General features: G+C 38.8%; 2 protein-coding genes across 2 annotated transcripts; one reads left to right on the top strand and one right to left on the bottom strand.

Moving 5' to 3' along the window:
• The first annotated feature begins 22,419 nt into the window (after window positions 1–22,419).
• LOC131671723 (uncharacterized) lies at window positions 22,420–29,614 on the top strand. Its single transcript, XM_058948383.1, has 5 exons — window positions 22,420–22,645; window positions 23,360–23,618; window positions 28,806–29,076; window positions 29,159–29,402; window positions 29,475–29,614. The coding sequence occupies exons 3-5, from the start codon at window positions 28,918–28,920 to the stop codon at window positions 29,612–29,614; spliced, it is 543 nt and encodes a 180-aa protein (XP_058804366.1). The 5' UTR covers window positions 22,420–22,645; window positions 23,360–23,618; window positions 28,806–28,917.
• Window positions 29,615–68,785: 39,171 nt separating this feature from the next.
• Window positions 68,786–71,211, bottom strand: LOC131671742 (uncharacterized). Its single transcript, XM_058948419.1, has 3 exons — window positions 71,021–71,211; window positions 69,167–69,687; window positions 68,786–69,120 (listed from the first exon to the last, which is right to left on the bottom strand). Exons 1-3 carry the CDS (start codon window positions 71,209–71,211, stop codon window positions 68,786–68,788), a joined length of 1,047 nt encoding a protein of 348 aa, XP_058804402.1.
• Window positions 71,212–72,089: the final 878 nt, after the last annotated feature.

Below are 72,089 nucleotides of genomic sequence, written 5' to 3' on the forward strand. Positions count from 1 at the left end.
ATTAAATCATTTTTGTAGATTCAAAATATAAAGGAAGAGGCTATTATAGGAATTCAACAAATTACGAATATAACAAGAGACCATACTACAGTAATTATCAAGGCGGATATGATAATCAGTATTATTAGATATATAGTATTATTGCTTGTTAAAATATCAAAGAATTTGTGATGATCAAGTTAGATATGAAATTATGATAAGTTATTATTTAGTTAGTAGATAACGATAAAATGATTTATAATACATTTGATGAAGCATGTACAATTATGATGCCATATCAATTGAGGAATTATTTTGTAAATCTTTTATTAACTGAAAATTTCGAAGCCAATTTGATTTGGGAAAAATATAAAAATTATTTTAGTGAAGATTTTCACGTCAACAAAGAAAACCGAGCTTTATTTGAAATTGAAAAATTATCGAAAGAAGGTTTTTCTTGTGAAAATTTAGGTTTGCCGAAACCACAAAATGTATGTAATGTTGAACAAGAGAAAGATCAATGTTTAAGATCAGAAAGTAAGAAATTATTTGAAAAAATATTTAAAGATCTCAATGAAGATCAAAAAAAAATCTATCACGAAATTTTTACGAGTAAAAATAAATTATTTTTCATTGATGGACCTGGGGGATCTGGTAAAACTCATTTATATAAAACAATTATATATAAGTATTTATCAATGGGACGGAAAACGTTATCAATGGCTTGGACCGGAATAGCTTCTATATTATTGCCTAAAGGTATGACGAGTCATAGAACGTTTCGATTACCTTTTGATTTAACTGTTATGTCGCGACTCCGTAGCCGTGACATGTATTTGTTTAATATGAGTAAAATTTATTTTATCACGGTATGATTATGATATAATATGTATAATGGCAGGACTTACCTGGGTTATATATATATTGTTGAAGATGTTGATAAATTATTATTTTACTCCTTGTTCCTTTATATTATTTTCTTCTTAAATTGGTTTCTTTATTATTGAGAATATTTCGTATGGAAATTATAGAAATGAACTTGATACACTTTATTTAATAATATTTAATAACACTTTATTTAATAATTGGATTTCACTCAATGAGTTGGCAGAGTCAACTGGTACAGTAGAATTGTCGCGAGTCGCGAATCAACTGGCTAAAAAATTGAGACGCTGTTTTATATATTGGCTAACTGACTTACATTTAGTTGTCGAGTAATCAAGTTGATGTTTCAATTTCTCAATTGAGTTTTCTGCTGAATTTGATTTATTAATTTTTGCGTTTCGTAAAATAAAAAAAAGTAGGTGAAATACATTTTGTGCTTATTTTGCTACTTTCAATTCGCATGATTGCCGTTGATCTCAAAATGATTTAATTTTACGTCTCAGGACGTAACACCTCCGTGGCTAGATAGTTGCATATCGATGCGATATCAACGTAAAAGAAAGAAATAGTTAAGTTTATATCAATTTGAGGTCTTCGTCAATTTTACTTGGTTATAAATTTTATCTTAAAACTAATAGTAATTATATTCTGAAAATGATAATATTTTGTATAACGGTGCAGTAGAGTTCCATTTTAGGGTCTTTATTTATATAAATTTGTGATTATTATTAATGCAAGTCTAATGTGAAGATTGGAGTATCATATTTGTTTGTTTTGGAAATTTCGTTTGGAATTGGTGCTGCAGGTATGATTTTTGGTGGTTCTTTGTGTATGGTTTGGAGATATAGAGGTGGTGATTTTTGTATGGTGGTTTCTGGGTGGTCAATCACTATTTGCTGCAATTCATATTCATTATTTTTCGTTGTGTCTTTGTATTTTTGTTTGGCGAGTGGTTTGTTTAACGCTATCAGTAAGTGTGTGATAGAGCTGAACACTGCTGCTAGCAAATATGTTGAGAATCCATATATTGAATGCAACGTATATCCTCTGATTATCACGTTAAACACGCTTTTGACGCATTGAAATATGATAATACTCATTATAATGGCGGAATTTATAGAGCCGAATTTAGTGAGTTTATTGATGGTTTTGGTCCAGAGGTTTTCTGCTAGATCGGTTAGAGTTTTTTCAGTGAATATCAAGTTTGATATTAGTCCTCCTTGCATACTTTCGTCGCCTTGCATACCTCTTGCAATTACGTTGAGGAGTGCTGTTTCCTCCATAGGAAAGAGTATATGGTCCTGTAACTGTTGCAGATCTTCTTGAGAATAAATGCCACTGGTTGCTAATGACTCTAGTTCGGTCGGTTGCCATGTTATTGTAGTATTTGGTTTCAATGTCAAAACTGCGTTAGTTGCTTTTCTTGGCGTTGGTGTAAGATTTATCCATTGATTTCCAATTTCGTAGTATTGGGGGATGATTGCATTGCAGTTTATTTCTGTTCCTGTTTTCAGTAAGATGTGTGTCTTTGGTGTGAGGTAGTATGTTTCGTTTTTTGATTTTACTGGAAGTTGTACGAAACATCTGTTTGTGTGAAGTAGTTGGACTTCAGTTGGCGTACATTGTATGATATGTACGGCTTCCCCTGCCAGCCAAGCTATGTACCCAGGCTTCTCCATGAGGCTATATGCAAATTCGTCAGGTGCAATGGATGCAATGGATAGGGAATTGTATAGGAATTTTCTGTCCAGTTCACATTTTTGTTTTAAAATATTTAAGTAAAGGTTTTTTGTTTCTAACCTAAAATGTTTCTCTACATACACGAATTTACTATTAAAATACGTGAATAAATCATAATTAAGTATCCCTTGCTTTGTCCGAATGTCATTGTCATATAGTACATTGATGTTAGACTTTTCATATACAAAAAGTTTTGGGTGGTACAAAAACGTTACTCCATGTTCCGAAATTATCGGCATAGGTTGCTCCTGAGCAAGATTTTCCCTCTACTTTTCCTGCTAAGTCTAATCCTTTGGATGTTGTAGAGTTAATTTTTAGTCCTGTTATAATGTGTACGTTATCGTATTTGAAAATACCCGTTTGGTGTATGTTATTACAATTATCGTGTGATATATCGTAAACGTATTCTTGAAGTGCGTTTTCTGTTGGGCCTAAATGGCTAAACATGCCGCAATGAAAAACTGTACGTTGTATTACTATTTTACATTGGATGATTTTTATCGATTTAAATTCGGTTTTTTGTAGTAATTCTATTGTAGATTGTGTTGAATTTATTTTTGTTTCGTGGAAGTCACATTCTCCAGTGTCCACAAGGGAGTATGTTGTAATGGTTGGGTTGGTTGAAGCGCAGTTAAATCCGATGAGCCCTTTGCTTGTTTGAATGAGAGTGATTAGTATTAATATAACTAGTGAATATTGTTCCATTGTATTTTCTGAAATAAAAAGAATATTAATTTATTTGTTTAACTAAACTTAATTTATTCGCATGAACTGTTTTTGGTTTCCCGTTGTAATTTATTACAACGCTGCCTTTTTCTGTTATTTTTAGTATTTCAAACGGTCCTAAGTATTTATTTTTCTCCAATTTCCCCGGGTTTGGTTCTTTCATGAACCAGACTTTGTCTCCGATTTTGAATTCTATAGGGTTCATAAATCGGTCATAGTATTGTTTTGATTTTTGTTTTGAAATTATTAAGTTTTCTCTAGCCATGTGTGCTAGTTCGTTCATGTTTTTTATTAAATTTTCTAAGTATCCGTTAAATGTTGGTAATTGTTCGGATTTTTTCAGCGGTACGCTAGATGGTAATTTGGCTGGAAAGGCAAAAACAAGTTCATGTGGCGTGAAATTATGACCAGTGTGAATGCTTGTGTTATAATTAAATTGTGCCAATTCTAAAAGTTCATCCCATTCACATTTTTTTGATGTGAATTGTTTAATAAATTCACAGAGAGGATGGTTAGCTCTCTCGACAGAGCCGTTGGATTGTGGTGAGAATGATGTTGTTTCGATTTTTTCGAATTGAAATCGTTTTGCTATTTGTTTTAGCAGTTTACTTTTAAAGTTCTGAGCTTTGTCGGTTAATACTACTTTTGGTGTTCCGAAAATACAAATGAATCTTTTTATAAAGGCTTCGCTTACCGATTCCGCGGTTTGATCTTTTAACGCTGTGAGAGTAATAAATTTTGAAAGTTGGTCTTGTTGGTTTTCGTTTTAGTTTGTTTCTTTGGCATTCTTGGCACATTGAAATTCTTTTTTGTATGTTTTTCTTTAATTTTTCCCAGCAATATTTTTCTTTAATTTTATTGTAGGTTCGGTTTACTCCTGAATGACCTCCGAGTTTAGAAGTGTGATATATTTTAAATAGTTCGTTTCTTTGATCTATATCGCTTATGTATTCGATGTGGTTCATGCAAACTATGATTTTAATGTTGCTTTCTTTGAAGATTGTTTTGATTATGTCTTCTATTTCCGACCACCATATGTTTATTATGTTGATATTTTTTGAAATACTTATTGTTGAAATGTTATTTTGTATTAAAAGGTGTTTTAAATTTTCGAACAGTTCGGTTAGATTTTGCTTTTTTGTTTCTGCTGATGTAGCAGTGTTTAGACATAAAATAAATATTTTCTTTTTTCCATAGTTTAATGTATCTATTTCGTTTATAGATAAGTTTTCATTGATTTTTAGGTTCTTTTTTATTAGTATACTGTTAGTGTTTTCATCTAATTCTTTGTGTTTTTCGGATATTATGTGAATTATGTTGTCGTTTCGAAATTGTATTGAATTTTTACTGTAAACGATGTTATCACTATTCGTGTCATTATTTTTGTTTTTTTAGTGTGTTTATTTTTTTCGTTTTGATTATTATTCGTGTTGCTGAACTTGCGTGTACGTTTTCTTTTGTTCTTTTCTTGAATTCTTTTGTTATTCATAATTTTTATTTTCCCGTTGTTATTTAATTTTTGAGTTGGTATTATTCCATTTTTTGATTTTGCTTTCTGTGCTCGCGTTGTGACACATATTTTAGCTTCTATAGGGTTTCTTGATAAACAGTCAGCTGGGCCGTTTTCTTTACCCGGGCGGTAAATTATGTCGAAATCGTAATCGACTAATTTTAATCGCCATTTTTGTACTCTGCTATTGTTATCGGCTGATTTTAATGATAGTAGGGGTTTGTGATCCGTTACAACAGTAAATTTGTTACCGAATAAGTAAGTTCGGAATGTTTTGATTGCGAAGATTATTCCCAGAGCTTCTCTTTCGTAAGTCATATAATTTTGTTCTGTTTTACTTAGAACTCTTGATGCGTATGCGATGGGTCTATCGTGTCCCAATTCTCCTTGAGATAGTACTGCGCCTAAGCTATGGTTTGATGCATCTGTTCTAACGATGTAGGGTTTATTAAATTTTGGATATTGTAGAATAGGAGCTTCACATAGTAATTTCTTTAATTTGTCTAATGCTTGTTGTTGTTCTATTTTCCAGAAAAATTTTACATTTTTGTGTAAGAGTATAGTTAATGGTTTTGTTATTTCAGCGAAATTCGGAACAAAACGTCTATAGTAATTGCAGAGTCCGAGGAATTCTCTTACGTTTTTTGTAGTTTTTGGTGTTGGGAAAGCTTCGACGGCTTGTATTTTTTTTTTGTCTGGTTTGATACCGGATTCGCTTATAATGTGTCCTAAAAATGATACTTCTGTTTTTAACCAGTCACATTTTTGAGGTTCGAGTTTTAGACCAGCTTCTCTTAGATTTTGGGCTACTGTATAAAATCTTTCGTTGACTTCGTCTACTGTTTCTCCGAAAACAATTATATCGTCAATAAAGACAAAACATGTATTGGCAATTAGGTCGCCTAGAACTGTGTTTAGTATTCTTTGAAATGTTCTAGGTGAATTTATTAGGCCAAATGGTAAAACAAGGAATTCAAATCGTCCTAAAGGATGTATACTGAATGCTGTTTTAAAAATATCTTTTGGATGCATTTTTACTTGATGAAAGCCTGATTTTAGGTCAACGACGTGATAATATTTTGCTTTCCCTAGTTGGTCGAACATTTCGGTTATGTTTGGAATTAAATATGGATCGGGAACAGTTTTTTCATTTAATTTTCTGTAGTCGATAACTAATCGCCATCTGGTTTTTCCATCTGCCAAGCTTTTCTTCTTAACTATCCATGTTGGTGCATTAAAAGCACTTTTTGAATTTTGGATTAGTTTTTGAGATATTAGTTTTTTCACTTCTTCTATTGCGATGTCTCGTAATTTATGTGGTAAGGGGAATTGTTTCACATAGACTGGTTTATCGTCAATTAAATTTATTTCGTGTTGTTCTATGTTGCAGGTACCTAATTTATCGCCTTCAACCCAAAATATGTCTTCAATTTTTTCAATCAATTTTTTCATTTTTTTATAATCATTTCCTTGTAGGTCAGTTAAATTTATTTTTTCGAAGACTTTTTCTTTGTGGTTTAATTGATTATTTTCTGATTCTTCTTGTTCTTCTCCTAGGAAGTTTATACTGCCTGCATGAAAAATTTCATTTTCATTGACATTGAAATCTGTATTTTCCGTTAGGTCGATATTGTCTGGAAAATTGTCTAAATCGAAAGAAATATATTGGTATGTTTGAGTTTCTTCTATTATGTTGTTTTCAGGAGGGAATTCTATTTCAGTATTTTCTTTTATGACAGACATAAATTGTTTATAGTTATAATTTTCGATAAATTCGTCATTTGTGTTGGATATATTGTCATTATTCATTGTCATATTTATATGGTTAATCAAAAGTTTTACTTGTAAAGGATTTTTTTCTAATTCTAATTTTAAATTTGTAAGTCCTTTTGAAGGGAAGAATGTTTTGGTTGACTCATTACAAGTTTCTATATCCTGTTTCGTATTGTCTGATGAAATTATTTCATTGTTTAATTTATTTGCTGTTGCAGTGTTCATTTGTTCGGTGATTGTGGGGTATATTATTTTTGTATCATTTTGTTGTAAATTATAATTATTTTCAGGTACTGTATAATTTTTGTCTTTTTCTTTTTCACATTCTTTTTTATTTTCTTTATTAATGTTTTGTAGAGTTTTGCTTAGAAAAATTTTTTGTTCTTCTGTTATTCTTGTTGCTGTCCTTTCTTTTTTTTCGTTAATAGCAATTGAATTGTTTGTATTTAAAGGGACTGATATGAGTTGTATTTTCCGATTATTTATTTCCAAGTAACCTTCGTCTAGTCTTAATTTGTGTTCTTTCAGAATAGGTATTCCTAGTATTCCATCGTAAGGAATTGAAAATTCTTTTGGAGCAACGTGGAAATCGACTAATAATCCATTGATGATTATTTTTACTAGTCCTAATGTTTCTATTGTTTTGTCAGTAATTCCTGATAGTGCAATTTTCTCGGAATCTAGTATGGCGTTTGCTGGTATTTGGTTACTTTTTATAATGTTTATTTGAGCTCCACTATCAACCAGTAAGTTGAAATTAATGCTTGAAAATGGATTTGGTATTTGTACACTGAAAAGATTTTCGAGGTGCAGCGCCCTCTCAGCCGCATAACCAGTCCACACTTAACCTTAAGAGACAATACCTCGTTATTGAGTGGCAGCGACCTGCAATGCGAGGTGTAAAAACTCAAAACTAGACGGAGAGCAGTTCCTCCAATATATCGAGGGACTAGTACTCGACTAGTCGAAGAACTGTTCATTGGGCGCATGGTAAAGTTGAAGTAACCTGCGCTCATATGTATATAAAATTCGTTTTTATTTTAAACCAATACATCAAAAACGCATATTATTTAATACAACACTTAAATATAATGCTTAAATTAAAATTCTAATTAGGGTTTAGTTTTAATTAACAATTTTTAGAATAATATTGAATAATGTAGAATATTTCACATTTTTCTATGTGATGTCAAAAAAAGTTTTAATCATTTCATCACTTCAAAACCTTTCAATGACGCCAATATTGTTACAGTTTTATAAACCAGAATGTGAGCAAACTAGACGTTTCTTGAATGGCCTTTTAGATTGATAAGGTGCGATATTTTTTATAACCGAGAAACAAGGCTCATAATCGGGTAACGCTTCATGATTAATAGAAATATCATCACAAGAACCTCGCTCTACAACATATGAATGGTAATGAGAATCAAAATACGTTTCTCTGTACACTTTTATCGTAAAATATATCCTATTTTTAACAATCGTTATGTCTGTAATTTCACCGAATGATTTAAGTGTCGATGAAACATCCGTAATCAAGAACAGGCCAATTTTATACAATACCCCAGTAATTTCAATTTTTTCCACTTTATGAATTTTACCATCATTAAACTGCTCTACATTCGATTGAGTAAGTTTTGTGAATTCAGCGCAATGTACATTGTAGCATGTTTTAAAAGCTTCTTTCGTTCCTATTGTAATGAGCAAATTTTTTTTACAACTGGTTGATTGGGCAACAGACTTAATAGAACGATGACGCGATTCAAAACGCATTGTGGAAAAGTTGAAACAAGGCCCTAATTCTAATAGCTGTCTCGCATAATGAAGTAATAAATGAAATTTCGGCTTTAGAGAGTGACACAATTTTATATATAACTCATGGTGTTTTTTTACTAGATTTGCTAAGTTTTTGGCTTTTATTCTAGTGACATATCTACATGTAAATATGTCAAGCATTTGCCTTAAATATTTGATTAATTTCCAATACTCATCGTCTTCATTAATGAAGTTTCCAATCATTAAAGGTAGGTATCTCATCAAATTTAAAACTTCTGCCGCTGACATTTTCAAGGTATCATTATCTTGCAATCGTTTTATTTTTATGATAGGCGGTTTATTGACAGAATTTGATGACCCATAATCAAAATTTTCAATAATATTGTTTAATGTTTGCAGAGTAAAATACTTTTTTTTAAAAATTAAATTGCAAAATACCACATGTAAAACATATAAACAAACTCCCTCCAAGTAATCATGCATCATATCCAAACTACAGTTTCGAGTGAGATGGAAATTGTCAATGTTATGGAAAATGCACAGCTCTCTCACGCCAGTCAGTTTTACGTTTTTCAGATGAACGTCATTCAAATAGTTTGTTTCGGTTCTAAGAATATTTTTATCTTCAAAAGTCAATCTAGATGCTAACTCGACAGTACATTTGCAAATCCGACAATAGTAATCGCTTTTAAATGATTTTACAAAGCCAAATATTTCGTTCAAACCAAGGTTGTCACCCAAAACTAACACAAGTTGAAACTTTATCTTGCGAATTGTTTGATCATAAAAAATCTCTAATCCTTCTCTATAAAGAAAATTCACTTCTTTAATCAGCTTGTCAAAAATCTGAGCTAGCGATAAATCTTCGTTCTTTACATCTTCAGAATGAAGTAACATACAGAAAAAAATTGCTTCAATAAGTGATGCTAGGCGTGGTGGAAGACAAGCCAATTGGGCGTAAATGACTGCAAATTTATTTACACCGGCACTACTTCCTAAAGCATTACCACATTCTATCTCATCATAATAAATATAAAAGGGTAGAACTAATTCACCTAAAAATTTTGGAACGTATCTTTGCTGCCATAATTTACCTTGTATGACATTTTTAATAAGTTTTGTATCTTGACGAGAAAGATTATCAACGTAATTTAATATTTCACTTAAAATGCCAGGAGTTTCTAAAAAACACTTTAAAGTGTGGCGTAAAGGACTCCATAGAGCATGAATCGGTTTAAATTTTAGTAATTCTTCATTATTGACTAATGTTAACTGTAAAGTTTTTCCAATATCAATAACTTGTGGCTCACTGTATCCTTTACTTTTCAAAAATGTCATTCGTTTTGGTTCTGAATTTAACTTTTCAAATAAAAAACTATGCTCGCGAAAGACAGAATCTAAGTTACACCGCGATTCATTAGAAAGCTCTTGATTACTAAAGGCATTAAGGATATCTACTTTCAATGATGGCAAATAAATGTCACGATGGAATTTGTCGAAAAATGATATAACTATATCAACGACTATTCTTGGTAAATTAGGATCATTATACAGTTGCAAAATCAATATTGTGATGTAATTAATAAATAAAAGTAAATCCATAATTAATTAAACAGTATAACTTAACACGTTCAATTAAAGTGATGTATTAAATACCGTAAACTAGCAATAATACTAATATTTTAAAATACACTTCACTTCATATTTTTAATTAACTTCAACGGAATCAAGTATATTAGAACCATCCCTGACAAGTGGGATCTCTCTTGCATTTGCTGACTCAGCTCGTGCTGTTTGTTCCCTTGGAATGTCTAATGTTTTTAGAGATTGAATTAACGTTCTAACACTTTGTGAAGTAACATTTACGAAATAAGGTGACTTCTTACTAGGGAATTTATATACCCAAAGCTGAATAAACAGCCATATAAAGTCACAATCCCTTGGCCAGTAACGCAAAGCAAGACAGCACTTGAAACAAACTCCTACAGCTTTTAAAGGATCCTTGTATGAAAACAATTGGTTGTTGAAGACAATGTACGCTTTCTCAATTCCATCTACTGGTCCACAAAATATCAAATATACGATCGGAGTTTCAATGAAATTTTGTTCGTACTCTTTTCTTTTCTCATTTAGTTTGCTATGATCCTGAAAAAATAAACATTTATTTTTAATCTATAAATTTATAAAAACTAATGTTGAATATTTAGCCTTTTTCACATTATAAAATTGATTTACTGCTTTGCATACAGATTAAATGATTATTACCTCTAATAATAAGATAAAAGAATCAGAAACAATACTTTTTGACACTGTTTTAGTAGCTTTTATACAGAAAGGGAGTGCCACAAGAGCTAAAATATCATCGTGTTTGCCTAAAATAATTATGAATACATAAATTATATTGTAGCATTTTTATACACATAATTAGAGTACTATAATAATCACCTGTTTTAATAAGATCAGCGTACTTGTTTTTGAATTTTACAATGTCTTGACCTCTTAATCGACTGAGGATCTTCAAAATATTTTTAGATATCAGAGGCCATTTGTTTTCAAATAAACAATTGTAATTCTCTAGATGACTTTCCTCGATTACGCCACTTTCTTTTAGACCAACAAGTATAATTTGAAAATCAATGTCGAGCTGCAACAAATTCAAATTATATTTGGATATTATTTTAAATTATTTTACATTTTTTACTAGTAAACTTTTATTTCAACTTACTAAATCCAATGCAGTTGCATCTTTTAGACATGCAAAAGTTTGGACGTAGGTCTTGGTTGATAGTACAAACTCTGTTTTCTCCTTTTTAATGAGCTTATTATGCCTCAAAGTGAAGCAATCTCTCCATTTGGCGCCTATTATGATTGTATTATACTTTTCGCGATTTGGATCAGTTAAACAATCAAACTCGGGTCCATAATCATCTACAAATTCAAAATATAAAAATTATTTTTTATATGTATTCATAAAATAGATGTTTTTTTTAATTCAACTAACTCACTTGAAATATCATCTTTATCAATGGAGGAATCTTTCATAACCTTTTTATCGCTGTTCTTTTCAGGTAAAATCCCAGCTAGTGTTAAATGCTTCCTGCACTCTTTGTAATACCAATATAATGAACCACCTTCGGGATCCTCTTTACTGTATGGAATATACAACAATTCCTTATCAATCGATGGCATTAATTCTTTTATTTGATCAGCAATATAATTGAAAGTGGCAGTAGTTATGCTGAAAAAGAATAAAATCATTTTAGAAACTATTTAACTTATTATCAATCATGAACATTTAACGAGGATTCAACTATACTCTACTGAGACATATAAAGCAATTTATGTATTAGTAAACGGTTAGTATATTTTGCACATATAAGTAAATTGTATTAATGACTAAAAAATGTTGTATTTATTATAAAAATGAATGTGTGACATTGAAATTATGATTGTTAGTATACTGGACAAAACATTATAACATATAATTATGTATGAACTTACAAATAGTTTATTGGATCTTTTTCCAAAAAGTGATAAATAACAATATGTTTCAGTCTTCGAAAGTCAATAATTCCAAAATTTTCGTATTTGCCTAAAACTATTCTACCTTCTAAGCTTTTGCGCAAAAGATAAAATATTTCATTTTCTTTGAAACTAAAATTATCTGCAATAACATTTCATACAAACACCAATTAGAAATAATAATCGTTATTTGATGTATACTAAATTAATAGCCAAAATTATGTATTGAGTAAAAAAAATGGAATTGAGGTTAGATTAAAAACGAATTCGTCCTGTTTGCCAACTAATACCTATCATCAAATTCTACAATCGTCCGTGACGAATTACCTAATACCCTTTTTATTTTAGTTAATTGTTAATATAGTCAGTAATATAACATGAGTCTCGAAAATTCCATACCTGATCTACGTTTCGGTTTTTCTCCAGTTTTGTTTCTACCTTCATTAGACCTCGGAGCACTTGAATCCATTGCAAAATCTTCATAATTAAACAATTGATAAGTTTGAATGTTTTTCATCAATAATAAAAAATACTTACAATAATGAGTTCCTTTCAGCGTTCTTCTTATAAAGTCAATAGAGGCACACCGCTCGCGCACGTGTTCACATGTGCAATCACAGTTAACGCGCGCTTTTAACTCGATGTTATCGAGGGCTAGTTCCTCGATTCGCCGGGCGTTCGCTATACTCGCCACTACATAGAGCAATTACTCACTACCGAGCAGCTATCCGTCGGTAGAAGTGGGGCAAGTCCTCGAAAACTCAAGCATATTAGTTACTTAGTATTTCGAGGCGCCACCACGTGGGACTCGGGAACTACACCTCAAAAGTCTTTTCAGTGTATATATTGTAATAAATTTTCTAATTTTAAAAGATACATTGATACTTTAGTTTTTAATGTATTTTTGAATTCTACGTTTTCTTTACATTCGAAACATAATTTTTCTTCTGTTGTTATTCTCACGTTATTTTGATTTGCTGAGTTAATTATGTCAAGTTCGTTTGTGTCAGCAGTTTCAACGTTTAGTGTTGTCATTATATTGCTTTTTGCTTCTGTAGTAAGTGACTCACTATGTTGTTCTTCCGTGCACTTGATTTCGGAAGAATCTATTCGTTTCCCTGATTATTTTGTCTAAAGCATTGTGAGTCTGTATGGTCCGTTCGTTTGCAAATTGAGCAGAATTTTTCTTGACTGCTCTCTAGTGATTTTATAATTGGACATGCTTCGATTTTATGACCTGTTTCTTTGCAATAAGAACATACAATGCTTTTTTTTGCATTTTTCTCAAGTGCTTTTATTTTTAAGCAATTTTCGATTGTGTGATTTCGCATGTGACAATAGTCGCATTTTGTATCGTTGTTTCTTCCAAAATTATTATATCGTGTAGGTCTACTGTTGTAATCGTTGTTTCCATTTCTACGTGTATTGTTATTAAAATTTGAGTTTGTATTATCTCTGTTATCATTGCTTCTATTGTTTTTAGTGTAGGTGTTCAAAATTTTTACCAATTTGCAGTCGTTTGTTTCATGACTTTCTTCGTTGCAAATTGCACACGCTGCGATTCTGTAATTTCTCATTTCGTCTGAGTTTGGACAAAATTTTACCGAGTGGCCGATTTTATTACAACGTTTACATGTTACATTTGGACAATTCAATACTGTGTGTCCTGTACTGTCACAAGCCGCACAAGGATCTGGTGTTTTAAGAAGTTTTAAACAGGTGTATGGGCTGTGTCCACTTTCTTTACATTTCCAACATACTTCGTATTCTGTAATGAATGGGCATTGTATGACAGAATGTCCCATCACTTGACAGTATTGGCAATGGTTTCCTTTTATTTTGTTAAATTTGCAACCGTCTATTGAGTGTCCTTTAGCATTGCAAAATTTGCATATGAGTTCGATTTTTGATTTTGCCACTTTACAATTGTTTGATAGGTGGTCGTTAGATTTGCAATATACGCATGACCCGTTGTGACAAAATAAAGCTTCATGATTGTAGCTTTCACAAATTTGACAATTGTAAATATTATTAACATTTGCCGAAACGGTAGTTGAATCAGGTGTGTTTTGGGTAATGTCGGTAATTCCACCCATTAATATTTTATGTTTTTTGAATTTTGTTTCGATTTGTATGGCTTCTTGTACAGCAGTGCTTAAATTGTTATAATCTTTTAATTCTATTCGAATATTTTGTTGTAAGCCATTTTTAAAATTTATTAATGCGTCTTCATTTATTGTTTTTTCAAATGCCTTAAAGGTTTCATCAGTATCTACTTGTAGTTTTTTTAATTCTTTGATCTGTACAACTAGATCTTTCAACCGATTTGCATATGTAAGAACTGATTCGTTTGGTTTTTGAATAATATCCGTAAGTTTCCCGTATAAACTATGAATATTATCTAAAGAAGGAAATAATTGTTTTATAGCTTTAATATAATCGTCTATTTTATTGATTTTTATATTAGCTAATGCTTTATAAATTTCTCCACTTAGCTTGCATTTTAAAATTGGTATTAAATTTGATTCATCTATTTCAGAAACTATTGACTTTGCAGTTTTTAATTTGTCGATATATTCGCTGAGTGTTATGTTTTTGCCGTCGAACTGTGGGACTAAATCCGCGACATACTTGAGTGGTAATCTCAGCGGTTGCGACATTTCGCTGACGTTTGCTTTCGTATTAATATTTTCGATTTGTTCAGTTTTCTGTAATTGGATGTTTGAATTATAAGGCACTAATTGTCCGAAATTTTCGTTTTTGTTTATTAAGTTTTTTGACTCACTACAAATACTTTGTTCGTTTAAAATACCACCGATGTCCGTGTATTCGTTATTATTAAATGAAGAGTCGTAATTTTGATCGAAAGTGAAGTCTAAATTCGACGGTGAATTCGGATATTCAAAATTTAATGTTAATTTTTGTTGTGAGTTTTCTTCTGGAATATCGGTGTCTAATATATCAATTAATTTTTCTTGTGTTATTTGTTTATTTAACTTCTCTAGATTTTCTGAAATTTTTATTTTATTGTTCTCGCTATTTGTTCTAGGAGGAGAACGCGCGAGTTTATTTGATTTTTTAAAAGGATTTGTAATAGATGTGCTTGGTTTAATTATACCGCTTTTTAATTCTGGTTTAGTTTTTACTTGCAGTCACGTAAGTCTTTTCGCGTTGTCAGAACTAGAAGAATCTTTATTGTTCATTAAATTTTTTTTTTTTTTTTTTTTTTTTATAAGTTTTACTTGATGCAAAGTAAACACCCTTTTTGTACCGGAACCAATTTGTTATGTCGCGACTCCGTAGCCGTGACATGTATTTGTTTAATATGAGTAAAATTTATTTTATCACGGTATGATTATGATATAATATGTATAATGGCAGGACTTACCTGGGTTATATATATATTGTTGAAGATGTTGATAAATTATTATCTTACTCCTTGTTCCTTTATATTATTTTCTTCTTAAATTGGTTTCTTTATTATTGAGAATATTTCGTATGGAAATTATAGAAATGAACTTGATACACTTTATTTAATAATATTTAATAACACTTTATTTAATAATTGGATTTCACTCAATGAGTTGGCAGAGTCAACTGGTACAGTAGAATTGTCGCGAGTCGCGAATCAACTGGCTAAAAAATTGAGACGCTGTTTTATATATTGGCTAACTGACTTACATTTAGTTGTCGAGTAATCAAGTTGATGTTTCAATTTCTCAATTAAGTTTTCTGCTGAATTTGATTTATTAATTTTTGCGTTTCGTAAAATAAAAAAAAGTAGGTGAAATACATTTTGTGCTTATTTTGCTACTTTCAATTCGCATGATTGCCGTTGATCTCAAAATGATTTAATTTTACGTCTCAGGACGTAACATAACTGACATAAAATCAGTATTTTTGAAATATGATAGTGATAAAAGAAAATTACGAGAAGCTGAATTAATAATTTGGGATGAAGCTTCTATGATACCAAAAAATGCTTTAGAAATCGTTAATAAGACTTTGTGTGATGTATGTGATAATGAAGAACCATTTGGAGGAAAATTAGTTTTGTTAGGCGGAGATTTCAGACAAATTTTACCAGTTATGAAATATTCATTCAAAAACACCATAATAATTAATACTATAAAATATTCTTCTTTATGGCCTTTGTTTACCATATTAAAATTACACAAAAATATGCGTTGCAGTAATGAAAAATTTGCTAAGTTTCTATTGGATATTGGGGAAGGAAAAATTGAAAATTTTATAATACCTAAAGAAATGAAAACTGATAATGTTTGTTCAAAAATATATAGAAATTCTAATATTTCTCATTGGTATGACCGAGTGATTTTAGCGGCTCATAATGATGATATCAATAAGTTGAATACTAAAATTTTAAAATATTTGAATGGTAAAATGGAAAGTTATTATAGTATTGATTATGCTACACATAAAGGGGTTGATCAAACAGATCATAATATATATCTCAAATATCCTATAGAAACATTAAATAAAGTAAGAGAAGGTCTCCCACCACATAAATTAGATTTGAAAATAAATGCAACAGTAATGTTGATTAGAAATTTAAATATACATGAAGGATTATGTAATAGGACTAGATTAGAAATTATACAGTTATATAAGTATAATATTGAAGTTCAAATAATAACAGGTGAAAATATGGGGAAGAAAGTTTTTATACCAAAAATAACATTGAACACTGGAGAAAATTCTACGTTACCATTTATTTTATACCGTAAACAGTTCCCTATCGTTTTAGCATTTTGTATGACAATTAATAAGGCACAAGGACAAAGTTTTGACTCAGTAGGATTGTATATTGATAAACCATTGTTTTCACATGGTCAATTATATGTTGCATTAAGTAGATGTTGAAACCGTGAAAAAATTCATATTCAAAATAATTCAAATGATGATAAGTGTATTCAAAACGCTGTATGGGAAGAAATATTTTTTGATATTTGAAATTATCATGATGAAATGTTAATATAATTAATTAATTAATCCACAAGTAGTACTGTATCGATACTATATGTGTGACGGAGAATCTCGGCTAGGCCGATCTCGTCCGTTTAGCTCTCGCAAATGTCCGTGCGCCGCGCCAGGCTGAGAGTGTGTACGTTTGGCACACACACTCATGCTTGGACCTTTTGTTTGCCAGGTGCTGAACACGGGCTGAGCTGACTGCTGGAGCGACGCAGATGGCGCAGAAGAAGAGAGAAAGAGAGAGAGAGAGAGAGAGCGCTCGAATTGCGGATCGCCGCGGAAAATTCGGGAGTCTCTGCTAGGCAATGGGCAGGGAAAGTCGCGCGCGCGGATAAACCGGAAGGCCACGGTTTTTTCCGAGTTGGCCTCGCGACCTCGCCGACGTTTGTTTATTCCGGAGACACGCCCGGTGCGCGGACGAGTGATAGAGCGTGAGGCTGGGTCGCTCCCAGCCGTGTCCCACAAGATACCCGGCACCGGTGCGTGCGGGTAACCGGCGAGGTGCGCGGGCGAGCGCGCGAGGAACTTGACGTGCTGCAGCGCCGAGCAACGAGGAGGCGGCAGAAACAACGAGCAACGGGTTGAGATCGAGGCAGCAATATTGCGGAGCGAGCGAGAGGACGAGCCAGAGGACAGATAGCGGCGACAACAAATATACCAGCAATACGGTCGGGAGCACACCAGTGACGTCACGGTGCAGAGCGCTCCAGCCGTCAGAGAGGCTGAAGGTCGAGGTCGGTGCCGTACTTTTCTCTTGTCTCTCTCTCTTGCATGTTTGGGCGTCAGTCTATGGTTGGTAGTACAGCAGACCTGCTGGCTACCCGTTAATAGCCTATCAGCGGAAAGTGTTTGTCGGGCATTTGTATAATATCTAGTTTTTATAAGGGAATCGGCAGGCTGACCAGCCACCGATTCTCCTTCGCGTTCGCGTTTGTTATTGTACCGCTCGTAGTGTGTAAGTCCGAGGTTGCCGTATTGTAATCGTTTGTTGACAATTAAAGACTAGCGTATTAATCCGCTGTTGTGTTTATTCGCCGCTGTATCACTCCTCATCCCGACTTCGAATCTGTGCGCTTAACGTGTTTATGCTCGACGCGTTATTCAGTCGTGGGAACGTCTTTTGCTTCCCGAATCCCCGAATAAATAATTTGTGCGGACGGTCGCGAGCAACCCAGACGGGTACGGCCGGATTTCTCCGTTACATATGATAAAAGAAAATATGTCAAAATATTGACACTATATGACAAATAAAAAAATTATATTATCATATTAAATATTATAATATCATATTGAATAAATAAAAAAATAAAATAAATATTATGTATACGCAATAAGCAAATATAGTGAGTTATCGACTTAAAAAAAGGTTTTATAAATCGAGGTATTCAATATAGAACAGTTTATATATTAAAAAATATTTTCAGTGGATTAGGCCTACGGGGGATACCACTATAAAAATAAACGCGCCATGATATTTACCTCCATGGTGGTGTGGAAATAATATCATTCATTGAATATAATATTATCAGTTCCTATTTTTTAAATTGCAACATGTAACTCAATCTTACTCAACTCTCCTTTGGGGGGTTGACGAGCGGAGCGAGTAGGGGGGCGAAGTCCCACTAGTGTAAATATATATGTAGTATTGAAAGTGAGTAAAAAATATATATGTCGTAACGGGGTTGCTTACCGTTTAATTATTTTTATTACGATGATCGCGTAAACGCGCTCGCTATCACCTGTATCAAATAAGAAAGTCGGAGAGCAAGAGGAAACGGGTGTCAGTCAACCAACTATCTACGGGAGTGAAGAGAACGCTCTCAAAGTACTTGTTAATATCGTGTACGAAAACTCTTTATTATCTCTTAAAACGCTACATTAGATCGGCCCGCGTGTTTATGTTTATATCGGCGCTCGCTCGACAACAACATGCAGTGTCGGGACGCTCGCTGCTCTTTGTCCGTAGAGCTATTACATGCACGCTTCGAGCACGGAAAATTAATTGTTACGCATGCGATCGCGATCTCAAGATTAAGCTGGCCAGCTTACCTTTATTCGGCAGACGAACGAAGATCTCGGTGACCAGTCACACTGCGTGAAAGCGGTCTGTATGTTAGTTCGTGTCGCGGATCGCGAACTCGCGCGCACGTGGCTTCGCCCTCGATGGCGAAACCTCACACACACTTTCAAAGCCACAGGACACGACGCTTCTGTGCTGGCCCCGGTCTGCACTCTTGATATCTGCACGGCAGCTCGGCAACAGCAGTCTCCCAAAATCGGCTCTGGTGCGGATACTCTGCTTACGGAATTCAACTCCGGTGACTCGTGTAGCGGTAGCTGATTTCGTATACACGGGCGAGCGTGTTGATGGATAAACGCTCACTGGTTCAATTTCAATCGCGCGCGTTTCGTCTGCTCGCGTGCCGAATTCCTTCGTTACGTTTTTCGTCTCCCCGGTAGGTGCTGCCCCCGCAGGCAGCAATTAGGTTAGATTATTAGCGCTAATTTGACGTTTACCGTCACAATGTATACATCTAGAAATATGTCTAAACTAAATATTCAAAAAAATATATTTTGATCGAATGACTTAATTGACAAAATTTTTTGATTCAAGCCAACCGAATACTGAAATTTGCAAAAAAAAGTGTTCGATGAATCCTAATGTTGGATGTTGGATCCAAGAGTTGGATGTAGTATTATATATACCTTAAACGTAATATTATTTCAAATTGAATTTGTTCAAAATCTGATTTATCTCAATACTGTATTCTCCATTATCACAGGAAAATTCAAGCTTTGATCCCATAATTTTTGTTTTGAAATTCTTTGGATGCATATCAAGTTCATTAATGCTTAAATAGAAGTATATTGTGACAAGATAATTAAAAAGAGTTAAAAATGAAACAGAAGAATCCAACATATACATGCAGTCATTTTTCAAATGTTTTCAATTTCTAATTAATAATTATTTTCAAATGTCTGCAAAATTCTTGGGATGTATTATTATCATATGATAATAATGAGGTTTAGGAGAAAGTTGTATGAAACAATAATGTCTTAGAATTTGTCCAGAAATAATCTTAAATTTTTTCAGATTTTTTGGAGAAAATTGTTGATTTTTCAAAAAACCACAAAATTGAAATTTCCAAAAAATTTTTCAAAAAATCTGAAAAAATTTGGTAGCGCTCTTTGGCTTATTTTGAGACTTTTTTGTTCTCATAAAATTTTCCCCACAGTCTATAGTTTCCAAGAAAAAAAATTATCGAACATTATGCAGATGTTTTGTTCAATTTTTTTTCTCGGAAACTATAGACTGTGGGGAAAATTTTAAAAGAACAAAAAAGTCTCAAAATAAGCCAAAGAGCGCTACCAAATTTTTTCAGATTTTTTCGAAAAATTTTTTGGAAATTTCAATTTTGTGGTTTTTCTCCAAAAAATCGGAAAAAATTGAAAAATATTTCTGGACAAATTCTAAGACATTTTTGTTCTATACAACTTTTTTCTAAACCTCATAGTTTTTGAGAAAAAGAATGGTAACGAAAAACGCATTTTTTTCAGATTTTTTGCATTTTATCAGCTATTATAGAAAAAAAAGCTTAAGTACAAAAATTTTTTGTTAAAGTTCAACAATTCCGTGCACTCGTGGTTGAAGAGCGGTTCCGATATAGACGCTTTTTATGCAAGAAAAAAATTCATTAGTTTTTTTATAAAAAATCCGCCATATTTAATTTCGTACGCAAAATCTTTAAATTTTCAGTCCGGATTCGAATTCGGCACACTCAGAAACGTAAGGACGGTACCCTAGATCAATTTATTGTTTCGTTTTACAAATGAATTTCGCGATCAAAAACATGCCCAAAAAATGAGGTCTTTGGTCGTTAATGGGTTAACCTGAAGAAGCTCATTTATCCGTGGTATACATATTGAACTTTGAGAAAATATCATTTGAAGATTGATTTTTTTCTTGTTGCTTTTAAAATGACGCCAGTGATGGAAATCGTTTTTACAAAGTTTACACGAATTCTTTTAACAACTATAAGAACATTTTATCCCTAGCTATTTTTCTGTAAAGTTCATTGTTTCCGAGGAAAAAATTACAAAAGTACCAATGTCATTTCCAATGGAATTTCAATGTATTTTCCAATGTATTTCTGCTAATCCAGCTGGATTTCTCGGCCAATGTAGGTGGATTTTTGTGCCAATCCAGGTGGATTTCTCGGCAAATCCAGGTGGCAAGTGTTTGGCTCTCGTTGCGGTGCTTCGTTGATGTTGTTCACCAGAGTCAGCCACGGGAGACGCACTAACGAGGCTAAGGCACGTGCTACTCTTAGCTTGGGCCCGTGACTACTGGTGTCGGGTATAATTCTCGGGCGCGTGCGCTGTATTATCTTGCGTACACGGGTTTTGGTGCGAAGGTTAAGGTATCTCTATCGACCGTAACATTTTTGTTGAACAATTTAGTTATAATCAATCGTCTTACGATAATAATTAAAATTGTATTACGTTTGTAACGATTTCCAGTTATTACTGTTTTGATACAAATATTTATGAGCAACTGGGCTGGGTCTGTGCATCTGTATACTGCCGTCGTTTGACTCGAAGCGTTTTGTAAAAAGGCATTCAATCCCCGAACGGTAGATAAAGAGCTAATTTGTTCTAAAATTGGCGCGTTATAGTAGTAGTCGAAATTAATTGATATGCACTTTCTTGTCATTTGTTGCTTTCTGAAAATTAATTTGTCAACAGTTTATGAAACCTACTCGTATAGCAGTTGTACCTTTCTTGCAAAGTGCGCTTACGCGGGTGAGGGGTTTAATAAATCATCAATTAAAATTGAAGAAAGGTGAGAAAAAATAATTACTTCATCTCTGAAAATCTTTTCAGAACTAAATTAATAGTACTCTAATAAATAATCATTTTTATTTGACCGAAACGCGAACGTATCTATACCATCCACATGCATCGATTACCACTTATAATAATATAATAATGTAGTCTATTTAATCCAGACAATGATTTCATTGGAGATTTTTATGATATGACTTAATTGAATATATTTATAATGAATTGTTTTTAGTGATTCACACTGAAGAAGAACTTCAGAAATTTTGTAAAAAAAGAGGAGTATTTCCTCATCTACATGATTCTGTCATCGAACCCTATTACGAATCGGAAAGCAGTGAAGATGAGATCAATGTCCAAGCAAAAAAGTTTCAGCCAATAAAAAAAATTAGTAAGAGGACAATTAATGAAAAGCCATTGGTGAGTCCTTCAATTACTATTAAAAACTAAAAATTCTTAGCCTGTGGGTTCTAAAATAAAAATTTGCATACATAAACTTTGTAGAAAATTGATATTGGTGCACAAAGAGAAGTTATTGAGGCGAAGAAAAAATTTCTTCAATCTCAAACATTGATTTTGAAACAGCCCCATGCGATCCATGATTCACAGTTGGATACGAGTAACAGTGCGAAAAATGACTCGCGTAAATCCGTAAACATGTCTGACCCGATAAAAAATGAAGAAAGTCGCTCAGCTGTCTATTTAAGAAAATTAGAAGAAGAATGTGAACAATTAAAAACTGAAAATTTAAGGCTGAGAAGAAATAACGCCGTTTTAAATGAGAGAATAGAAACCTATCGTATTCTCAATGAAAGATTACAAATAAATATTTTGAAATACGATAAAGAATTCGAAGAGTTAGCTAAAATAGATGAGAAGAAAAAATTGGATGCTATGGTAAGTACAACATTTATATATACTTTATAAGACTAACTAAAATGGGGAGACACAAACCTTAACCTTCATAGGGTACCCCTATATAGATCGCGAAAAATGGTAAACTGGTGTTTATTACGTATTGTTGAATAAACCAGGTAAAAATCCATTTGAATTTTACATGAATTTCTATGTTGATTTCCATATAAATCCCCATTGAATCATTTGGATTGCATATGTAATTATATATTAAAATCTTATTGATTTAGAAAATTCTATATCTTGAAATCATGAAAATCCATATGAAAAAAACATCTGGATTCAACTAGATTCACGTATATTTTCAAAAATCTATGTTTTAAAAAAAGTTATTTATGAAAAAGTGATTATTGTTTTTAGCTTGCTTATACTAAAAAAATTTTAAATATATTGAAACGAAAAACTTTGGGAGCATTTCTTAAATAATAAACATTCTTAAGGTCTTCATCAGAATTCGATATCTTATTTCGTTTATCCGGGAAAAATTATAAACTTAAAATTTGAAAAGTGTGGAACGTTTGGATGATATTCTTGATTATAAGACATATACTTCTTTGTACAAGTTTATTTTTTAAATAGTTTTAACTTTCACTGTAGTCTTTGGATCACCCTTAGTGGTAGTGATAAAATTAATAACAATGAAAGTAGTAATATTAATAACAAAGTTAATATAAATAACATGAATTGTTTTTCAAGAGCCCATTGGTAAAGAGGTTGCAATGTTCCACCCCGCAGCACACGATTAATAATAGTAACCCAGAAGTGTCTCCAATAGTTAGTCATAAGGAAGATCCCAAAGAAGATATAAATAACTCGCTTGAAAACAGATCTTTCGAACGAACATCTCAAGCACAAAGTCCTTTCGATGATAGGTCGCTCAATAATAGTAACAACATCGAAATTGATGACATTTCTCTTGAGGAATTGAAAAAGAAAATGCATCCCTCGAGCAAAAGTAATAATAACATACATTTCGAAAGTTATATGATTACTAGGTAGACATATGTGAATTAAAAATTCCCAACAAGTAAAATTTATTCTATTTTATTGCCTACGTTTCAAGCACATAGTTTATGCTCCGGTTCAAGGTAAGAACAAACATAAATATTACAATAAAATTTTTAAAGACGTTTTCTTTTTATACATATTGTAACAGGCTGCCGCCTAGCCGCAAATCTCGGGTAATCGTAGTCCTCAATACAGCCAGACGGTGCGCTGTTAACTGTATGCTTCTAGCACACTTACTCACCTCGATCCGTTGTACGCATGCGCCGTGTCCACTTAGCGATCTAACTTGGGTGCGCGATCCCTCCGCACAGTGGCGCTGGTGCGCTAGCTTACTAGCGCTCCGTCGGACACCGCAAACACCTCGGTCGACGAACAGCTCCTACTACGCTCGCACGATTCGTGCTAGATTACCGGCGCATTTAAACTTGTATAAGGGACGAATTTGCCGAGAGACTTACGCACGCTATTTCAACACAATACTTCGAACGGGGAGAGAGAGAGTAGATCTCGCGATCGTCGCGAACTATTCGCACGCTCGCTGCATATAAATGCGCCGCGCACGCTGCGCGAGATCGCACGCTAACACGATTGAAAAGTGCTGTGCACCTACCGCTAAATCGACGGGGATACGGTGGCCAACCGTATCCGACTATACTGCTAGACGACGAACTGCCTCTGCGACTGCTTCTCCGTTGGGGCTGTTGCATTGCTGTTGAAGCCGCTGAGGATGATCTCGCAGCTGCCGAGGCCGCGCACGTTGAGCAGTGCGCGCACTCGGCACTCCACTCACAATTATCTGTACCACTAGTGGTGCACACGTTCCGCAGTGTGCACACTCGCCTCGTCACTCGCTAATTATCTGTTCTAACTCACGGTATCACTCGGCTGGGAAAGAACACTTTATTTTCCAATGCAAAGAGCTGCGAGGTCGCCTGACTGAAGGACACAGTCATACTGGCTCGCTAACGCTCCCCTCCCGGTCATTGCCCCTAACGCGCCCTCTCTCTCTCTCTCTAACCCAAACCGATCGCGGCTGTTACGCTCAGCCACGCTTAGTAGCTCACGCGAGTCCAAACGATTTTTGGCAATCGTTGCAATGTATTATTATCATCACTGGCCAATTCCATCTCAGATCATGCAGAGCTCCCCACACACCTGTCACCAAGCTACTCCAAAGTATTTTTTTATTGTTCTAGGTCAAAAATAAGAGGACCCGTATTTTTCTTTTTTCTCTCAGATGCATAGTTCCGTCAATAATGCAATCGGAAAATGCACTGCTGAAAAGGGAAAATTGAGAAAATTTTTCCAATTAAATTTGGTTTCCTCAATATTTTTTTTATTTTTCGATACAATTAAATAATTTTTATGTCATCTATAGTAGAAACGAAGTTCTTCAAGTCTAATTTATCAAAAATATGAATGTATGCATTTTTCGGGAGAAAATGCATGTTTTCGAAAAAGTGGATCTTGGAGAAAAAATTGTGTATCTCAAAAAGGCCATAATTTTTTGCGATCAAATTTTTTTATATATTCTTAGTACCAATACCTTCAAATCCATTCGATCAAAATCTGCTGTTTTTTCGTTATATCGCTTAAAAAAATTAAAAAAAAAAGTTTTACATTTTCAAGTCAAACGCGATAAATACATTCAGGAATTCATGTTAGCGACTATGTAGGTTAATAACTGAACTACAATAACATGTAACTCAAAGAAAAAGCTCACTTTTATTCAATCATGTCTGCAAGAAATGTAAAATTACACGATCATTTTTTTCTGTTTGAGTTGATTACTTTTACAACTCTCTTCACTTTTTTAGATACAACTTTCACTTTCTTGCCCTTGTTTACATTTTCGTTTTTCTTCTTATGAGTACTTTTCTTTTTTTTTTCATCTTTTTTCACTTCAATCCATGGATGCGCAGCCGTTCGAGCTATAAAACATTCGCTCCTCCCTTCCGAGACAACAGATTTCCACATGTGGCAACGTTGAATATCCTGATATTTCTGGCATTTGTGTCTTTGCTCCATTTGACTACTACGAAAATTGTTTATCTCTGCAGTTTCCATCAAAATCAGCTCTATAAAAGTTGTGTATTTTGATACATTTTCAACAAAACTTTTAGCAGTTTGAATAGCATCAGATTCAGTACTGCGTAAATTATGCACTGTTGCATAATGCTTTACCAAACCACCTATACCATCTACAGCACCCTTTCCATGACCAGTAGCAGAGAATATCCATTTTTTACTCATACTTGCATTTAAAAATTCATTTAACTGGAATCTATTTTTGAAATGACTTGCAGCGCCATCAGATACTAAAGTTATAGAATCAATCGAATTTCCATACGTTTCTTGTGTGTATCTAGTTATATGTTCAAGAATTATTTGTATTGCTGCCAATGCATGAGAATAATCATGTTTTAAGTCTTCACTAATTACAGTATAACTCTTTGTAATTCCGCCTATGTAGCAAACAGCAGTGAAAATTGAAATCTGTTTATTCACCCAATGATTCCCTTGAACTGGATTTTTCAAAATTACAGACCAATTCTCAGCAAAATCTATATGCATCAGCAAATGTTGATAATTTAACGTCACCCTTTCTTTCTCAGCTTTGATTTCCATTCGCTGTACCTCTTTGATACGTAAATGAGAAGTTATTGTGATTGTATGATTGGCTAACTCTTCCATGAATGTGGTCATAGATACTGAACGAGTTTCTAAATTGCCGTTATTCCACACAGCGAAAGTTATATTTTTTTCAATGTTTAATTCATCAAGCCCCAGTAATTCAAAATTCACACCCTTAACACCAGGACATGAATCACATTCTTTAAAATAACAAAACTCTGTGGTTGATGAACATATAACAGAAGATAGGACTTTAGAGCGCAAAGTTGAAAGCTCGACACTACTTTGACCGATGAAATTTTTCAAAGCGATTAGAAGAAGTTCAAAATTAGCACAATATATACATAAGCACACATCATTCAATGGATTTATCAAAACATACTTCGGACGCATGGAATAAAATTTCGATTTACTGATTTTTATTCCAGGATTCTCTTTTTTCAATAGAACATAAACTTCTTTCATGCTTCGTGTCAAGAAGCGCTTTACTTTTTTTACTTTTTCACCATTTTCCATCACCGTGATAACATCTGATTTATTTGGACTTTGTCTTGAACAATTAAAGTCGTCATTTAAAAAATATTCCATAAATATGTCTTTCGTTTTTGTATCTATTGGATGCCCGTTGTATTTGTCTGGCTCACAATAAATTCCTAGAAATAGATTATAAAATAAAGCTCTCACGTGAATTAAACAGAATTAATTATTAAATGACTAAAAAGTTATGCACTGTATAGCGATTTATTAATTGTTACCTCCGTTCGAAGCAAGCTTTCTTGCTTTATCTATCATGTAGACAGTTACTTGTGGAAACATCGTTATAATTTGAAACTTTGATAATACAGGTACTATAATTGTTAGAAGTCTTATCTTTTCAGAGATAGACGAACAGTGATCAAAAGCTTTTGAAAAATTATCTTGTAATTCAGCAGAAAAATTATTTGATTCATTTGTTGACTCTTCAACTTGCACATCGTATATTTTTTGTAATTTTTGACATGTGGCTTCAGAAAAAGATGAGACAAATTCCCTCTTTTTTTTTAAAACATATCTTGCAACATTTGTATTTTTGAGATTACGTTTGCTACGTAAAGGTGATACTGGATATTCTAACTGACAGACTATTTCATTGTTGAATTCGTCAACACAGACTGAGGTATCTAGTACAAAATCATTATCTGGGCTTTCAACTTGCATTTCTTCGGGTTCATCTATTTCTTGTTTATTGTAGTTATCCAATTCTGTTATTTTGTAGTCATTGACTATAAGTTTATAACAATTGCTACACACACGATCAGTTGCATCAATATTAGTATTTTTGAACTTTATTTGCAAATAGTCAGCATAATCACCAATTTTTTGAAAAATCACATTTCGACACTGATATACACTCTTTTTGTGAACATTGAAATAATCTGGGCACTTCACTCTCTTTACAGAATAAATAGCTGACATGCTGACAACGAGACAGTCAAGCATACACTAACGCTGAATTCTAAATAAAAGCGGTGAAATTTTACATATTTCACGGTCTCTATTCGGTTATATATTCGATCGTCTGTGTTTATGAACTACGTACGTAAACACAGATGACCGAATGAAACAATGTTTTATTGATAAAGTACATACTTATACAGAAATATTTGCTTCTCATTTCACTTAAATAGTCGCTAACATGAATTCCTGAATGTATTTATCGCGTTTGACTTGAAAATGTAAAACTTTTTTTTTTAATTTTTTTAAGCGATATAACGAAAAAACAGCAAATTTTGATCGAATGGATTTGAAGGTATTGGTACTAAGAATATATAAAAAAAATTTGAGCGCAAAAAATTATGGCCTTTTTGAGATACACAATTTTTTCTCCAAGATGCACTTTTTCGAAAACATGCATTTTCTCCCGAAAAATGCATACATTCATATTTTTGATAAATTAGACTTGAAGACCTTCGTTTCTACTATAGATGACATAAAAATTATTTAATTGTATCGAAAAATAAAAAAAATATTGAGGAAACTAAATTTAATTGGAAAAATTTTCTCAATTTTCCCTTTTCAGCAGAGCATTTTCCGATTGCATTATTGACGGAACTATGCATCTGAGAGAAAAAAGAAAAATACGGGTCCTCTTATTTTTGACCTAGAACAATAAAAAAATACTTTGGAGTAGCTTGGTGACAGGTGTGTGGGGAGCTCTGCATGATCTGAGATGGAATTGGCCCACTATGAATTTCCGCTTTCGGTCTTGCAAATTGACCTTGTTAAGATTTTTTGTTACTACGCCTTTTAAATTCTTAATATAATATTTATGTTTGTCCTTGCCTTGAACTGGAGCATAAACCATGTTCTCGAAACGTAGGCAATAAAATAGAATACATTTTACTCGCAGGGAATTTTTAATTCACATATGTCTACCTTGTAATTTGTGGATTGAACGAGTTTTAAATATGCAATACTAATGAAATTAATTCATTACTATATTTTCAATAAACATTTTTAGAGAAGTTAGATTTCCATTTTCAATTATCGCCGACGGTCCCATCAAAAAAAACCTCGTTTTTATGATGAAGAAACTGAGGACTCAGGAATAGTTGACATTGCAAGCTCGAGCAATGTTCGTAAAACGAAACTGTCATCTCAAGAATTTCAAGACAAAACATAAAGATAGTACAGACACTAATGGTAGTATAGACGATTCAGTTAACGACGAATCATCGTATTTTTGCAATTTTGGACATAAAGAGACTGGAACTAATTCAGATGATGTGACTGTGAGTGTAGCATTTTCATCATACCGCTTATTATTCATATGTTGTTGGAAATAATTATTGAATTATATATTTTTCATTTCAGACTACGTACGTATGGTTCAATAAAGAAAAAAAAATATTACTTGATGAATGGAAGAATGGCTTTAAATCGAAAGACCCAAGTAAATATGTTAAATATATGTTGCGCTTATTACATATGGATGAAAATGGTGGTTATGAGGAAAACCTTAGTAAAAGATGCGTTTCCAGTGACAAACCATCATATACGCCAAGAGGCATGAATCGAAGAGTTTCGCTCACTTTGAATGAGCATTTAACCCTTGCAAGTACGTAATAATTTTTAGTTAACTTGCGAATTATGAAATGTTGTTGTATAATTAATCACTATTTCATTGCAGAGTGTATGAAAACTTATCTTAATAAAACATCAAAATTAACTTCGGAAGAAGCAAATAAGATTATAGCAAAACAAAATGCCTTTATAACGGAAGAAATCAACACATGTGTAAAAAACCAGAAGAAAAAATTAAATATTTAATTAGAGTATAAAATATCTTGATAATGGCTTAATGGAAATGAAACATTCCGATTATATTTATTTTACTGTTAGTTTCTATTTATATTTCAATTAATATATAAAAAATGAATTATGTTTAGTTTTCATGTATCTAAAACGAATATATTCTGTGATGAATAAAAATTTATATGATTTCCATGACATAATCAACCTGAATTTGATATAAAAAATCCACCTAAATTCACCCAAAATTCCGCCTGGGTTTCCATTGAAATCCTTTTCAATACGTCATGAAGTCTACCTTAATTCTATAAAAAATACACCTAGATTGACCGATTATCCACCAAATTGTCCGTGACATTATTTGAATCAACCAGGATTTTCCGTAAACTCCACCTGGACTGACTCAGAAATCTACCTGGATTAACTCAAAAATCCATCTGGATTTGCCAAAAAATCCACATGGATATGTTCAGAAATGCACAAGCATTCGCCAGAAATCCATCTGAATTGCCGAAAAATCCATCTGGATTCGACGAGAAATCCACCTGGATTTGCCGAGAAATTCACCTGGATATCCACCTAGATTCCAGCTGGATATCCATGATAAATATCCATGTGGAATCCATATGGAATCCATATGAATCCAGCTGGATATCCAGCTGGATATCCAGATGGAAATTTATCATGGATTTCCAGCTGGATTTTTTAGATTTTTTAGATATTTTTTAGATACAATTAATTAATATCACTTGCACGGTTCTTTCTCCCGTCGTACTCAAATTATAGCTGGTCGACTCGGCATTGGATAATGCTGTTCTCCTGCAGTCGGAAGTCACCGTAATGTCGTTAATAATTGCGACAGTGTGGGATCAGTCAGCTATAAAATTTAAAAACTAATTTGCATTAATGTAAAAACTGAAATTTAAAAATTATGAATTCGTACAGATTTTTGATGGATTTTATAAAAGAAAGATATTTTTAAAAGGTTGAGAATTGAAACAATCTTTTTTTCTACTACGCGATCTACATTTGTTTCTATTTTATATTTTTAGAATAAATAGTGACAAAAATGTTTCAGTACACTAAAAAGGAATCAAACAAATTAGGTCTTGAGTATTTGATTAAATTACCTATGTTAAAAAAATGATGCTAACAATGAGCGTAAAATTTTGAAGTTTTGTATACTTTGAAATATTTGTATTATATATCTAGGAGTGTGAGGCTTATAATCCAACAGTAAATTTAATTTATGAATAATCAATATGGATAATAATCGTCAAAAATGATTGCGGGGCCGGCTTTTTGAATATCACTACAGTATCATTACTAAATATCGCGCCATGCGATATGCCTTCTGCATCTATTAATATTCCTTTAGTTCGAGTTCAATAGTTAAAAAGAAAACTGGTTTAAAATCACATAAATATTACAATGTTAATTAATATTACATCATGAAACGCATGAATGTCATGGGCGCATTTACCAGACCGAATGGTATTCTCTCGAATTCACACAGTCCTAACACTGGAACCACAAACGCGGTATACTGTTTGCTTCTTTCGTCCAAGGAAATTTGCCAGAATGCTGCCCTGAGATCAACCTTTGATAAAAATACGGTGCCGCGCAGGTGATCTAAAATTCAATCAAGACTGGACATCGGTTATGCATCGATCTCTGTTCCTTTGTTTACCGGTCGAAAGTCTAAGCAAAATCGATACGTCCCATCTGCCTTTTTCACGACCACTGATGCGCTACTCCATTGATTGTCCGATGGCATAATTATATCCGCGTGCCACATTCTCGTCGTCTCTTCCTGTATAAACTTCAGGATCGGTGCTAACATTCGTCGTGTAGGCGTTTTAATCAGTCTCGCATTCCCGACGTCTATTATATGCTTAATCAACTTCGTCACGACTGGGGCTGCTCCATGTTAGGGCATTATGCTGTACATCAGTGCAATCGCCTGCTCACGCTGAATGTCCCTATAGTTCGTGAATTCCGCGCAGTCCGCGGACAAGCGCGCCGATCTAATCGTGTTATTCGCGAAGGCGATCCATTCTCCAAAGCCCTTGGATCGCCATTCCCGCTTCTCAATGCTAATATCCTGCATCCATGCATTGCAGAAATCAGCGCCAAGGATCAAGTTATGGGTGCACTGCGCTATCGCTTATACGTTCAACGACCGGCTCTTTTCTCCTATTTCAAGGTAATGGTTTAGGTCATCTAAAGGGTCCGGTTGCTTACCCGAGACTTCTCTTACAAAGATTGTTGGCGCCCTCAATCGCGACACAACCCTACTCGTTACTCTCGAGCCCATTACCGTAACCTGTGCATCCGAAACCAATAACGTCAGGTAACTTTCCTGTTTATATTACCGGTGAGGAAAAATCTATTCTCTACTACAGCCACCTAAGTCACGTTATCGTCTTCGTTTTGGTTCATGGACTGACTACCCGAATTTGCCTCAACTCTTCCCTACCCTAAAACGGAAGGTGTTTCTGCTACTTTCGCGTGGCCTACCGGATGATTCATACCAATTGTCCTTTCGCACATTCTCTTTCCCTCGACTTCGGCTATCCAACAGCTGCAGGGAGTGTTATGGCGTTGCGGTCCCCACGCGCTCCACATGCGTTCGATCGAATACCTCTTTTCTCATTTGTTTGTTCGAGAGCAGCCGGAATTCTCGTTGTAACACCACTTTATTCCTCTCTGTTCCTGCTACCGCCTTCAAAAATTCAAAGTCATCGATATCCGACTTTTCAAACCGTTCGTAGCGATTTGACAAACTATCCCAAAACTCTTCTGCTCCAACACCAGGTATCTCCGAAAACGCACCTCCGATTACGCGCTTTTATCTGCTCACGGCCTTTTACAATTCGGGTTGCCGGCTTGGTTGCGAGTATTAACGCAGCCTTGCCTGACTCGGCCTCTTTGCGGTCATTTCTTTCTACCGATCTAGCCGATATAACGTGAGCCACCCTGTTTCAGTGCACCTCAAGCACCAATAATGCTCGCCCGAGTAAACTCAAGCAGGAATCGGCAAGCGAGCTTTGGCCCCCGTCTGCGCGTTTCCCTGCTGCACGATTTTACAAATCGTATCATTGGAATACAAATCCTATCATTCCACAAATTCGGCAGCTGATCGCCGCACTCAGACACGTATTCGCGAAGTGGCCAGGTTGCTTGCACCTATAACACGTGGGAAGCGACCTACTTCCCTCGTGATTCAAGTGGTTCGAACATTGCGAGTTCGTATGCCCTCGTCTTCCGCACGAAAAATAATTTCCCCCGAATTCCCGCAAGTTCATGCCCATACCTTGGGCGTTCTGTTGCGCGTCTCTTTGCTAGGGAATTAAACTTGGCGGAATCGAAGCTTGCGGCGACGCCGAAATCGAGTCTGCTGGGGTAACGGCGGGTACAGCATTATTTGCAATGATAACGGAGCCAGCATTTGTACACGAGTTTGGCCTGTTGTCCTAGTTCCATTGTACTGCAGCCGTCAATATCTCATTCTGCAACGCGTCACAGCTCTTTTTTTTTGACCGTCTCTTGAAACACCGGCGATTCGTACTTTTAACCCGTGCCACCAGCACGTTCTGTTCAACCTCTATCACTGTGGTTCTTGCCGATCTTTTAGTGGGTCCGGTTGAAATCCTATAAGCCGAGTCCAAGATGAGCATGGTATCGGCCGCCTATGGCGGTAGCCATTTCTTTTTCCTTGCATACTGGTACTCAAATTCGCAGCCCACTCACTTTAACTCTCGCAGGGAAGTCGTATAATATACCGGGTGTTCCAGACCATCCGTACAGCCATAGCGCGAAACTCAACATAATACCTTATCCAAACATCGGATTTCGCGCTATGTGCGAATCCGGGGTCAAAAAGAGGGGTTTCCATTACAAAAAACACTTCGACCTTGAAAAAAAAAAAAAAAAAAAAAAACTTAAAAATGAGGTTAAAGGTCAAAGGTTTTTGGTGCATTGGGTGGACCACTCTGTTTTGAACAAATTTTGTAGAGGTCATTTTTCGATATCTTAAAAATTAAAAAAACGCTTTTAGGCAGTTTTTCAAGCATTTGACCTTAAATCGACCTTCTCAAGGCCATGAAAAAAAATTTTAAAATACCGTTTTGAACGTAAAATTTCCCGCTCTTTCCGAATCCGGTGTCAAAAATAGGGGTTCTCATTTAAAAAAAACAATTCGACCTTCAAATGACCTTGAAAACGATGTTCAAGGCAAATCTAATTATACAGATAGTTGGCCCCCTTTGTCGTAAACAACTTTCATCTGAAACATTTTTCACAAAAACACGAATTTTCGATTTTAAAATGGCTGTACGGATGGTCTGGAACACCCGGTATATTATACGACTTCTCGTATAAATACCTAGCGAAGGTGGAATGTTAGCATTTTTTATAAATTACCACCTGACTTGTGCACTGATACGCGGTCAGGTAGTCGCTCAACGTTTTCCTCTCAGCATATGTCCGCAACCGCAGTACGTGGTATAGGTCCTCTCTTTTAAAATATCTCTTGAATTCCTCCTCTAAACCCGAGAAAAACTCTTCGACAGTTCGCCAACTATATTCATTATTGCTATAACAGAGCGCAGCCTTTCCCGTGAGCACGATACCTACTAACTCAAGTACCTCGTCGTCCTCTAAGTAATAAAAATCCTGACACTTCTTTATATCGTTAATAAAACCAACCACGTTCGCTTACCCTTCACTCAAAAACTTCAGCGGCCATGCGCAAAAAGCCTTTACTGCGTGGACCGGTTTATTGCCGATATAACGTCCTTGCGTACGCAGAGGTGGACGCCCATGGGTTCTCAGACGCCTCGGTCTGTAACTCGTTGGCCTAACTGTGTCCGATTCATAGCCCTCTCAGATCGACGACTTGCTCCGGCTATCATTCCTCTCGCTCGTCGATGGATTTTTCAGCCTATCTTTCACCTTTCATTTCTCTGGACGACCAAGCTGCGGCCTAATACACGGTTCTATCTTCTCAAATTTCATGGCGTAATTCTACCGAGTATAATTTTTTATTACATTTCTAACTAATTCCTGCCAATCCTTCATTACTTGTTCAACCTCGCGCGATACAACCGGGGTACTTCTCCTCCGATTCGACAATCTAGAAATCTCTATCGTTCTTGCACCACATTCCTCGTCCAAGAAGAATTCGTCTTCCAAGATCGGTGTGCGAGGATCGTCTTCCCGCCGCCGATGCGATATAGAACGAGACAATCGCTCTCCCTGCACTTATCTATGCGGTGTTCGATTTGCCGTCATTTTTTTGTTCCGTGGCTCATGCGGTCCGCCCGCCTGCACTTCCAGCACGGCCTTTTCCACGTGAAATAAATTATTCGCGCTTTCGGTTAACGTTGCTAGCACTTCCCTGCACACTGCCAATCTGGGCAGGCTCACGAAAACGTTCCATACTTGACCGAAAATGTTCAGCTAACTTTCGATATCATGAAACGCTACCCCAGCGTAAGATGCCAATTATTTTCTTGCCTTAGCGGCAGCCATCGCCCCGCCATTGGTCGCGTCCTGAGCATCCTGCCTTCCATCCAACGCGTCGAGCTCCGTCCCGCTTCCTTGCGCTGCAATTGGTTGCGCTTGTTCACGGCTGCAGCGCTCTCTTTCCTGCGTATTGACGCAAGCTCGGTCTTGCTCTCTGCTCGTCCGTTAGTCCTCTGGACGCCGCTGGAGTGCGGGTCCCTATTATCGCGCGATTCCTTGAATAAAATACCAGGCCCGCTTCCAGTGGTCCTGTAATAAAGCCGATTACGGAATCCGTAGAACTTAGGAGCAGATTTGATTCCGGGTGCTCGCGCGAAATCAGGAAGCGCAACATGTGCTCCTGCAGCTCACAGAAGCTATCTTCTAGGTTCAGCGGGTATTTAAAAAAAAACCCAGCAATTCTGCAGGCGGTGTCTCATTAATCCGTCGTTTAAGAGCTCGCACAGTCCTATACTTCATAATTTCGCGCATAATCGTGCTCGTCGCTTTATCCGGCGGCATCCCGATAGACTATTTACTCTCCGCGCCGTCGCGAACACGTGATTACCTGCGTCACTCTCGGTATAAGCAAAACCAACGACCGCGTCGGACAGCTATCTTATATATAAGAAAAACCTTTATTAGACTACGATATCAACGCGTCCCTTTTCTCTCTTTCTATCGCTGACTAATTAATTCAGAGTCCGACCTACACAAAGCTTCGTCCACGAATGAGACTTCCACGTATTCGTTGGTTTGTTCCCTCTATGACAATGGCAGCTCGTTTCCGTCTGTCACAATTTAAAATAATATTACGGCAATGTGGATTACAGACTCTGCTCTGAGTTCGTAATTCAAAATCACAACACAATTTTTCAAAACTACAACACATTCGTCGCGGCTTCCAGGCAAAGGCGTATCTTAGATTATTTACTGATCAAAACAAAGATTATTACTCAACGGCCGGGCAGATCGAGTGTCCAAATACTAAACGATAACAGCCTCCTGACAGCTCAATGCTTACCCGCTCCTTCACCAGCCATATACCGTAAATATAGTGTTTAGCCACCTTCGACATGTTAGGTCGATGACTCACTCACCCATGCCTGAGCGCAGCGGTGACAATAACAACAATTATGTCCGGTGTACACCAGATTCTCTCTCTCTCGCTTCAAGTCCAAGCTAAGAAAATATAATTAAACACCACCCGAGCTGCGGCTTAACGCAGCTCGAATAATCGCTTGGGCACCTTGTTTACTTTACTTGCCCTTGACTATTTCGCATTTCTCTTTCCGTTACTTCGAACTTTATCTTTCCGAATACTTGCCGAAATACTTTCTACCATAAAATCGCATCTTGTCTCTCTCTTTTGCAGTTATTCAGACCCCGATTTCCCCACAACGGATGCCATGTGACACTTGATTAGCGTTTTCTTTTTGAGCGATCCCGCGGCGCATCAAGAATCAGCCCATACACCGTCGCATCATTAATTATGTTAAAAAGGGGAAGGTGCGGAAGGCACCCTATGGGCTCCGTCGCCCGGCAATCTGGATCACTGCAATTATTAGATAAGGAGAGAATACAGGAATTATCAAGAATTGTATGTTTCTAGTGTTCTTTATTTATACTACTTTCTTATGTACAATGTTCTGATGCAAATTTGTGCATCGAAGAAAAAAGCCGTGCGAACTCGTCTTCGTGTAAATGAACACACCGAGAACAAAGCATTGCCTCACATCGATGTGGCAGCGACGAAGGGGAAAGTACTTTGAAGAGAGAGAGAGGAGAACAGGGCGAGCGATCTCAATGATAGCCTCACCCGTCACACGTTGACCTACAATATTTTCTAATTTCTATTGATACAAGAAATTACAGGTAGTAGTAATATTTATTGTAAAAAATGATAATATTTATAAAATATTAACATTAGTAGAAACGTCACTATATAATTTAAAAAACTTATGATCTGATTAACATTTAAAAGTTATCCGTCGTATGTTTTAGAATTGGAGAGAATTAATTTTTCTACTTATTTACACAGCGATAATATCTCTATTTTAATTTCATTTTCGGTTTACTCGGCGTGAAATAATAATGATTTTATGACGAATGATAAAAAAAGATTTCGAAATTAACAAAAATAATTTTTTCTTTAATTTTTCAAAAATTTTTGTCGTCTTCATCCTCCATAACCTCAAGTGCATTTGTTTTGTTATATCAAATATGAGCAAATTTCCAAAACCTTTGAAATTTTAGTTACTGTGTGATAACTGTTTTACAAAAGGGAGTAATATAAATCTGAAAAATGTTTTCTTTCGGAAAAATGATTAAAAATATATTCTATAGGATTATTTTAAGATATCTACTATAGCTTCGAAGCTACGAGATAAGACGAAAAGGTATGATTTTATCACAATTCGCACTGAAACTCGGCATAAAAATTTTCTTTTAAAGTTAGAAAAAAGTTTTGAGCAACACACACACATACAAATCACTCCAAAATTTATTTGTCGGTACCTTTAGGTACATATTACAGAAAAAAAATTAATTTCAAGCATCTGCCATCATGAGGCAAAAAATAAACCATGCAGAAGTGTAACGTAGTTTTAATAAAATCACAAACTTTTAATATTTTTACAGAAAAAAGTTTTATATATATCATATTTGAATAAGTAAAATATATTCTACTTAAAAATTGTGATCTAATTTTTACAGTGCCTTATTAATAGTCTGAGCTATCATTTTTCCCAGTTAAAGTTTTCACTGGGCCCCTAGTATTAAAAATTGCTGGCACACTAAAAATACCTACCGATTGATCTGTAAACCGAAGCATATTTTTGTATACTTTTTTATTTATTTATTAAGGTTTTAAACGATGTTTATGTTAGAGATTCATTATAATGACTAGTTACATCTAATTACTCACTACTACTAATACTACAAAAACTAAAAATCAAATATCAATATAAACAGCAATTTATATATCTACATGAACTTATTGATACGTCCATTCATTGAATTTCAAGAATTGAAAATATAACTCGCTATGAAAATATACGTATACTGAAATACGTAAACAAACATTAGAAGTTTTGTTTACTAAAGTAAAGTACGCGATCGTATCAATCGTCAGCACAGTTATAATTTAACTGTGTATTGGATCTCATCAGTGAAGAAAAAAAAGGAAATATTAAAACATAACAAAGAGATATAGTGAGTCAGAAGTGGCAAAAACGTATAGATGACTATCGTAACTTTATTTGAAAAATTTTAAGTTCAGGTTAATTTAAAGGTCTTTTCAAGAGTTTTCAAATGGTATGACTCATAGATGCCATCGATTTATTTTTAATTTTTTGCAAGCAATAATTCAACATTGAATAATTGGAAAATTTTTTGTAATTTTGAAAATTTGCCAAATCTGCACGCACGGGCATTATTTCCGGGAAGTGATAGTTTTTTAAAACATTTTTTATCTCCGTAAATTCTAAGCATTCAAAAAAATGTATAGGAGTAGATAAACTAGAGAGGTCTCAGATCAGGGGCAGCCTCAGATCAAGGGGGGCCTCAGATCAGTGATCTGAAGTATATGATTTATGAGAACAGCACTCTTAGATCACGCACGGGAACCACCGCCACCGCTCCCCCTCCTCAGAACAGTGATCTGAAGCGTATGAGCTATCAGATCAGCACTCTTAGATCATGCGCAAGAGTCTCAGCCCCTCCCCCACCCGCCTAATATGAAATGTGTTTTAAATATTAAAATTTATTTAAGTGTAATTTAATTTATTTTATTTGTATATAATTTATTAATGTGTACATGCAATATAGATGTAGCTTAACAGCGAAACAAATGAGCAACACTACGGGGAATCGAACTCGCATCCTATGGATCGATATATCATAGTCTCTAACGACTGAGCTACGGCTGCTTTTAGCTCTTGATAGTTCTTACTGTGTACTCGTATATTAGCTACACAGCCAAAAAGCAACTAGGACGGCGTCCCTGCGCTTCACCCCTCTCAAGTTAACCCGTGTGTGTGCACATTTTAAGATCACGAGTTATATATACATATATATATAATTTATATATGCTATATATGCTTGAATATATATATATATAGTGGTTGACTTTCTAGGCCATATATTGATAATCCGTTTCACTTTCCGGGATCTTGTTGATTTTCCAGGTATGCCTGGAAAACGTTGACGTACATTTTTACTTTCCAGGCACTCCTGGAAATAATTTATACATATTCTAGGATGGCCTGGAAAGAATTCATACATATTCAGGGAAGGCCTAAAAATGGCAGATAGATATTCCAGGCATGTTCAAAAAATTATATATTTTTCTTTATTATTTGCAAACTTCAAGTACAACTTCATTTTGCAAAGATGAATTATGTCTGCCTAGAACAAAACATGATCTCACCTGTATGTTAGATTTCAGTTTAAATATACATAATTTTGAAATTCCCTTGCATGTCCATGTATTGTGAAAATTTTAAAATGAATCGTGAAGAAATAAAAATGAAATCACGTAGTCTTGAAACTCATGGAGATTTAAAATGGCAAACTGAGAGATATGAATCTCTTTTAACATCTTTACTGTTTAAAAACTTGATAACAATTGAAAAATTGAATAAGTCGTTATCGATAAATGATTATGAGGATTTAACAGCAGAAACCAGTCCAGGAAGGGAAATTTATAAACAATATAGAAATGATGTTGAAAATTTTATTATTAACTACGCAGATACAATAATTGATGATTTAAAAGGTCAGTATTAATTTATATATTTATTTATCGAATTTGAATATATATATATCAAAATTTGTGTTTAGCCTAATGCTTTCATAGCTAAAGATATATCATAAAAAATACATAGTCTACATAATCATTTTCACATTATGATCACTTATTATTATTAATATAATATTTGATAATTCCTATTATAATAGAGTAACTGATCTTATTATATAATATAGTATATTATAATAAGATAATATAGTATAATAGATAATATAGTAATAAGATATATAATATAGTATATTATAATATTCTCAGTATATGAGACATTCCATGCCAACCCGTTTCACGGGCAACGTACTTTTGATTATTGATTTTTTTGTTTTGTTATGTTGGTGCACTCTTCCCGAACATCTGTACCAAGTTTCAAGTGTATAGCATTTTTTGTTTGGTTGTGAGAGGCCTAAAGGTTATAAGTGTTTTGCGTGCTCGGCGATTTCTTGCTATCGAAAAATATGGATCAAAGGATTTGCATCAAATTTTGTGTAAAAAATAAAATAAAGTGCTCCGAAACACTTGAAATGTTGACGGTGGCATACGGTGAAACTGTTCTGAGTAAAAAAAATGTTTATAAGTGGTACAAACTCTTCTAAGATGGCCGGGAAGATGCCAATGACGAGCCTCGCTCTGGACGTCCAAGTACGTCAACAACTGATGAAAACGTTTAAGCAGTGAAGAAAATTGTTCTGGAAAATCGTCGAATCACTATCGGAGAAGTTGCTGAGGATGATGGTATATCGCTTGGCTCGTGCCATGAAATTTGTTCTAACGTTTCGGGCATGAGACGCGTGTCAGCGAAGTTTGTTCCGAAATTGCTAAATTTTGACCAAAGAACCGTCGCATGAGCATCGCTCAAGAACTGTTGAACGACGTTAACGACGACCCAGATTTACTCAAAAGGGTCATAACTGGTGACGAATCATGGGTATATGGTTATGATATCGAAACCAAAGTCCAATCGTCCCAATGGAAGAGCCCAGATGAGCCAAGACCGAAAAAAAGACGCCAAGTTCGATCAAATGTCAAAGTTTTGCTCACTGTTTTCTTCGATTACCATGGCGTGGTGCATCCAGGAGTTCTTACCATATGAACGTACGGTCAATAAACAGCATTATCTTGAAGTTATGCGCCGTTTGCGAGAAGCAATACGAAGAAAACGCCCAGAATTGTGGAAAAACAATTCATGGCTTTTGCATCACGATAATGCCTCTGCTCACTCATCTTTGCTTGTGAGAGATTTTTTTGCTAAAAACAACACCATAATCATGCCTCAGCCACCATATTCACCGGATTTGGCCCCATGTGACTTTTTCTTGTTCCCAAAACTAAAGAGACCTGTGAAAGGACGGAGATTTGCAACGATTGAAGAGATAAAGACTGCATCGCTGGAAGAGCTCAAGGCTATACCGAAAAGTGCTTATGAGAAGTGCTAAAGAAAATATTTTAAACAAGAATTATAATTTACTAAATTTACCATATGCCCTATATGAATTTACAGAGCTTAAGTAAGAATAAACTAATTAGAATTTGACAATTTATGATATGTTTATTTTTTTCTTAATTCTTCAAAAAATAGTATGAGAATATAAATTATATTTGTTACAATACCTCTTTCTTTGGATTTTTACTCTTACTGCTAGGCTACATATCGAATTGTACTTGAAAATATATAATCAGTATTTTCCGAGGTTAACATCAATTTAATATGCTGATAACTAAACAATAGCTAAAATTGTACAATTGAGAATTTTCTTATTTTCCCTCTTTAAACAAAACTAATTTGAAACGCGGAATTCGGACACGATATGATGATAGAACAGCCACAAGTGTACAACAGACCTAGATGCGTTATGAATAGGAAAAAAACAAGTTTAGGATGGGTGACCGAATGCTCATCGCTGCTCCCCGCAGCGAGTTTACGTAGCCGCAACTTCAGTCTCTCTCCGGCGGTCGAGGCAGCTGGTCTCCTTTCAGCTAGCTCCTTGTGGTAATTTCTTAGTTGCTCTAGCGCACGAGCAACGACTAGTCAATCCATGCTCGCATCCCCACAGCTCTGGGGGATCGAGCATAAGTGTAAATAAGGTTACAAGCAGTCAATTGTAATCAAAGTTAATAAACACAGTTAACAGTGTATAGTCTCTTTCATTTCCCTAGTGCGCATAGCAACCTTAACATATATGTGGAGAAGGTTGATTCGCACGCTAAGAAATGATTTGACTCCTTGATTTATTTAGTTTAAGATAGAACTTTATTTCACTTGATTACAGTAAATTGATGTAGTCTTTATTTACACTGTTTACTTGTTGTTTTGATTCACTGAGCTAGCGGAATTCAAATGTGAATTTCGTTGAGGTTCTCCCCTAGCGCTACAGCAACTGAGTGGTTGCCAGCGAGGAGCTGGCAAGGCGTTACCAACTGCCTCGCACGCCAGTGAGAGAAGGACTGCCGCTACTGGAATTCGCTGCGGGGAACGAGCGCTTGCTTGCCCCGCCTTGTTGCCGACGACTGCGGAGTGCTGACCTCTTGTGGCCGCTGCTGTAAGCTTGGCGCGACCGCCACAGCCACTCCCTCCCTGGAAGTTAACTGATCAGAAGGTAACTCAGATGCAGGTTGTGACCTGGTGCTTTTTAGGCAGGACTTAAGTGATCCTGGCGTAAGTTTTAGTTTGGTTACTCCTTTTGAGACTGCTTGCTGCGTCAGGGGTACCTGAAATGATACCGATTTGGGCTGGACTTCATTGGTTTGCCGTTTAGACTGTGACGGCTCGTCCGAAGAGATGTATGCTGGTTTCAGCATTGAAGTTGATACGGTTTGAGGATTTCCGCTGATGTCTATGACGTATCGCTGGTCGTCCAACCTTTTGATAATTCTATAAGGTCCAGAGTAGGGCGGAGTAAGTGGAGGTTTAACTGAAACTCCCAACTTAAAAACGTGGGTGCATGTATGCAGATCTCCATGAATGAATTGCTTGGTTGATATATGATGTGCAGTAGGCGATGGCCGTATGACTTGAAAGTGCTTTCGCAGATGATCTAGGAAGGTTACCGGTGATTGCGGTGAGTCCTTAGTTATGAAGAATTCTCCTGGAACTCTGATCGTTGTTCCAAACGTGAGTTCGGCAGGCGAGGTTTTGATATCCTCCTTAAAGGCTGTTCTTAATCCTAAGAGCACTGTGGGTAGCAGCTCGGTCCAGGCAGAGCTAGGCTGACACATCAGTGCGGCTTTGAACGTTCTGTGGAAGCGTTTAACCATTCCGTTTGATTGCGGGTGGTAGGGCGTTGTACGGATTCTTTCCGCCCCAATTAGCTTTGCCAATGAGCTGAAAAGTGCGGACTCAAATTGAGGTCCTTGGTCCGTGGTTATTGTTAGCGGAGTGCCAAAAGTAGCAATCCAGCCAGAATAGAAGGCGTTGGCTACTTCTTCCGATGTTGCCGTTTTCAGCGGTATTGCTTGGGGCCATCGAGTGTATCTGTCTATCAATGTGAGACAGTATCTGTACTCATTGACTAAGGGCATAGTAACTATATCTAAATGTATGTGATTAAATCTTGCTTCTGGAATCCCTAAGTCGGCAGGGTGGCTTCGAGTGTGGCGATGGATTTTCGCCCTCTGGCACTGAATACATTGGCGTGACCAAGTAAGTGTATCTTTACGAATGCCTGGCCAGAAGTATTTTTCTCGGATCTTCCTGGCTGTCTCTCTACCGCTTGGATGAGCCGGGCCATGAATGACGTCGAATGCTGTCCTCCTCAGAAAGGGTGGTAGAAAGGGACGTACTACTCCCGTTGATGCTTCACACATGAAACGATATCCGTCTATTTCTATTTGTTGAAGACCGCTGATATGTTCGCTCTCGCAGTTTAAAGAAACTTCGTAGTCAGCCTGGGCTTCACTAATAACTGGTGCACTGAGCCTGGTGGGCATATTGATTGTGCAGATTCGAGATAGCGCGTCGGCGACGACGTTCTGTTCTCCTGGGATGTGAACGATTGTTGTGCAAAATTGGCCTATGTAATCTAATTGGTAAAGCTGTCGTGGCGATGCTTTGTCCGGGCGTTGCTGGAAAGCTTTGGTAAGTGGTTTATGGTCAGTCCTGATTACGAATTCTTTGCCTTCTACAATGTGCGCAAAGTTCTTGAGCGTCGCATAAATTGCAAGTAGTTCACGATCGTAAGGACTATAATTGCGTTCTGCGGCAGAAAGTTTCCTAGAGTAGCAACCAAGTAGAGTGTGTTTACCATCGATTATTTGTTCGAGGGATCCACCCAATGCCGTTGCAGATGCGTCATGCAGCTGTGAGGATGATGGGGGCTTGAGGATGCAGGAAAGCTGAAGATGTTACCGCTGCAAGCGATTTTTTGGTGTCCTCAAAAGCTTTTTCTAAATCCGATGTCCATGCTATCGGGGTTCTGTCTTTTTTCTTCATGCTTTTTACGCACTCGTTGAGTAGAGCTTGCGATTCAGCTGCATTCGGAATTTGCAATCTGAAATAGTTGATTGCTCCCAGAAATCTCATGTCATGAATGGTAGCAGGTTTTGGTATGTTGAGGATGGCCTCAACCTTTTCTGCTGGTGGCTGAAATCCGTCGGCATTTATCTTGAAGCCAAAAAAATTTACCTCTTGTTGACCGAACTGGCACTTGTTCCAGTTTATTTTCAAACCTTCTTCAAGCAGGATGCTCAGGACGGTTCGTAAGTGGTTAAGATGCTCTTGCATGGTGCTGGATGAGATGAGTATATCGTCTATGAAGACGGAAACGTAATTAAGATTTCCTAAAAAACTGTTCATGTATCTTTGGAAAGTTTGTGTAGCATTTTTTAATCCTAAAGGCATTCCTAGAAAGTCAAATAGACCAAAAGGAGTAGTGATTGCTGTTTTCTGCACGTCCTCAGGGGCTACGGGGATCTGAAAGTATGCTTTCTTTAGATCTATAGTTGAAAAAATATTTTTTCCATGAAGAAGAAGTAATAAATCGCTAATCCTCGGTATTGGGTAACGATCTGGAACGGTTTGTGCGTTTAAAGCTCGGTAGTCGCCTGTCGGGCGAATCTTCCCAGATGGCGATTTTACCATATGAATAGGACTGGCGTAGGGACTGCTCGATGGCCGTATGATCCCTGCTCGTAGCAGTTCCTTGTACTCTGCTTTTGCTGCTTGCAGTTTCTCCCCGATCATTTGACGAGGTTTTGCATAGACTGGGGGTCCTGTGGTTATAATGTGATGCTGGGTTTTCGCCGTTGGTCCTACAATTTGGCCTTCCATAGCTACAAACCTTTCGAAAAATTTATTGATGAGCTCTAGGCATGCATTAGCAGTTGCTGGTTGCGCAGGAAGTACTGCTGAGATTGAGTGCGTGCTGGAGCTTTCGATGCTACAATGCGCTATTAGACTGGTTGTAGCGTCAACCAGTTGGCGTTTTTTTAAATCTGGCACGAGGCCATAATATTTGAGAAAGTCTGCCCCTAGAATTGGGACTTTGACATCGGCTAAGACAAAAGACCACGGGAATACTCGCCGTAAGCCTAAATCTACCTGGATAGTCTGACGACCGCTTGTTGTTATTGTTGATCCATTGGCTGCAGAAAGGTGTATGTCGTTTGTAGTTGCCTTGTTTCCGCCACGGGCCGGAATGATTGAGACTACCGAACCACTGTCGACCAAAAAGCGGATGCCTGATGTGCGGTCGGTTACATGCAGTCGGTTCTCTGAAACGGACTCGCGATATGGGGTTAGGGCGAACGTTGTGCTGCTGCCTGTCGCCTTTTTAGACAGCAGCCTTACTGGTTTCCCGTCATTGAGGGTTGTTGCGCTTGGATCTGGTTGCTAAAGTAGTTGCAGGGTCGGTTGCAGCGAGTGGATGCCTCGCCAAACCTGTGGTGATAGTAGCACGTGCCATTTACGTGAGGCCTAGACTTAGAATTCGAGCGATTTCGATTAAAAGCTCCTCCTTGCCGAGAGGCTGGTCGTGATTGACGTGGTTGGGCACTAGCTTCGTCTACGTGAGTTGATAATTCACGGGTAGTTTTAATTAATTGTAGCAGGAGGGATTTTATTTCAGCTAAGTCTGATGCGCGGTCCTGTCCGACAATCGCGGGGTTAATTGATTCCATCGCGAATACGGACGGTGCTATCGGCGTATCGACTATGGTATCAGCAGCGTCGAGCAGCTCATCAGTTGTGCTTACTTTAAAAATTTTTAAAATACTTTGCGCATGGCGCGGCAGCATACCGAGCCATTTTACTTTAACTAAGTCTTCAGTTGCGTTGGCTCCAGCAAGGTCAACCATTTGCCTGTACAATTGAGATGGCTTTTTGTCACCAAGGTCGAGACGTGTCAATAAGGTCTCTAACTTTTTGTCAGCTGTTGAGCCAACCCGCTCAATTAGCCGTGTTTTTAATAGCTCATATTTATTATGCTCAGGATCTGCTTTTAAAATGTCGGATATTTCTCTTAGCGCGCGCGTGTCAAGGGCACCAATGGTTAAATGATATTTAGATTCATCTGATTTAATACGACTTACTTGAAATGCCGATTCGGTTTTTGCGAACCAGAGCTCAGGTTCTTCAGCCCAAAATGGCAAAAGCTTACATGCCGATATTGCAGCTATGCTGCTAGCTTCGGAGTGCATGTCAGTCATACCTGCTGTCTCGTTGTTTGCAGAATTAAAATTGAGAGTGCGAGGTTGAAAATTCTCGTGAGGAATGTGTCTCAGATTCCGTCGCTGAGTTTGTAGTTCGAAACTGCTGGAATGCGGGCTGTTTATCTCTGGGATGTTTATAGTAGCGTCAAGGTCGACACTGTTGTCCCACGCCGGTGTGTCTTCTCGCGGCACAGAGGAATTTCTGGAATGGCCGCTAGTACCCGGAGTTGATGAATTTTCTTCTTGAGTTGTTTGCATTCCACTGCAAGGTCGTTGAAAAACTATACCGAATTTTTGTAATTATATTTTCACACACTTTTTTGCAATGCCACTTTTCTTCTTTTCTTGAAACGCGGGGTCACCAATGTGGAGAAGGTTGATTCGCACGCTAAGAAATGATTTGACTCCTTGATTTATTTAGTTTAAGATAGAACTTTATTTCACTTGATTACAGTAAATTGATGTAGTCTTTATTTACACTGTTTACTTGTTGTTTTGATTCACTGAGCTAGCGGAATTCAAATGTGAATTTCGTTGAGGTTCTCCCCTAGCGCTACAGCAACTGAGTGGTTGCCAGCGAGGAGCTGGCAAGGCGTTACCAACTGCCTCGCACGCCAGTGAGAGAAGGACTGCCGCTACTGGAATTCGCTGCGGGGAACGAGCACTTGCTTGCACCGCCTTGTTGCCGACGACTGCGGAGTGCTGACCTCTTGTGGCCGCTGATGTAAGCTTGGCGCGACCGCCACATATATATGTTTGAAAAAGCCATGAAAATTCATCAAAAGTTCTTAGAAATTGATATTTTCATCATAATCACTATACTTATCTAGTATAGCAAGATTTTATTACTTTGAATGAATATAATACATTATAACAGGCTGTCGTTCAGTCGATAATCTCTAAAATTGCCCTTATTATAACTAGACGAAGCCTTGTTATCTATGTGCTCAAAGCACAGTAACCTACCTTGCCTCGGAGTGCGCCTGCGCAGAGTCTCTTCACTGTTCCGAGTTGGGTTCCCCCAACTCACCGCTTGGCGGCGCTGTCGCCCCTTGCTAGTAGCGCACGTGCGGCCGCCGCCGGAACCTAAGTAGTCGACTCGCGTCTATCGGAATTCGCACGGTTCGTGCTACGCAACCGGCGAATTCGAATCGAACGTAAACACTGACGCGACCTCCGGACAAAGGAAAAAACACAATAACGGAAACTCGTTTAAATGAAAATAATGATTGATTTATTCAATTAAATCAATGACACGAGGAATCTGCCGAGAGTCTAACGCACGCACGCGTGAATGACAACACACGCAAATTGAGAGAGAGAGAAAAAAACCGCGATTACCGCGAACTACCTGCTCGCACGCAACAAATGAATACTTCGCGCTCGCTGCGCGGATTCGCACGCAAATTATATTAACAATTGAAAAGGGGGAGAAGGTACACCTACCGCAATATCGATGAGGATACGGTGGCCAACCGTATCCGACTAACACGCCGTTAATAGACCGATCCGCTGCTTGCTGCCCCGCTTCAATTGCTGTTGCTGCTGTTGTTGTTGTTGCCACTGATGTTGCTGCTATTGCTGCTGCTGCTGTTGCTGCTACTGCAGTCGCTGCTACTGCTACTTCTGCTACTGCTGCTAGCACACCCACCCACGCACTCAGGTTCGCAATGTCAATGGCAAAACACGCGAAAACTTCGAAGGGCTCGGTGATAGGTTAGGCGCACGATATGAACGGACTGAGTAGCACAGTCATACTGCCGGTCGGAGCCTCCCCTCCCGGTCATTGCCCCTTACGCGCTCTCTCTCTCTCGCGAACCGAACGCGGCTCCTCTCGCTTAGCCGCTCGTTAACCTCGCGCGAGTCTTACGATTTTCGGTAATCGTTGCAACATTTATTTTTGATAATCATAAATTTTCAAACTTCAAAAGTTTACTAAATAGCATTAACTGTCCAATTTCAAGCAATCTACTTGAAAACTCAATATTTTCCCTTTTTGTTTTTCTTATCTATAAATCCATTGTAAATAATGTATTAAAAGTTGTAAAATATTATTTCTAGTACCTATACTGTCATAATATTTTTTTCTCTAGTCGATATTTCTGTATTATAAAAAATATATAAAAACTTGGAAAAATGTATCATTTGCAGAAAACATGCATTCATAATATTTTTCATCTTTTAAATAATTTAAAACTTTCAAACATTTATGGTTTGGAGAATCCATACTATCTTAATATAATATTGTTTTTATCTGAGATCTATTAATACAATAAATATACAAAACTACATTCAAGTATGTGGAACATATATATAATATAAAGAAATTATTAAAAATTCTGAAAGAATATGACTATATCAGAAATTATAGAATAGAAGCATACACATATGCTTTCAAATATTTTAATAATAAAAAGTAAAAACTGTAATCAATGTATTACTCACAGAACTACATACATCTTTTGAGTTTTCATTTACATAAATATTTTCCAGAATTAATACTTACGAAAATCAAGCCTACTGTCCAGGAATATAATCTGAAGAAAATAAAACAGAAAAAATACACAAAGAATTTTATTTAAAAATGAATATTTAATAATTATATTTTCATAATATAAACTCATTAGTATTAAGAATAAAATAATTTTCAAAAACTTATCTGAAATTACTACAGTACTGGTATCCAATGTTTCAATTCGAAAATTAATTTTCAAATTGATGATAACAAAATTATAAAAATATTCCCACTTCAATTAGAGTTAGTAAAACAACATCATTATAATCATATATTTTTAACTTTATAACGACTGGTGCCTGATGGATTGATGGTAAATAAATCGTAAAATATTATCAATAAGATATAAAACAGAGTATCAAATCAGTTCATTTCTATTATTTTCTATTTGTGTAAAAACATTAAAAATCGATATTGATACATAGAAGTTCCATCACAGAATTTATAACCGAAAGAGGTCCGAGGGACTTACAAGACAACTTCAGACTCTCTTCGCGATTCATTTAATGATTTTTTGGGAGCAGGACATCTCTCAGTTAAAGGGGACTAGTAGTAGTAGATTAAGAATTCGACAAGTTTTTGAAAGTTTTGCTTATTCTGTTATAACAAAAATTTGTTAACAATTGTTGTAATAAACAGTAAACAATTTATATGACATTTCTGAATATATATTTTTCGTAATTATCAGAAAAATATTTTTGTTTTATTTTTCATAAAAGTCTAACGTATTTAAACATTAAAAAAATATATCGGTCATGAAAGCCTTATTCTAGAATTGGATACAATAAAATATTTCATTGCAACTCACTTTCAAGTCGCTGGTTTGTAAGCTTGAGGTTAATGTTGCACTCTTATCCACTGAGCCACGAATTCTTATGAAATTCAACTTAAGTGTGATTACAGCTTATTATTACTATTAACCTTGAGAATTTATTAATTCTATAATTTATGTTGCATTCAACATATACTTGCAAGAGCACTATATAACTCAATCAAAGAACATATAGTTGCTAAATATAATTTACAAAAAAATTATCATTCAATTTTTTGTCAAAACTGTTAGGATCTATAACTTTAGAACCAGTACAGATTATTTACTTGTTAATTTTTGTACAACTTATGTGATAATATACGACTCATAAAAAATCATTGTGAGCTATTATTATTTTAATACCCATGTCACATTCCGAAGGCATAGACACCTAATTTACTTTATTGAATGCAAAAATCACCTAAGTGATAACTATGCTTAAAGAGTCAAGCCTGAATCGAATTCATTAAAATCTAAAATAATATATTGAGTACTAAGGCTTTACATTTTTTTTAGAATGAGCTCACAATTTAAGTCATACTCAGCACATGCCCTAGGCGACTGCATTCGTAAGCCGAAAATTAGTACCATAAACTCACATAAGGTAACTAAACCCTATAAGTCCTTGGTGCGCACCATTTTTTTTTATTTATTTCCGCGAATTTTTGTACAGAAAACAATATTTTTGTATTAATATTGAATTATTTAGTTGTTTTATTTACATAGGATATCTAAGAATATTACATATTTTAAATATTTCTTGTATCATAAGCAATATTCTCGCATGTTTTGACCTCTTAAGCGAAACTAAAGTAATTTTTTTCAGACCGACGAGCGGCATTTCAATTTTATTGCCCGCATATGCAGACTTTTAAGTTTCATTAATCGTATACTTAGCTACAAAAAATATGATGTGGACGAAAGACTTGGCGTTTTGATTTCGTGTGAGTTTGTAGTACTTATCTTTAGTTTACAAATGCACTCATCTCGACTTGTACCGCAAACTTTACTTTTAATATAAAAGGCCTTTTGTATGCTCTTAATACACAATCTACTATTTGTGTATCATACCTGCCGACAAAACGCTTTTTCGTGCATGTATTGCAAGTGGTAAGTAGCTTTTTTATGCTCTTGGGCGGAAAGTAAGCACTAAGTCAAATATTAATTACTTTACTATTATCAAAAAATCACCTTCATCTGCTAATCAAAACTAGTTCACTTTACGCTTCACCAATAAATACGAAAAACACAAAAATAGTAGATGTGGTACAAGTAAATGTTTCCTTAATTTAAAAATCGTATAATATATTGAAGATGATAACAAATTTCCTTACTTGTATTGATTCAACACGTTTATAATATAAATATAGTTTCCTAGTCCTCTGGTATCTTCTACGAATATGATCCCTTTATTTTCTATGTATATTATGTAATTTATCTTTTTAGCTCTAAAAAAGCCTAAATTTCGAGTTTTTGTAAGGTTCAGACTGAGGTTTCAGACTGAGTAAAATTTTTTAAGTATTGATTTAAAAAGTAGACATAGTTTTGGTAAAAATATTCACAATACGGTATCAATGTTTTTTAACATAACCAGATATCTTATTTTGAATTTTAAAAATATATTTCGAAAGTTCATAATAGTAATTTATTTAGCCTAAAGCTTTTACGAAAAGGAGTAATTCAAGCTGTTTTAGAGCTAGAAAGCTTAGTAAGGAAACTCTAAAAGCAGTATACGTGAACAATATGCAAAATAAAAGACTTATAATTGTGGACGATATCAGAGACCTAGAGCACTATCTTACAAATATGTTTAAATAATGTATTATATGCATATATATTGCGCATGTGAAAGTTTGAAATTACTTCTAGTGTTAAACATTTTTTTAAAGTTCTTGTATTTAAAATATGATAATAATATGTGGTTTTAGTACATTTTAGTACATATATACTGTATAAATATTGTGTGCAACGGTAGTTGATTCAATTAATCGAACCGTTCGCGATTCTGATTTTCGCGCGTTAGTTCTAAGTATTGAGAGAGAGAGGGGGCGCGCGATCTTTTGAATTGGCAGTTACGATTCAGCTGTTGATACGAGAGGATATCGCCGAATTTTGTTTGCATTGTTTTTCTCGCCGAGTAATAGTTTTATCCAGAACAATTACGTACGCGAGTGCAACAACGTGATCAACAGATTGCATCGTTACGGTAACAGCAGATTTGCAGCTGATAGGCGGTACGAGGCAGCGCAGCTGACAATCCAGGACCAGAGGCAGTTGATAGTTTTACTGACATCGACAATTACGGCTGATCACCGTAATTGCACCGCAGGGGAGGTGCACCTCCCTTAATTATCACGTGACAAAATACATTTGGTATTTTGTCCAATCGTGTTAGCGTAATTTTTTTTGTATTCGCGCCGAGCGTTAGATCGCGCCAATATTCGAATCTTCTCTTTCTCTCTTTCTCACCGAAAATTATTTAATTGTAAATCCTATTCGCGTGCGTCAGTCTTTCGGGCCGACAAAGACTGTAGAGATTTTTTATTAATAAAATCTGTTAAACTTATTCGACGATTTCGTCATATAATTTTCCTAGTAGTTTAAGCAATTGAAAAAGGCTTAGGTTTTAATCCGATTACAGCTAAGGGATTAAGTGGATTGGGAGTAAAGTCGCTTACACTTAAAACTCATCGAGTGTCACAAGGCACGTGACTTAAGGTGAGTTCAACTCCGCTTGATCGAAGACAACTAAGTTAAGTCAGCTGACGTTAAGGCGAATACACGTATTAACATACGTGTTAACGGAGCGGCGGTTTGCTCTGCATCGTGGGAGTTTTCTCTTAAATAAATTTCTCATTTTGTAGATTTATCCCCCCCCCGTTACATGTGTTTCAAGTCATTGGTATATGAAAGTAACATTTTATTTTGTATGCATTGTGTAATTGCTATGGCTTTTTCACTTTATAGGATGTATTATTTCCGCTCGAAATGGCTGAAAGTACTGCTTTGTATATGTCCATCACACTGAGCAAAAATTTTTTATATATTATTATATTTTCAGATTTTCGAAAAGGGAAATCAGTATTAGCCCCTGAGTTAAAGTCAGAGTTGGAGTTTGAAAAACGACTTGAAAATACTCTTAGAAGTTGTCCAAAAAAGTGAAGCTGAAAAATTTGTCAACGAAGAAAAATACGCTTTGCCAACTCGAACAAAGAAAGTTGTTCTTGAACAAATGTATGGGACATGTGTTAGCAAAACACAAAAGAAAAAAATTAGACAGTTATCTGATGAATAAAAGGGCCATATAATGTAATATTTTTCGAAAAGAATTAAAAGATTGTGTATCGGAAACTGATTTTGAATGCAATCACAACAAATATAATGAATGTCAATCCAACAATGATTCAATTTCATTAGATAACAGTGATAAAAATGAGAAAGAGACCAGGTATGATATATTTAATCACAAAAGAGAGTCAAAGAAGTGTAATAATGATTACCATACTGTAATTTAAATACAGGTGAAAATTTAAGAAAACAGAAGAAAAACATATTCCACTGATACAGAGAATACAAATGAAGAACTACGCATAATACTCGTAAATTTAAAAATAAAAAAATTGAAAATCATTTCTCTATCGGCCTCTTGCGTAGTGACTCCAAATCTGGTCTCAGAATTTCCCCATGAACTAAGATTTTCAATATACCCTAACCTTAAATGCAGAAAACGTCAGTTTGCGCTATATTAAAGGTTATATTACGTCGTGAATTCCCTTCTTCCTTAAAACGCATTAAGGAAAAGGATACATTTTCGAACTGTATTAACCCTTAACTTGCACACCTTATTTTGGCCACGTAACTGCTCGGTGAGGTAAATCTACCCCAGCCCGAAAAACATCAAATAAATCAGAAAATTTTAGATATTTTGCTATGAAAATTTTTTCTAGTATATTTCAAACCTTTTACTACAAAAAAAATTTTCAGGTTAACAATTTTCAATGTTACACACACTGAAAAAAATTGTTGAAAAAAAAACAAATAAATTTTATTTATTGTTAAAAAATGTCTGGGGTAAATCTACCCCATGTAGCAGTTAAGGGTTAATAATTTTTTCAATTTTTCATTACAAAGTTTTTTTATATGTTCTCAATAGTTCTAAATATAATATAGGTATATACGTTTGAAAAGTCCGTGCAAAGTCAGAGAGATGGTGCTACTAGTGCGTATCAAGGTTAATTTCAGTTAGTGGCATATCTTGGAAGAGCTGTGACGGAGAATTTCGGCTTGCCGGCTTCTCCTTTGTCTCTCTCTCGTCCGTTCGTTGCGCCCGGGCTGAGGGTGTATTTGTATACACTCTCATGCCTACATTTTCTCTGTTTGAGGTGCGGCGAACGGGCATTGGCGGAGCTGGAGGCGGCCGACGAGGCGACGATCCGTTGCCAGGATCGTCATGCGGGAGAGCGAGCGGGATGGGGAGAGCGCGGGCTACGCATGCATCCGACGCGAGCGCGGCCGGGGGGGAAAATCGGCAGTATCGTTTGGGCTGGCCGATCGCGTGCGCGCGTTGTTTTCATTCGTCGCCGATTTTGTTGGTTTTCCGTTGGTTTTGGAAGCGGTGCGGTGCTTCGTCGTTGTTTTGTTTGTGGATGCGCATCCGGTGTGTGGGCGCGCATCGGTGGTAATTTTTCTCGTGCGTGGAGTGAGTGGCTGGGTCGCGCCCAGCCAAGCCTTGCCGCCCAGCACCGGTGTGCGCGGGTAACGGCGAAGCCCGTACCGCCGGCGCGCGCGCGTTCGGCGAGCGGCTGGGGAACAGCCGACGGCAGCGGCAGCAGCGAGTGGCAGCGGCCGGTTGGCAACAGCGGTCGACGGCGGCAGCAACCAGGGGTGGCAGCAGCCGGTTGTCAACAACAGCAACAACATCGAGTAGCAGCGGTAGCAGCAGTAGCGAGCGGTAGCCGGTGGCCGGGCGCGGCCAGCTTTGTTGCAGTCTCCGTCGGCGAGGTCGGTGCCGGTTTTTCTCTCTCTCTCTCTCCTTCCCTCGCTCTCTTGCATGTCCGGGGGTGTTCGCGGGTGCAACGGTGCAGGTCGGGCAGTGATGCCGGCCCCCGTTGCCGGGTTTTGAGGTCGCGGGTGCGTTCGCGAGCGAATAGGCTTAGTCGGATTATCGGGCAGTGATTGCCGATAATCCGATTAAGCGGATTAAGCGGATTAGCGAATTTGGTGTTAGGCCGATTTGCGAGACGGAGCGTGCGTGCTCCGTCTATTTATTAATTTGTGTTTCTTTTCTTTTACTTTCTTTTATTGTGTCGTATTAATAAATTTTGTTATACATATATGTGTCATATGTTATTGCGTCAACCCGTTCGTTTTCCCGACTTTCCTTTAATTCGTGCGCGATTGGCACACACGCTCGGTGTGCCATTCAGTTGTGGGAGCATTCGTGTCTCCCGAGCCCTCCTTTTGATAAATACTGTGCGGACGGCCGCGAGCAAAATATTCCCTTGAATAGTCGGCTTAAATAATTTCGTTACAGAGCACACACCAAGTTTCAGCCAGATCGGCCAATTACTTTGCGTTTTAATTCGCTTCAACCAAAGAAATCGAGTGGTTGTAAAAAAATGGATGAAAAAGAATTTGGTGTATTGATTAAACATTACTTTTTCAAAGGCAAAACGCCTCAGGAGATTAAACAGAAGCTTGGTAAACATTATGGTAATTATGCACCTTCGATTAGAATGGTTTATAAGTGGTTTCAAAATTTTCGGAGTGGCCATATGAGCACAAAAGACGCTGAACGTTCTGAACGCCCTGTTAAGGTTACCACTTCAGAAATCATTAATAAAATCTATGATATGGTGATGACTGACAGAAGAGTGAAGGTGCGTGAGATTGCTAGTACTGTAGGCAACTCGACCGAACGGGTACATAATATTTTGCACCAACATTTGGACATGAAAAAGCTATCCGCTAGATGGGTGCCGCGATTGCTCACGATTGTCCAAAAACGAGATCGTGTGAAGTGTTACAAGAATGGTTTGCAGCTGTTCCAGTCAAATCCGCAAGACTTTAAGCGTCGTTTCATCACTGTAGATGAAACATGGATAAATCACTACACTCCTGAGACCAAACAATAGTCTAAACAATGGGTTACCAAGGGGGAATCTGATCCGAAAAAGGCGAAGACAATTCCTTCGGCCGGGAAGGTTATGGCGACTGTCTTTTGGGATTCGCAAGGAATAATCTTCATCGACTATGTCGAAAAGGGTAAATTATTACAGGCGAATATTATTCATCGTTATTGGATCGTTTGAAAACCGAGTTGCTAGAGAAACGTCCACGATTGGCCCACAAAAAAGTCCTCTTCCACCACGACAATGCGCCAGCTCACGCCTCAGCAGTTATGGCCGCAAAACTGATGGAGATAGGGTTCCAACTCGTTTCATATCCCCCCTATTCTCCAGACTTGGCTCCGTCGGACTACTATTTGTTCCCTAATATGAAAAAATGGCTGGCGGAGAAAAGATTTTATTCAAACGAGGAGGTGATTACAGAAACGAATGCCTATTTTACAGACTTGAACAAATCCTATTATTTGGAAGGGATTAACAAACTAGAGCAGCGTTGGATGAAGTGTATAAGCCTAAAAGAAGACTATGTTGAAAAATAAAAATGATTTATTAATATAAATCAAGCAGTTTTTATTTTTGCACGGACTTTTCAAACGACCCTCGTATAATACACATTTATCATCATTGTGACATGGTTACTCTACAAATGTTTACCCTATTATTACGCTATTAATCATTATATTGAATCATCCGAAATCTCGTTTATTCAGGTTTATTTTGTTCAAAGACCGTGTGCCTAGACTAGACATTTTAAACGCATCTTGGTTCGTTAACTGCTTTTAATATCATTTTACGTATTCATTAGTTATAGTATGAGCATAAGAATCGGAAGTTACACGATGGCCCCTGCTCGAGGATATAACGATCAGCACCCTGGCTAACACCCAATATTCTATGTATCCTCATCTATCCTGAAACCTATTTCTCATTCTCTAATCAAAGCATTTTGATTATCGTCTGGGCTACCACAAAGATGGATTCGAAACTATACGACTTTAGTTCTTTAGGCTCAATGTAAGTAACTCCCTCCCTCACCCTCTGTGTCTAGTCACCGCAAAAGTAGGATACTCGCACATAAGGTGGGCGCTCGTCTCTTCCTGTGCACTACACTATTTGCACTATCTGCACCATTTGCACTATCTCTATGGAGATAATATTCTATCTTTTAATGACCTGTAAACCAACCTTCCGCTATCCCCGTTCTTTTTGGTTTGAGGTTATCAGATCCGTGATACATGCGTCTGGTGATTAGTCTCTGAGAATCTCCTTTGCTTGTCTTAGTCTCGAAGATCTTCGTCCCTTCCTATTAATTTTGTCCTTGAGCCAGCCATTTATCATCTTCATTTTGCAGGCAGAAATTATTATTACTTGGCTCTGCTCTATCAGGCGCCCCTGCCAGCTAGCCTGTCCATTTTTTCATTGACCACGATGTCGCGGTTCCCTGGCATCTATAGTAATGTGGCCCCATTCCTTGTGACTAACTCTTGTAGAGTTAGCCTGCATTAAAGCACCGTTTTTGAGGTTATCCCTATGCTGTCGAGGGCTCCAGGCGGCACATTCCGCTATAGCTCACACCTATGCCTATTCATTCCTAAGCCCCCCACAGAGGATTCCACAGAGCAGACGATTTCCTGTATGATGTCCTTTTCCCACACCCCGGCTCCAACGCCTTCTTTATTTTTACACCCATTTGTGAATCATATGGCCTCAAATTTTAGCAGATTGTATTCCACCGATCCACTCTGCCCTAGTCGGGATGACGACCGTGTACGATTTGAAGAAAAATAGTCTCCACCATTCAGTCGATAACCACCTATTCGATTCCTGGTAGAACCGCTATCATTAATTTCTGATACTAACACATTTTTTAATATATTTTATCTCGATGACATTAGATCATAATTTTTCATGACTTTTCAGTTATTACATACAAATTAATTAAATTAGTTTTTAAAATGAGATTATATATTAGAATAACTTATGACAAGGCACATATATGTATTTAAGAATTATATGCACGCGTTCTGTGCACTTATTCAATAAAACATCATCCAATAATAGAATTTATTAAATAATAAGAATGGATAATGTTTAATAAGCAATTCTGTTTTTTCAAAATTTTTAACAATACTATCATGCTTAAAAAATAGTATTTTGAAATCGTATAGGGTCACGATAAAATTAAAAAAATCTGATTTGAAATAAGTCTTTTTGAACCAGACGCCAAGATAAGGCTTTGCTCTAGTGGATTCTGAGATAGGATCTTTCTCGAAAGATAGCCAACATACGGTCTTTCTCAAGTGACTGCCAAAATAAGGCCTCATCTACTCAGGCGTCAATATGAGGTTTTAAGGGATGAATTTTTGGTATCTGAGCGCATAAAATCGTTCATAAAACACAAAAGTAGATTATATTTGCTATATGGAAAAGTTTATCATATGTTGTTGCTGAAACTAAATCTCTACAATATTGAAGAAAAATCAACAACATTTCCAAGTTAAAAACCATTTAATAAATTAGATTGGTAAGAGTAGTAGTACTTCAAAGAAGTTTAATACGACTTCATAAAAAAATAAATCCTCGGCGGATATGACTTCACAAAACTTAGGCGATAAAAAGTTCTGAGACCTGATTCAAATTCTACACCCAAGAAGCCGTTAGAAGAGTAGTTTCTGCTTTTTGATTTGGCTTATAGTTTTCTGTAATTTTTCTATATCTTCTAAAATCGGGATATTTAACTTCAATTTGAATATGAATGGAACTTATTTCAACTAATTTAAGATTTCTGAGGAATATATTATTAATTCTGTATATGAACTGTTTTTTATTGAAATTTTTTCTACTATAAATTAAATTTATATTACACTGAATTATTACGATTTTATTTTTTTGATGGTGTATATGAAAAGTTGGTAGAAGCAGTAAAACAATTCCATTTGCATGATGGTAGGTAGATACTTTATTGGTGAAGTAAATTACAATTGATAGTGTATTAAAATACAGACTGCATATTATCTAATATTTATTAACTTTACTAATACATCAACTAATTTTTTCTACAAGGATTTATTTTATTAGCGCGTAATTGATTATTCTATTGGTTTTCATACTGAGAAAAATGTATATTATTTTTTATTTTGAACTCTTATCAAATTCAAATAATGCATTATTCATAATCTATTTTCATACTGTTATCGGTTTTTTTTTACTAAACTTTATTTTAAGTCAATTTATTGTATGACGTGTCGCAATAAAACACTAGAATCCGCTAAAGTCAAGGTTTATTTACAAGTAACTTCAAAATTCATTAAATTAAATTCATCAAATTATGATACATTGGTAGTTTATAAAATATTTATAGAAGATAAATTGATTTAAACTGCTTAAAACGGTTTGTGTAATTGTACGTATCAAGTATGTATTATTACAAAAATATCTCACAGTAGAATTCGACTAATTTGTTTTGATTGAAAAGTTTATTTGGTTTGTACTTTTAAGGTGAAACTCTATAACTACGCAAAATGATCTTTTTGTAAAAAGGATGCCGTAACTAATAATGCTAACTTTTTTTTTAAATGTTGTAAAGAATAAGTGTAAACATTTTTTCTAATAATTAAAAAAATGCCTTGCGCAAAGAACTTTTTAAAGTGAAATAAAGAATGATTCGAAGTTTCTTTTTTTGCATGATATGAAATGTAAAATATTTTAAAATATTCAATTGCCTATAACATAATTATAATGAAGTTTCACCTTGAAAAGTTTGTTGAAAATAATAACAAATATTTTGCAAAGTTTTCAAAGGAGTTCTATATACAGGTATAAATGAACAAGCGGACTTGATGAAGAAACTGGTAATTCTTTATTTAACAGATGAAGCAGAAAATATCCACCTAAACCTATTTATGACTAATGGCACAAGGACGTGCCAACAGACTAAACAGCTAATATTGAAAATTATTTATAATGAAGATATAAAAAATAGACAATATACAATGCTTAACTTACTTGTACCATATAGATTGTAACGGGGTAAAACCGTTTAATAAGTTATGTCGCGCGATTACCTGGAAAAGACACGCGAAATTGTCAAAGCTCACTGCTATTAATACGGGAGAGCATGAGGAAGCATACGCCGGTCAACCGATTATCGTTTATAACCTAACTAAATTGAGTGGAAGCTATGTGAGGAGAGAATCAACGAAAATATTTGTTAGTATTATAGATCGTATGCTTTATTATCTTTCTAACTCACAAAGGTCGGCCCGCGCGTTTGTTTACACGCACGCTCGCTCATCGACAACATGCTTTGCCGGTACGCTCACCGCTCTTCGTTACGAGAGCCATTACACGCACGCATTAAATGTTAAGATCGAATTATTATTTACGTAGCCGCGGTCGCGAAATTAAGCTGGCCAGCTTACCTTTTACTTGCAGGCGACCGAGGAGAAACAACGGATACTCCGCACAACACGACACAGTTCTGTTATTGTTTTTTTTTTCTGGTGTTCGCGAGTCGCGGACGCACGCACGCACTGGTTTCGCCCTCGATGGCGAAACCGTTCGCACTCTCTCTCTCGTTCTCGTCCCTGGCTCGCAGCTGGGCAGCCCCTTAGCGGCAACACTCCTGAATCACTAGTTTCAGCTGTTTTTTAAAGCGTGTGTATGGCGAGGACACGGGAATTAGCGACGATAGTAACGATAGCGGGCGGACTCCAGGATGGTCTCGGCTCCACTCGTTCAAATTCGTTCGCGCGCGTCCCGTCTGCTCGCGTGCCGAATTCCTTTATTACGTGTTTTTGTCCCCCCGGAAGGTGCTGCCCTCACGGACAACAATAAGGTTACGCAGTTAGCGCTAACTTGACGTTTACCGTCACAGCCCCCTTCCAGTCTGGACCTATAGGGTCCTCGACGATGATTCAGTTAGCGCTATACTTTCCGAGGAGGAGATGAGGAAGGATAATAAAGGATTATAGTCCGAGTAATGTTAAATTTACGTTTTATTGGACGACAGGGTATTGTATCGGTGGTCCTGCCCACGGGGGCAGGACGTCATCACCCAGTTGGCCTTGGTGGTAACTCCTGGCCCTGGTCGTCCAACGGAGGTCGGCCGCGTGCCTCCCACCCCAGTCTCTCCTGGACCAGGTCGGCGTGTTGTCGCACGCGTGGGCAGCGGTCCGTACGGGTCACCCCGGGGTAGTGGCATACGTTGCACCCCTCCCACTGGGCGCGGGAGAGGGTGCCCCGTGGGAGCCCTCGCTCACGGGGGGTCAGAGGCAACCCGTTCCTACGGTTCGGGGCGGACCACAATGGTCTTTCGACCGTGGAATCCGCACCCGAGGGGCCCAGGACCACATTAATGTGGATGGGCCCCGTTGCCTGACCGCTTTGGCTCCCGTCCACATTGACCACCAGGGTCACCCCGCCTTCTTGCGAGCCCTGGTGCGGCGTGATCCCCGACCTGGTTTCCGGGGCCGTTGTTCTGGCGCCGGCGGTCGGAGACTGGGGGAGGTTCGAAGGATCGCCGCTCGCCGGGCCCTCGATGGCCTGGCGAAGGCGTTGTTGTACCTCTCTTAGGGCCGACGCGAACTGGCGACGGCGGGACACCACTCTCTCCCAATGGTCAAGGTCTGCTGGGCGGTGTCCCGCGGCTGTGTACGCATCATATTCGGCGTACACAGCCCGCTGGAGGGCGTTGAGGGTCGTCCATCCTCGCTCGACCTCCCTCAACCCCTCGACGATGTCCTCCCAGGTCCTTTTGCCAGAGGGTGGTGCCTGGCTCGGGAACTTGGGGGGCCAGCTCGCGTCGGGGGCACCCTCTTCCGTTTGGGTGCCCACTGATACTGTGGGGACCCTCATGGGGATGGGTCCCTTCGGTGGTCCGGAAGGTGGTGCAGCGTCGCTGCGCGTGATGCCGGGTGTCGTTGCCGGCGTTGTGGGGGTTTCCTCGTCCGGGAGCTCTTCTATGAGCACGGATGACGAGCTCTCGTGAGCTCGCACCCGTGCTCGCTCCTCTTCCTCCTTTTTCTGGGCAAGTAGGTGGAGCGCGGCATGAACCACCCCCTCGACGGCGGGACCTAAGTCCAGGCCGATGAGGGCGGCTGCCGCCTGCTCGAACTGATCGAGGGTAATCTGCATCCTGTAAATGTCCGGCGAGTTAGTATCCTAAAAACAACTTTGAATATCGAAGGTGGGCGCCTGTTCGGCTGCCCAGGGCCTTCGTCGCCGGAATCGAAGGTGGGGTCCTTGGCGTCGGTCTCCCAGGTCCTTCGTTCGCCGTGTATCATGCATCCACGGTTGTCGCTTTCGGTGGTCTGCCCCTCTTCCTCTTCACGATGATGGGAGGAGGGGCTCGTGTCGTTTGTCGATGTTGTGTGGTGTGTGTAGTTCGCGCGGACTTACGAGGTCTTCCTCGCGGGCGCTTCGTCGGGTTAGTAGGAGGGATATCCAGTGGGACTCGGCTGGGGGGATTACGGCGAGTACGGCGAGGTGATTTCGGAGTTGTCGCGTCGTCATTTCGGAGTGTATTATCTGAGGTGTCGGCGCTCCCGTTTCCGTGTATCGATGTATCGCTCGCGTTAGGCGGGACGCTCATCGCCTCGACTCCCTCGGTGGTAGAGGTCTCGTCGTCATCTCGCGTTCGAGGCCCATTTGCCGGTATGTCGTCGTCTCGTCCATAATAAGGTTTGAGGTCCTTAGCATGTATTAGCTCTGTGACCTCTTCCTGTTGGTTAGCGAGGCGATATGAGTTGGCGCCGAGTACCTTTGTGACGATAAAGGGGCCGATGAACTTGGGTGCTAACTTCGCGGAGATGCCCTGTGCCGCGCAGGACAGTACGCGGTTCTTTTTCCACACCCAATCACCTTCTTTGAACCTGTGGTCCCTGTGTTTGGCATTGTAGTACTTAGACTGCCTCAGGGACTCATCCGAGGCGCTCTCGTGAGCTTGTTGAATGGCGGAACGGCTCTTCTGCATGTGCTCGCTCCATTGTCCGATTCGAAGCAAACTCTCTTCCTGTTCGGCGAGCTCGTCCATCCGTTTCCGGAGAGTATTCGGGGCTCCCGGTTGTCTACCGTAATTGAGCATGGCCGGACTAACCCCGGTGGAACTATGGACGGCCGTATTCAGCGCGAACATGAGTTCGGGTAGCGCTCGGTCCCATTCCCGATGATTCCCCTGCAGATACGACGTTATCATCGTCTTCAGGGTACGGTTAACCCTCTCCGTAGGGTTAGCCTGCGGGGTATAGGTTGGGGTGAAGGTTCGTTTTATCCCCTGATCTTTCAGGTACCCGTCCACCAACTGATTGCGGAACTCGGTGCCGTTGTCAGACAAGAAGATCTTGGGTGTGCCGAAACGTAGGATTACTCGTTCCCGAAGTTCCTTCACGATCGTCTTGCCGTTAGCACTACGTATGGGTATACATTCGACCCAACGTGTGAATACGTCGATGAATACCAAGACGTATTCGTGCCCTCGTGGGCTCTTTGGGAAGGGTCCGGCGATGTCGCCCGCGACCACTTGCCAAGGCATAGACCATGTTCGGTCCTGCATGAGCCCGCGCGGTGGCCGTTGCTCGACCTTGCACTGTTGGCAGACCTCTGAACGACACTTCTGAACGTATCCCTTCACATCCGAGTACATTCCCGGCCAATAATAGGACTGGGCGACACGGGCGAAGGTCTTCTCGCGTCCTAAGTGTCCTGCTGTCTCTAGGTCGTGATTTTCGAACAGCACCGCTTTGCGTTCCTCTGGGGGCACGACGAGTTTCCATTCGTCGCCATACTGATCTCCTCCTGGATGATCATGATTCGGCTTTTGGTGATACATCACCCGGCCGACAACCTTCCAATTCGGGTATTGCTCTGGTTGGCCCTCGACGCGTTGGAATTGATCCGTGTACCAGGCGCTGTCCCTTGACTTTGGCTGGTCCATTGCGCCAACCTCTGCCTTCGTGGGCTCGAAAGCGCGTGATAAGGCGTCGGGCAATACATTGTCTGCCCCCTTTCGGTATTCGATCTCAAAAGTATGGCCTTGAAGTTGTAAGGCCCATCGGGCGAGACGTCCAATTGGATTCTTCAGGTTGTATAGCCATTTCAGGCTATTGTGATCAGTCACCACCCTGAACGGGTACGCTTCTATGTATGGGCGAAACTTTTGGATGGCCCACACGACCGCCAAGCATTCGCGCTCCGTAGCTGAGTAGTTTTGCTCAGCCGGATTAAGGACTCTGCTAGCGTACTCTATGATCCGGTCGCCGTCTCCTGCCTTTTGTAACAGGACGGCCCCGATTCCGGTAGCGCTAGCATCTGTCTCCAGCACGTACTGCCCATCTGGTTCTGGTAATCCCAGGCATGGTGCGGACATCATGAGTGCCTTAATTTTGGCGAAGGCTTGTTCCTGTTCCTCTCCCCACACATATTCGCTCTTTTTTCCTGTTAACCTCGTTAACGGTTGAGCGTGTGTGGCGAAGTCGGTCAAGAATCTGCGGTACCACGAAGCTACCCCCAGGAAGGTGCGCAGCTGTCGCACATTTCCTGGTCTTGGGTACTCCATGATAGAGCGCACCTTTTCAGGGTCTGGCCTGATCCCTTCGCGGTTGATCAGCAGGCCGAGGTATTTGGCTTCAGACTTGCAGAAGACGCTTTTCTTTCGATTGATCGAGAGGCCGGCTTCGCACACCCTGTCCAATACGGTTTTTAAGTGTCGTAGGTGATCCTCGAAACTGGACGATACCACTATGATATCGTCCAAATAGGCGAAGGCGAATTCGCCTAGCTCGGGACCGATCACACTATCGATCAACCGCTGGAAGGTGGCACCGGCGTACGAGAGGCCGAACGGCATTCGTACGAACTGGTAATGTCCCAGTCCAGGTACGGTAAAGGCCGTAATCGGCCGAGATTCGATCTTGAGTGGGATCTGGTGATACGCGCTACTGAGGTCGAGCGTAGATATATAGCGCGCATTCCGCAAACGTCTTAATATATCTTGCATAAACGGTAAGGGATACGCATTCGGCTCGGTGACCTTATTGACCTTTCGGAAGTCAATACAAAATCTGTATGAGCCGTCCTTCTTGCGTATCATGACCACTGGGCTCGACCAGCCACTGTCGGCTGGCTCGATTACCCCTTAGGTCAACATTTCCCTTACCAGTCTATGCATTTCTTGCTCGACCTTGTGCGATACTGGATAGTAACGCTGTTTAATCGGCTTCGTATCACCGACCCGAATCTCGTGCTCGATGCCTGCCGCACATCCCAAGCCCGTCGGGGCTCGGGATAGGGCCTCGTTGATGGTCTTCTGCAGCATGGTCTGTTGTGTAGCCGTAACATCGGCTAGTCCGATTGTGGCTAACCTCGGACCAGCCTCCAAACTAGCTACTTCTAGCTCCATCTTGGCCTGCGATCCCTTGAACAGCAACGTGTTATCGTCTGGATCAAGTACCGCTCTGAACAACCTGACGAAGTTCACTCCTAAAATACATTCTTCGACGAGGGTAGGGGGGATGGCTACTCTCGTCGGCATCGTCAATCCTCCCACGGTGAAAGGTAGCATAGCGTGACCGACGATCGTTAACTTACGACCGTCTGGTAATCCTGCTGTTCCCGCGTGGGTGGTATCTAATCTGACGCCTAGCACAGTCGCTATTTGTAGAGCATTACTACCCATGGCTGTGGTGGAAGCTCCCGGATCATAGAGGGCCCGTATTTGGAAGTCCCCTATCTTCACCGGTAGCCACCAACGCGTCTCCTGTTCCGGGGAATATCGGGGAACAGTTTCGACGGCTCCACAGCTTTGCCCTTTATTCGTTATAGCGCTAACCATTGTGCTCTTGCGTGGTCGAGTGACGTTACTTGTCGTCCGAGCCCCTTTGGTTCGGACGATCGGAGTTTCCATGAGGTTCTTCTTCGACGGTTTACTTGCCTTAGCCCGTGCCCCCGAGGGCGTGTGCGATCCGTACGTCACCGCCTCGGCCGGTCTAGGGTCTTTGGCTTTACCAGCGTCGAAACCTTTCTTCTCCGAGCGCACTCTTCCGCCACGCTTATCTTTGGCGTCAGCAATGGAGTTCTCGTCCTCGACGCCCAACACGCTCGCTGTTATCGGCGTGGGCTGTGTTGGCGGAGGCCGCGAGATCTCTTTGACGGGGTTTGGGTTATTGGATGAAGGAGTGGGATCAACCCCACCTATCCACTCCTTTGCTCGTTTCCCTTATTACACTGGGGACAGAACTTCCTATAATAACCCAGTAGGCCGCACTCGGCACATTTAATCGGCCCAGAGAACTCTCTTCCTCGTTTACGGGGAGTCTCCGGCCTTTTACTTCGGTCCTCGGAAGTCGAGCTTTTATCGGTGCGGTTACTCTTCATTTCCGCCGATATTTCTTTAAGGGATAACAGGATTTGGCTGAATGCGTCGATGGGTGGGACTTTCCTTTCACCATCGACGGCTTCCAGACTCGGGTTAGGTGCTGCCCCCGGGGGCGTCGGTGTGTAGACGACCTGGTGCGTCACCTTTTCGAGTACCTTCTCCATGCGTTCCAATCTATCGCTGACTTCCGGTTTATCACCGGACATGGAAGCCACTTTCCCTTTACGAGCCTTGCTCGCGTCGGTGCGGGGATGATATGCCATCTCAGGATACAAAGTCGACTGAGGGTCTGGCATCGTCCGCTCCATCCTCCGCTGATGCAAGTTGTGCTGGGCCGTCATGGCCAGGACGTTTAGGGTTCGTACGGAGTCCACTTCTGATCTCCGTATTTGGCTTTGGATTTCCGGTAGGAGGTTGGTATGAAGCAGGTCTAGCTGACTCTCGTGCGTCATCCTGGGGTTTAGCCGACTCATTAGGCCCATCAGGTTCGCGATATACACGTTCGCGGGTTCGTCTGGGCCCTGATATCGGCCTTGTACCTCTTTGATTAGACGCTGCTGCTGTTGCCTGCTGGTTCCAAACCATACTCTGGCGTCTGCCTCGAAATCCGCGAAGGAGAACCATTCATTCCTCATTGCCTCGAACCATACAAGGGCAGGACCGGTGAGCAACTCGGAGACAGCCGTGAGCATCTCGTCTTCCGTGAGTCCAGCGCTGCTCCTCGAGTTTTCTAATCTCGTTAGGAAGGTGTCGATGCTCGCGTTGCCCTCTCCGGAGAACCTGAGCTTCCATCCCCTGACGATGCGGCCGACGTCCCTTGTTGTGGATAACGGGCTTGACGTCTGTTGGGATGACCACATGCTCGACGGGTGGTTGTTCACTTCAGCATTAACTCCACCGAGTTGATGCTGTCCACCCTCTCCAAAAGGGGGCGTTCGGCGGGGGGTCCTGTCGGGGGCCCCCGTGGGCCTCAGGCCGGGTCCGGCTGGAGTGCTCTGGGGTAGCCTTGCGTCGTAATGGCATGTGAAAGTGTCCTGGAATGCGACACTCCTACGCGTGTTTTCGGGTTGTGGTTCCTCATTGGAACTGTTTGACTCGTCTTGCCGCGTACTTTTGTTCACGGCATTTTCCAGTTCCGTAATCCTGGTTGCTAGGTTGTTCATGTGTTCCTGCACCCTGACGTTGGTCGTCGGGGTTATGTCCATCAACAGTCTTCGTATACTCGGTCTCGGTCCTTTCGTGTTTGCCATCAGTCTACTCAAGGCCTTGGTCCTTTCGCTTGCTCTGGCGATTGCGTCTCGTATGTGGGGCCAAAAGTTCAGTTTCGTATCTAGAGTCATCCCCGGGTACTTTACCTCACTTTTGGTCTCCAGTCGTTCCGTTCCTATGGTCATCGATATTATCGTGTCTATTCTCTGTCTCGTCAGTATCTGTAAGCCTGTCTTAAAAAGAGCCAGTCTCAGACCGTGGTCTGTCATCCACCCATCCAAACGCCTCATCACCTGGCTCAGTTTGAGCTGAGCTAGATGTGTGTCGCGGGCCGTTCTAACGTCTGCTATGTCGTCAGTGTAGGCGATCAGACGCGTGTCCGGGGGCATTTCGAGCTTTATTAGTCCGTCGTACAGTACGTTCCAGAGGTCGGGACCCAGTATGGATCCTTGTGCCACCCCCGCTGTAATTTTTCGGTACTTCCGTTCTTCTGTCGTTTCATACGTCAATCTTCGGTCCTTTAAGTAATCCTTCAAGACTCTTAGAAGGTAGGCGGGCATCTGAAAGCCGTCTAGTGCTCTCAGAATATCCACCCACCTAGCAGAGTTGAAGGCGTTCTTTACGTCATATGTTACTAGGAGTGTTATTGGTCTGGCTCCGTAGCAAATCTCGTTGATTTTATCAACTACCTGTCTCACGTCTGTGATTGCTTCTATCGTTGAGCGTCCTTTCCGGAAGCCATGTTGTCGGTCCGATAGATCGCCAGCAGCTTGCACCGCCGCGTTCAGTCTTGATCTCAGTAGCAGTTCGTATAATTTGCCGGTCGTGTTGAGGAGGCTCAAGGGCCTATACGAATTCGGCTTATCGGGGTCTCCCTTGCCTTTGCCAATGAGTACCAACCTCGTGTTCTTCCAAAGTTTACTGAAACCCGCTGTCAGACACCCACTGTACAACTGCAAGAGTATGTCGGGCCGTCGAGTCGCTACATACCGTAGCAGTTCACCCGGTATACTGTCTGGTCCAGGAGTCTTGTTCATCTTCAGAAAGGTTGCGTTCAGGATGCGTTGGAAAAAGACTCTCAATTAGCTTTTCCATTGTCCTAGCGTCTTTTTTCTTCGGTGGAGCTCGGACGCCTAGTTTTCGGGTCACAATTTTGTAACCCATCCCCCAGGGGTCCGAGTCCACCTCGTCTGTCAGTCATGTCCAGCATTGTCGTTTGCTGTCCGTTATAGCTCTCAGCCTTTTTCTGGCAAGTTTGTATGCCTCTGAGGCTTCTTCGTCATGTCTGTTTCTTTGTCTTTGTGCCTGTCTACGTCGCCGGTGACATTCGCGTCTGATGTCTGCAATTTTTTGCGTCCACCAATACATCTGTCGCCGGTCGCGTCCGTATCGTTTTTTTGGCATCGTAGCTTCAAATAAGTGATGGAGGTATTTTTCTGCCTCCTCAGCTAACTTCTCCGCCGAGTCATGGTCCATACCACTTCGAGTGGTTTCCGTAAAAGGCGTTTTGCAGTAGTCTGTCGAGTTCTTTTCTGTCCAGGTGTTTCGTGTCCCATCGTAGAGGGAGTAACACGTTACCTCTTCGTCTAGTCGTATTTTCGTCTGTCACTTTAAAGACGATGTATTCGTGATCACTGACTGTATATTCCTTGATCACTTTCCATCCTCTTATTCGCGTCAGTAGTCTGTCTGTGGCCAAGGTCATGTCTGGTATAGATTGACCCCATCCCGATCGTCTAAATGTCGCCTCGTTCACCACTACAAGTTTCAGCCTCGCGGCCATCTCTAGTAGCAGTCGTCCGTGTCTGTTTGTCATGGACATACCCCACTCAATCGCCCGCGCGTTAAAATCGCCTGCCACGATCGTATTTCCGGGTATATCCCTTATGGTGTCTTCGATATCTGCGAGTCTGTTGGCATACTCCAACGTGGAATAGTTCCGTGACAGGTATACACTGACGATAATGACAGTTCCCACCTTCACCCAAACATAGTCCGCTCCGGACCCGCTTCCCGAGACTCGCATCGCTTCGTTTCCGCGTACCCACACCGCCGTCGTGTTCGATTTGCTAGCGAACCACGATGGCTCAGCTCTGTTCCTGTATTGTTCGCTTATAACAAGCACGTCTGCGTTCGTCTCCGTCGCAATTTGAGGGAGGAGCATGTGTGCTACGCTACTCCTGTTCACATTGCATTGTAGTATCGTCAGGGTCATTTTTTCTGTTTCGTCTTCAGTTCCGTCAGTGTTGCTGTGTATACGGCGCACCCGCCTGATCCAGGCACGTGGGCTAGGTTCTGTCCTTCTATTCCCTTACAGAGGAAGCAGTCAGTAGTGTTTTTACACTCCTTGCCCACGTGACCCGTCTGTCCGCATTTCATGCAGCAGTTCTTTCTGTCCAGCCCTTTACGTTCTCTCCGTGTATGTCCGTAACCGAGGCATTCATACATCCTATTTTGATGCGTTCTTTGCCTATTAGTCTCGTTGCTTCTGTCGTGTCGAACTCGCAAACGGCTCGTGCATTCCCATATGCGTTTGGCGCAAAGAGATGCACTTTCCGTTCCGAGTATTTAGTTTGCGATTTATCGCGTTCGCGATGTCCTGTACCGTCGTGACGCAGTCCAAGTCAGCAAACTCCAGGGTCACCCTGGAAGTTAAGCCTTTTACTGTCGCAGTCTGTCCTAATACTTTCTGAAGTGTCCTTTGGAAGTCCTGTCCTTGGGACTTTTCCAGCCGCATCAATACAGCACCGTCTTTGATTTTTCTAATCGTCCGAACGTCTACCTTCTTTGTCTTGGGGTCTACCTCCTGTTTAATAGTCCGCAAGACATCAGCGTACAGTTGTCCTTCCACCGGCTTGATCAGAATGGTCCCACGCCTGGTTTTCAGGTTGGGACACTCCGATCCTCGGCTTCTGTGTCCGTCTGTCGTCGTTTGTACCGGCTCGTTGTCGGTCTTTTTCTTGTTCCTTTTCTTTTTCTTTTTTACGACGATGGCCTAGTCCTCTGACACCTCCGCTCGTATCTCAACATCCTCCGATGGAATTTGTTGAGTGGTATGCGTGGTATCCCCCACGTCAGGTGTCTGTCGCTTTCCGGCATTCACCCCCGGCGTTTACTGTGTGGCAGCAAAGTCTAGGTGCGTTCTCCGTCTTTCGTCATCTACTTGGTCTGGGTATGGGGGGGGGGGGGGGTCTGTTTTAGCCGTCGCCTTTTATGTCCTGGAGTTTCCTCCATTACATTGTCTTTCCGTTACGTTAGTCTTTTGTCTGATCTGTCGCATTGGCTTCAGTTCATACATACAAACTTCTACAGCCTCATATATCTCAGCCATTTCGTTCGTAATCACGCGACTCGCGTTTCTTTGGACGTTCGTCTTCTCCGTTATTTGTCCTAGGACGCTGTGTATGGTGAGAAGTTGCTCTCGCATCTTACTCTCCACAGCTTCCCAGGATTCTGGCGACGTCCTTTCCTTTCTTCCCTGTCCTTTCTCCTGTCGCAATTATCCATCCACCAGCCAGGTTTCCTACTGGTGTAATGGGGGAGCCGGGCAGCTCCAGTGACTCTCCTGAGTCGATGAGCGCAGGTGGAACTCTAGTACCTGCAAAATTTTCTTTACCTTTCATCTCATTTTCATCTCCTTCATTCTACTATGTGTTTTATGTGTTAGTGATCAGAGCTAATTACCAGGTATAGTGGATCCTGCAATCTTTCCTGAGTTGACCCCCTGATCGAGCGTGCCTAGAGTCTGGTGGCCTCTACCGTTCCTCCTCCCCCCCTCCCTGCAGCAAGGGCCCTTCCGATCGCCAATTGGGATTACTACAGAGAGCGAGATTTGGCGCTTATTCGGCGCTTTACCATTGTGTAGGGCGAGCCTCCCATGCTGGCTGAGCTGGGTTCTGGCGAGACTGGTTTTACGATTGTACCCTCCAGAGTCGGCACACACACAATCTAGGGTAAACTCTCTCGTGATCTCGCCACCGTCTGGTGAAATTCTGCTTTGTGTCTGATCGACTAATCCGTCATTCCTCTGAATTTAAAACCATTCAGTCGAGAGATGCCCATTTATAAAGGCTCCTTATTTATAACCCGCTTGGAAAGAATATCCGTTTATAGGGTTCCATCTCATTCGTAGGCAATACCCGTTTATAGGGCCCTTCATTCCTGCTCTCAGAGAATTTTCGGACAGTCAATCAGATGTGTAGGTTTTGTGTGATGAGTGATTGTGTACAGCCTTACTGCCTACCACTATTGGCGGCTGTAGCCAGTGCTTCCGTTAGCCGTCTCTATTATAGCGCTGCTGCAGAGAGCATCGACGCGATATTGACGTTTCCAGCGGGCGCGACGTGGACGCCGAAAGGTAGCGTTTCTCTATTGTGGGCGTGATCAACACGATAGAGCACCCACTGAATATTTTTTTAATATTGGAATAAAATTAATAATTAATAAAATAATAATAAAATAATTAATGAAATAATAAAATAAATAATTAATAGAATAAAAT

Source organism: Phymastichus coffea, unplaced genomic scaffold (genome assembly GCF_024137745.1).
Source record: "Phymastichus coffea isolate CEN01 unplaced genomic scaffold, Cenicafe_Pcof_1.1 PCOF00010, whole genome shotgun sequence".
NCBI lineage: Eukaryota > Metazoa > Arthropoda > Insecta > Hymenoptera > Eulophidae > Phymastichus > Phymastichus coffea.

Bases quoted from the DNA above. Each gene is read 5' to 3' on its own strand.
- LOC131671723 (XM_058948383.1), top strand. From the start codon at position 28,918: ATGTTCGTAAAACGAAACTGTCATCTCAAGAATTTCAAGACAAAACAT. The intron at 29,077-29,158 runs GTGAGTGTAGCA...TTTTCATTTCAG, and splicing joins CTAATTCAGATGATGTGACT to ACTACGTACGTATGGTTCAA. The intron at 29,403-29,474 runs GTACGTAATAAT...ATTTCATTGCAG, and splicing joins TGAGCATTTAACCCTTGCAA to AGTGTATGAAAACTTATCTT.
- LOC131671742 (XM_058948419.1), bottom strand. From the start codon at position 71,211: ATGAAAGGTAAAGAAAATTTTGCAGGTACTAGAGTTCCACCTGCGCTC. The intron at 69,688-71,020 runs GTAAGATGCGAG...CGAACAATACAG, and splicing joins ATCCTGGGAAGCTGTGGAGA to GAACAGAGCTGAGCCATCGT. The intron at 69,121-69,166 runs GTAACGTGTTAC...ACACCTGGACAG, and splicing joins AAATACGACTAGACGAAGAG to AAAAGAACTCGACAGACTAC.